Here is a 60,948-nt window from a genome sequence, read left to right as displayed (position 1 = left end):
AAAGAATGATAAATTAAAATACCCCAAATTTAATTTGGCTGACTACTGGAAGCCTTACCAATAACATAAACAGTCAATTAGCACATACTTTGTATGATTATGTTATTTTCAATGAAAAACATGAGAAGAGATCACTTTTTACTGCAATGTGAACTGCAGATCAACTAAAAGATGGTGACACCCAAGCTCACAGAAATAGCCAAAGGAAGTGGCTATGAAATTATCAAAGTAATATAATATGTACTACAGTTAATTTTATGCAGCTGTGATTTCAAACTGAATCTTTACTGCTTTTTCATTTCTATTGACTACAAGTGGCACCATGTATGGTCCATGTTTGCACGCCTATTTTAACAAATTTTAATTTTAAAAATAGATTTGTGAGAGGGGTGGGAGGGGAAGGGAGAGGGCAGTGGGTAATTAAAGATGGCTGAATGTGATGATCATTATTATCCAAAGTACATGTATGAGGACACGAATTAGTGTGAGTATACTGTGTATACAATCAGAGATATCAAAAATTGAGCTCTATATATGTAATAAAGAGTTGTAATACATTCTGCTGATCTATATAAATAAAAAATATGTAAATAAAAGTAGATTTATGCACATTTTATGATAGGACATGATAAAATGGACTTAGCTACGTGTATTTTATGCATTCATGATACATGTAACTTTAAATTTTTTCAATATTTCTACGTTCCGTAATTTGCGAAGTCCCCCGACCCCCAAGGTCCAAGTCTCAAAAATAGGGAAAAAAAATTTGCGGGGCGGAGGGCGAGTAAATGGATCCGTGCAGTTCAAACCCCTGTTCTTCCAGGGTTGATCTTTGCATTTTTATTTGTGTTCCTTTGGTCCGGGAGGTCCAAGCAAGGCTGCATTTCGGCGATAGGCGGCGGTGTGCCCTGCAAGGTTGCCGCCGCTTCCCGCTAGGAAAAGGAAGCCTTGTTTTAAATCTGAGATACTATTCTGCTGCTACTATGTGAGTTAGCGCGACCTCGACAACGAACTTAAACGTGCCCTTAAGGAACAGACTTAAATTACCCAGAAGGGTGTTGGCACTGGGGTGGGCAACGGGGGTGTGTCGCGCGTTTGTGCAATTTTGCAAACCCTCCTACGGCGCCGGGGTCGGTCCACCCACAACAGGGGCGCCGAAACCGCTATTCCCGCTCGACAAAACGCTCTGGGTCCAGGCGGCGGGGAGAAAGTGTCCAGGAGGCCCCAAGGTCGTGTCCTCAGGGGCCGGCGCCTCAGGGACCGCGGGCCTCGGCCCCGGCCCAGCCCCCGGAACTTAGTTCCCCGGCCCGCCCCGGAGCCCCGCAGTCTTCCGGCCGGAGTTCTGCAGGTGACATGGCTTTTCCGGGCCGTGTGTTCTTTGGTCGGGCGTCCCAGCTGCCCTGTGGCCTCGGCCCCCGGCGGGTAAGGCGGCGCCGGAGGGGCTGAGGGTCCGGCTGCTCCCTGCGAGCGCCCTGCTGGAGGCTGCCTCGGAGGAGGCGGCCGGGACGCGCGGAGCCAGGACAAGGGCGCAGGGAGGCGCGCGGAAAGAGGACGTGTAGGTGCCAGGGCTGGAGCTGCGTGCCCAGTGAGGGACCCGGCGGTGGTCACAGTCCCCTTTCAGATAGGAAGGCTGTGAGCATAGGTGGATAGGGAGGGACGTGGTTTTCAAGTTTTCACAATTCCTGCACGTTTCAGAGCTGCGTGTAAATAGGTAGAAAGAGGCAGGGAAGGGCACATCCACCTTGAGTGAGGGAGGGCCGTGATGGGGAATGGTTCCCAGAGGGAGCATTGATGTTATCATCATCAGAACTCTTCACTACCCCCTCCCCTCGGTCCGAAAAAGAACCCAGGCCTGGCTCCTGCTAGGCAGAAACTCTACAGAGATCCGTTTAAGTGTTAATTTAAGTGAGTTCGTCATCAATACTGCCTATCAAAAAAATACAGAGACGAATCTGCCATCAAGGGACTTTTGTTTGGATTGTAATCCACTTGCACAGACGGGGTGACTGGTATGTCCATAGAACCAAGGAGGTTTTTTAAAAAAAATATTTTTTAAATTGTCGGTGGACCTTTATTTTATTAATTTATTTATATGTGGTGCTGAGAATCGAATCCAGTGCCTCACATATGCTAGGCAAGTGCTCTACCACTGAGCCACAACCCCAGCCCCAAGAAGTTTTATTAGAACAGAGAAATCTCATACCCGAGAGTTATTTTGGAAGAAAGTTCATTGGCACCTTCCCTACTTTCAGTAGTTGGCTGGCTCCGATTTGTAGTGGTTAAATGTGGTCTTAAGGTCATAGCTGGCATTTCTGTAGTTAATTTTTAAGAAAATAATAATAACCTTAAAGATCCGGCAGCTTGTTTTCTTGGATTGGTTCTGTGATACAGTTCCTGGAGCAGGTATTTTTGAGCAAAGGGTGTCCTTTTCTTAACTGCTTGCCCCTCAATCCATTTTAGTGGAATGTGACAGAAATGGCTCCACATTGTATAGTGAATTTTCACAAAGCAAATTCACATAAAGATGAAACAAACTAAACCTAAACTATATATAGACCCCTTCTTGGAGTTAAATCTGGGAGAGGGGCACCTCATAATGTAGAAAAGTTAACCTATCAACTGTTAAGCTCCCCGCCCCTTTTAAATCAGTTTGACAGAGAGGACAGCTATAGTGTTTTCTTTAGAAAAATATGGGCAACAGTGGTACCAGATATGAACACAGGAATGGATATAGTGATTCTCTCAAGTTAGAGAACTTTTAAAAAGAGATTTGTGCATGTCTATGGGTTTGCTGATACTATATACTCTTTCTGTAGAGAGGAAGTTATAGACAATTGTGGGAAAGAAAAAGCAAAAAACTATTTTCTTACTCTTCTAAGAACTGTTCATTTGAAATCTACAACAGTTCTGATATAAAAGTTTTAGTTTTTTTTTTTTTAACACAAACCACTAATCTTAATAATAAGGTCAGTTAGGCCATACCCCAGTTCCTCTGAAACAAGTAGACAGCACAGTTTGAGAAGAAGAAAATGGACTCATTTGAAAATTAATTATAACCTGACTATTTACTAAATTCCTTTGCTTAAGAGAAGTGGAAGTTTTGAGGTATGGGGTTTGAGGCCAGAGAGCCCCCTGTTAATATGGTTTTCCCCTTTTTGGCACATGGAGGTTGTAGTTTGAATTTCTAGTAGAAGAAAAAAGTCTTAACATCTGTGAAGTGGGAGTTTGTTCCAGGGAACATCATGTTTTTGAGGGCAAATACAAGTTGTTAGAATTAAAACCCCTATTTGAATACTTTTGTTACCATAACCAACAGAAATGTTTCATGTATCATAAAACCTATTTGTGAAATGCTATATTAGATTGTGCCTTTAGCTAGTAGGCCGAAATTAAAAAACATTTATTGAGAATAGGCTCTGTTGCTTACCTTGTGCTATGTCTTGGGGATGAAGTAATTAAAAAAATATGAACCCTGTTCTCAATTTCTTTTGGTTTCCCTGAAGAAGACAGACACAAATTTAAAACATGAAAAACAGATGTGGTGACACACATCTGTAATCCCAGTGACTTGGGAGGCTGTCAGGAGTATCACTAGTTCGAGGTTCAACAATTTAGTGAGACCCTGTCTCAAAGGGCTGGGGGTATAGCTCAGTGGTAGAGCACTTGTTTAGCATTTGCAAGGCCCTTGATTCAGTCCCCAGTGCTACAACAAAATAAAACACAACAACAACAACAAAAAAAAAAAAAAAAAAAAGAAGAGAAAGGGAAACATCTGATCTTGGAAGAAGCATTTCCTATCCTTCCCTCACTCCACATTGGAGAGTATCTAGTTTCATGGGAGCATTGTTTTGGGTGTATTTTTAATCTGACTCATGAAGAAAGAGGAGGAGTAGCCAGTGAGAGAGGCGTGAGAAAGTTCTAGGTCAGTGAGTAGCCTGTGTGGAGGCCTCAAATAGAGGTTATCAGTAGAGTAAGGAGGGAGGGGTTAGAGACATGTTAGTGAGCAGCCTGCTGGCCACATGGATGTGTCAGAGTTTTGTTCCGAAGCTAAGGAATTGAGAATTAGAGTGGAGGTAGATTGTCACACCTGGGTGATTGTCCATGCATCAACTGAGGAATGATAATCGCTGTGGGGAGACTTGATGTGGAAGGATGTTTAGGAGGTATGTTGAGAGAACTTCGTTGAAAGCAGGAGCTGGGGAGAAAGGTGGGGCTGAGGAAGTGATATGATCCCATCACAGTTGTAAGTAGGAAGGTGATTTCATTAGGGAGACCAGAAGTCAAACAAAAGTGATGAGGACCTGAACCAAGGGCAGTATTAAAGCTACTTAAGACTAAAATGATCTGGAATGATAGTTTGAATGTGTGGTATGTGGTAAAGCCCAGATTTCTGTTGTTGGCCCTTGAGCTAAGGATTGACTGTGCCACAATCCAAGAGGGCATTCAAGGGGGAGTTGGGTAGAGGAGAGGAGTAAGTGATGTCAGTCTCAAAATGTCAACAAGTGCTGGGACGCCTAAACCATCCTATACATTCTGTCTGGGAGTGTCAGAGGGCGACAGAACTCTGAGCTGGGTTTGAATGATGAACGTGGGAGTGATGGTGGGGAGTGATTCATGAAAGATAGGCAGGTAGGAAACTGGTGGAAACCTGAGCACTTTTTGTCCTGAGAATAAATTTCAAATAGGATGAGGCAGGAGAGAAGGGCAAGAGCCAGGTCCTGACAACTTGGAATGCTTGTGAAGCTGAGGAATCTGCACTTTATACAGCTCTGGGAGCCATGGGAGAATACTAAGGAGAGAACTAACATGGTTACATTTTGAGTTCCCTGGAGATCAGCATTGTGGGTAGGCTGGGGTAAGCAGAGACTACAGGCAGGAGACTGGTTAAAAGAAGACACCGAGTAGGTCCTTAGTATTTATGAATGGTGTGAGATATGGGCTTTGAAATCAGGCAGTGGATAGAGAGGAAAGATGCTGTGTCCTAAAAGCAGTGACAGAACTGAGCTTTCACAAGCGCCGGAATGAGGAACCCTGATTTTTTTTCTCTGTTACAAAACTGGCTTAGGGCCTGCCTGCCTGCCTTCTTTCCTTCCTTACAGTAGTGGTCTTTTACTGAGTCATTAAAATACCACAAGTTGGTTTCATAACCCAGGGCCTTATACAGAAACAGGATGACTGTTAGATCTTGTCACTCTGCTGAACTGTTCAGGAACATACATATTGACGAGAATTTCCTGAAATCCTTGTTTTTAACTGTTGGGGTTTGCTGAATCAAAGCAGCTGAATTTGAAACAAGTTCAGTATCATTTCCTTCAAGGAATCACTCTTCTTTCTGGGCTTGTCCTTATCTAAATCCTATGTATATATTTTTACCCAAGCAAGTTCAGATTCCAAGAAGAGACCCATTCTCCTGAATAATAGTGCTGATGGAGAAGTGAGCATACACAGGCCTCATCTTGTCATGGAAGCCCAGTTGCCCCCTGGATCATGTTCAGTATGTGGCTACAGACAGTGTGAACAGTAATCAGTTCCTTTCTGTTTCTCCATCATTTGTCAGCACGGAGCTTCATTTTTTTCCAAGAAGATTGAGTTCTGTATTGATGTCCCTCTGGACTGTTCTTTAGGATTCTTCATGGTTAATGTGCATCTCTTCTGAGTGATGTCTGCAGGCTGATTGCTGAGAGTGGTCTTCATTCTTGTGACAGATATGGCAAAGAGCCCAGATGCAGCATTACTAGTCCAGAACTCTATCCTCAATCCTCCAATGTGGGTCTTCTCATATCAATCCAGTTATTTTAGTTACAGTGCCATCCTGAGCTCTTCTCTTATTACTTCTAGTATTTGGTCAAGCTAATTTTCAGGTTCAATGTATGGCTGTGTTGTCTCTATTTCTAATGCTTTCAGTATCTCTTACCTAACTAATGCCTCCTGTCTGATGGGACTCTATTCCTCTTCTTACCTCAGTTAAGTCTCTTTCTAGAACCCAGAGGCAATGCAGAAGTAGCAGAGGTACTGAGGTGATGTTGACACAGGCAGAAAAAGCTTTCACAGTTGAATGGCCTTGACCTTTTCAGTAAACAAATAAACTGACCTATTTATCCATTTTCAGTCAAATTAGGTCAAAGTATAGTTAGGTTGGGCCTTTAAAGTAAGAAGAAAGATTTGAACCAGGCAATGTTAGGTGTAGGGTAATTTATTACATCCTCATTTTCCTGAGCCTTCTCATTTGCAAGTAATTTTATTTGCCACTTCTAATGATAGGATCCCGATTAAGGCCATCATCATCTCTTGCCTGGCCTGTTACACAAATGGTTTAGTCTCCCTGATTCTAACCTTTCCCCCTTGTCCCCATTCTCAACACAACATCCAGAAAAATTCTCTAAATAAAAGCTTAAGGCAGATTATATTAATACTCTGCTCAAAATTTTGTAGACTTTATTGTCAGCTCAGAGCAAAAGTGAAAGTCTGTTTAGGGGCTGACTCAGCCTTGGTGATCCAGTCCCCTTTGCCTCACTGTCCTCTTCTCCTCCCACTGACTCTCCTACTCACGCCATGCTGGCCTCCTGCCATTCCTCCAAATACTAAACTTCTTCCTAAGGGCCTTTGCTACATACTCTTCCCTTTGCCTGAAATTGAGTGACTCATCCCCCTCCACCTTCGGGTCTTTGCTCAAATGTCACATCAGTGAGGCCTTCGCTGACCACCTTATTTAAAGTAGCAATGCTCTGCCTCTATTCCATACTTTATTTTTCTCTGCAGTACCAATCAACGTTTAATATACTATATGTTTCATGTAATTTGTTCATCCCTTGTCCTCCCAAATATAAACTCACTAAAGAGTGACTGTTGTATCTGTTTCATTCACTGCTGTATTGTCATTGCTTAGAACAGGGTCTGGGGCATTGTAAATGCCTAAAACTTGCTCAGAATAAATAATTGAATGAACTGTATACCCAATCATAATGTCACACTTATCTTTAATGCTTTTTCATATAAACAAACTCCCAAATCAAAACAAACCCTTTGCAAAAGCAGGAGTTCTGATTTTGGGCTCAAAAAGAGAGTCGCATTAGTTTTAGCTATGGAATAGGAGATCAAATGAAAGGCAGAGAAGTGAAGATCCCAGTTGAATATTTCAAATTGCCTTCTAATTTACTGATTTCATCTCTTTTCATTGTGTAGTGTTAGGAAACATCTATTTGGTCTGTATCTAACTGCAGATAAATAAGAACTGTAATAAAAGTGGGAAGTATACCCTGTAGCAACAGAGTATCCACTTTTTCAAGGACTCATGTTCCCTGTTATAAGATGTATCATTACTCAAAAATGTAATTTCTATCTTGCTACCGGCAATTGCATGATTCAGCCTAGCCATGGAGTCCAGTGAGGCATTTTCTTTTATATTTGCTCAGCCTTACCTTCAAGTTGCTGTGGTAACGAGGTCTGTGGCAACGAGGTCTGTAGACAGAAGCTCAGACACCAGTGGCCTCTGTGCAGTGCGCTGCATTAAGTTAAGGAATGGGTAGACATGCTCAAGCAATCCACACAGACACAGATCTCCAGCTTAATGTGGCCTCTGGTGAGCTGTGGGTTTGGTAGAGTTTGGGTACTTCAGTTCTTCAACCTTTGCTACTGGCATTTGGGGTGAGACAATTCTATTGGAGTATCCTTTTCTGCAGTGAAAAATCCAGTAGAGTGTCCTACCTAGCTGCCTCTTGTATTTCTGGATACCTCCTGCCAAGAACTACATGCACCATTTAAGCTGGGATAGTTTTAGAAGGCTTAGTATGTGCAGGAAATACATGAGGTGCTTTGGCAGTACAAAGATGTAAGTTTTTAAAATTCATCCTTTGAAAACTATGGTTATCCAGTATTTACCAACTGACATTTTTATATTACAGCTAAGGTCCAGCTTGTAAAGCTCTTGGGATAGGAATTCGAGTCAATAAATTCGACTTAAAAATATTTGATCTAAACTGACAGATACCTTGAACCCTCTCCCCCAAAAGAAATGAAATTATTTCATTGTCTATTATAAAGCTCACATTCAAGTATGAATATAGAGTACTTACACTTGAAGTAAGGCATATGTCCTTATGAAACTGATTCTATGCCATTTTTCTTCTTCCTATAACTTTGTTTTTTTCTATGTCCTTCATGTATTGTGTGCTTGCATGTATGATTCAGTTTTGTGTTAACTGTTTTAATGGCATTAATTAATGAGTATATGGAACATTAAAATTGTATCAAAGGATTATATCAAAGGATTGTCAATATAGTAAGTACTTCTCCTAAGAAGATACTACAATAAATAGTTTCTTACGGATTCTTCCAACAAATTTTGCATATTTATCAACATATGTACAAAAATACTCTCATTTTTTAAAAAGCCACACAAATGGGAGCATGTGATATATATTTCTCTATCTTGAATTTTTCACTTAACACATAATGTCTCACATTATTGGTATTCAACAAATGTTTGATGAGTGAGTGAATCAACATAACAAGGTTTACATTTGGCATGTAAGTTCTCTCTCCTTTTAGTAGGTAATAGATCCATGTTTTAATGAACATCTTTGGGTATTTTGATTTTGTTGTATTCCATATCAATTTTAGGTATTTAGACAATCTTTGCGGAAGCCCATTTGGAATTTTGATAGAGATATCATTGAATCTTCTGGGGAAGAATTTCCCTTTACACAAAATGAAGTTTTCCAGTACATAAACACAGGCTTTTTCATTTATTTAATTTTTATTTCTTTAATTTTTTAAAATGATGTTTTATAGTTTTTAGCTAACAAGTATTGCATTTCTTTTATTAGATTTGTTAGATTTTATTGTAAATAGAATTTCTTTATTTCATTTTCTTTTCTTTCTTTCTTTTTTTTTTTTTTTTTTTTCTGCTTTGCTGGGATCAAACCCAGAGTCTCCTGTGTTAGGTAAGTGCTCTACCTTCCCTCACCCCCAACCAGCCACTTAATGTATCTTCAAACAGAGCTTCTTCTCCCACCTCTCCCAAATGAGTCCATCTGTGAGTAAATTCCTTAATGTGGAGCTACTGAATAAAAGTGTATTTATATATTTATATTTAATATAATTTTATATATTCAATATTTTGATAAATGTTGCCAAATCGACCTTGAAAGAACTTACCACAATTCATATCAAAGAGTGTAAGAGTGGCATTACTAAGCTGTTTCTTGTGTTATGTATTATGAAATTTTGAACTTTAATCAGTTTGGTAAGAGAAAACTGATATCTTTCTTTGTTTATACAAGCTTATTCACTTATAAATATGGTTGTATGTATATTCTTTCTGTGGGCTACCTTTTTAAAGCCCATTTTTCTATTTGCTTTTGACTTAATAATATGCATACAAATAGATTCTGTTTTACTTTTCTTGGGTATAAGCTCACAGTTAAGATACCATAATTGATGGTCATTGGAAGTGACTTCTAATTTTTAAAAACAAGTGGCAAAGAGCTGGATTGTATTGTATATTTATGTAAGACTACATGTGTGCACCCAAGCACTTTTGAATGGAATTGGAGCATGGTCAACAGTGTTACATCTAATAAAATAAACATTTATTGAATGCCTAATTGGAGCCAGATCCCTGCTATAGTGCTGAATGAAGTACTGTTCCGTCTTCCTGAGTCCTCACAGTCTAGTGTGGAAGTCTGGCGCCTGATGGAGGGAGGGGTTCATTTACCTCCTTTTTTTTTTTTTTTTTTTTGTACTGAGGATTGAACTCAGGGATACTAGACCACTGAGCTACATCCTCAGCTCTATCTTATATTTCATTTAGAGACAGGGTCTCACTGAGTTGTTTAGCACCTCACTTTTGCTGAGACTGGCTTTGAACTTGTGGTCCTTCTGCCTCAGCCTCCTGAGCTACTGGGATTACAGGCATAGGCCACCATGCCTAGCTCATTTACTAATTTTAATTGAGGAGGCACCTGTTTAAAAGTGTCAAGGAAGATGTTGACATTTTTGCCTTGTTTGGAAGCTGATTCTGCTAGGCTGAAGAGAAAGCAGGAGCAAAGGCCAGAAAGTGAAAATACTTGATAAGTTTTGGGAGTGCTGAGGAATTAGTAAGTCTGTGAGGTAGAACAGGTAGGAAGCTAGGCTGAGGCCATATTGTACAACGGTTTGAATGCTAGGGTCAATAATTTGACTTTTTCTTTTTGATTCTGGAGGACATCAGTGTGTTTGAGGGATTGGATTTTAATATGGAGACTTCATCAAAAGAGATGATGATGATGGTGGTGGTGGTAATAGTGGTGGTGGTAAAACAGCTAAGTTAATGCTTATTTAAATATGAACTTAGTTTCACAACTTACATGTAAGAGTCTTTTACTATATAAGTTTTTACAGATTTGAAACTGGATTTTCTAAAATATATATCTTAATATTTTTACAGAAATCTGTTTTATATGAAATTTCAGAAACTTACATATAGTGCCAAAACAAAATAACCCCCTCCAACACACAAATAAAAATCCTGCCCCCCTCTTCTTTTGTACTGCTTCTTGGGTTTTGTTTAAACAAAGGGTTCTATACTCAAAATACCTCAGGTTTGTAAAGTTTCTGTAAATGAAAGCCACCCAGTAAAAGGGCTTACTGTCCCTATGTGAGTCAGGGCCAAAAAGAGCCTAGGTCTGTCCCAAGAGGCAGGCAGGTTGGGCTGAATCATGTAAGAAGTTGGACCCAACTTCTGGTTTTTGTGAATTCACCCAATATCTAAATGATGACTTAAAATTCCAAATTAGGTCTTATAAAACACATTTGGCCTAGGATCACCAATATACTTTTAGATTTTGACTCTAGACATTTTATACTAGTCCAAATCCTTAAATAATTTAGGTGTGACTCTCATTGACAACAGTTTTTATCCTCCAGGGAAGAGATAAGGTCAAGACTGTTAGAACTGCCATTTTGAGGATTAGAAGCTGGTTGTGGCTCATTAGTTTAGGTGTAATTTAGCAATATATGAAGGAGGAAGATATTGTTTATGTAAAGTGGGAAGCTGACGAGTTTGGAGGTGGGGTGTACCAGGGGTAGTTAACCTTCTTGAGGCAGATTATAGCTTCTAACACTGAAAAATAAATCTGTATTGTCAAAATTGGAGGACTTCAGAGAGTTTTAAGAATTTTAGGTCACCAAAGATCTCTAGAGAAATCAATCTTGATAGAAAAGGTGTTATTTCCATTTTCAGAAACAATTTATTTCTAAACAACTTGTGTTTAGAAAAACTACAAAGCAAGATATGAAAAATCTTTCAAAGCCTGTATTGTATCCGCTTTTTAAAAAATAATTCAAAGGAAATGACCAAGTACGATTACTATTATTCAGAATATTTCTTTGTAGAAATATGAGTGTATACAATGTGATCTTGTGAGACCTGAGAATCTCTATGTATTTCAGTGCTGATATGGAGCAACTAACCTTGATCAGGCCAAGGGATGGCTGAATTTATATTCACATATATGCTATGAGTGGTCAGAGGGTAATGTGAATTAAAATAGTATATCAGGGTGTTTTTTTTTCACTTTTGGATTGGTAAAGTGATGAAGTCATAAGATCAGTATTGATCAGATCAAAAAAGATAGGTAAGATCTTGTTATACAATAATCTGTTATAGATATTTATTGGGAATTATTATTATCAAATGTGATGTTTTACTTTTTTAAGCTTTCCCCTAGCAGTTAGGAGGTTGAAAAAAATGTTTTTAAATATCTTCTTTAGTTATTTTTAATAAAGCCTCCCATATAATTTCCTCCACAAACTAAGTAAAAAATATTCATGGTAGAGCCTTTGGAAAATTAGAATACATTTTTTTCGTTATTATTAGGTAGTGACAAATTTACCAGCCTACTCGTGCAAACTTCCTGATTCATCATCATAATGCAGTAATTCTGGAGGTGGGTGGCAGCCTTAGGTAAAACTGCCATTTAGGTAGAAAAAGATTATTATAGGTTGCTTGGGATTATCAAATGTTGGCAAAAGGATTCCAAAATAAAAAAAGCTTTGTCAATATGAAGTTAAAAGAAATATGACTGGCATGGAACATAACCAGATTTGTCAATTTATCTTCAATTTTTTTACATACATTCTCAAATTTTATCTCTCAATAACATTTTTCATGATTATGAATTCAAATAATACTTGATAGATTTTTGTAAGTATTTAAAACCAACCAAACTGAAATAAAAATTAAATAATTATCCATAATTCCATTACTTATAGATAATAACTATAAAGGATAGACTCTGAAGTCAGATCTTAGATTTGGATCACGTAAATTACTTTTTTCTTTAATTTGTTCTTATTATACATGATAGTAGAATGCATTTTGACACATCATTTATAAATGGAGTATAACTTCTTATTGTTTTGGTTGTATATGATGTAGATACACCAGTTGTGTAATCATATGTGCACATAGGATAATAACATCCAATTCATTCTGCTATTGTTCCTACCACCATACTCCCTCCCTTTCCTTTACTCCCCTCTGTCTAGTCCAAAATACCTCTATTCTTCCCTAGCTCCCTGGCCCTTTTTGTGAATTAGCATCTGAATATCGGAGAAAACATTAAGCCTTTGTTTCTTTGGGATTGACTAATTTTGCTAAGTATAATATTCTCCATTTCCATTCATTTACCAGCTAATGCCATAATTTCATTCTTCTTTAAGGATGAGTAATATTCCATCATTTATATATATCACAATTTCTGTATCCATTCATCTGTTGAAGGGCACGTAGGTTGGTTCTGGAGTTTAGCTATTGTGCATTGAACTGCTATAAACATTGATGTGACTGTGTCACTATAGTGTACTGATTTTAAGTCCTTTGGTTATAAACTGAGTAGTGGGATAACTGGGTCAAATGATGGTTTTATTCCAAATTTTCTAAGAAAACTCTATACTGCTTTCTATAGTGGTTGCACCAGTTTGCAGTCCCACCAACAATGTATGAGTGTACCTTTTCCCCCACATCCTTGCCAACATTTATTATTGCTTGAATTCTTGATGATTGCCATTCTGACTGGAGTGAGATGGAATCTCAGTGTATTTGTATTTCTCTAATTGCTAGAGATGTTGAACATTTTTTCATATATTTATTGATCAATTGTATTTCTTCTGTGATGTGTCTGTTCATTTCCTTAGCTCATTTATTTATTGGGTATTTGGTTTTTGGTGTTAAGTTTTTTGAGTTCTTTATATATCCTGGAGATTAATGCTCTATCTGAGGGGCATGTGATAAAGACTTTCTCCCATTCTGTAGGCTCTGTCTTCACATTATTGGTGGATCATATAAAGTACTTAGTGTGTAAGTACTTTATAAATAAGTAGAACTATATAAATGAGTAGTGAAGTACTTATTATTATTTGTCTATAAAAATATACTACATGATCTTTCTGTGCTTTAGTTTCCCCATCTATAAAATGAGAATGGCAACAGAATTTAGTATATGAAGTAAAGGAAGAGGGAAGGGAAGTAAAGGGGGGAGGAAAGTCTAAAAGACCTTGGTAGATGGTAAATATTCAGTCTACTGCTTTCTGCTGTTATTTTCTTCTAGTCTTTTTTTTTTCCTGAGCATTTGGTTTTATTTAAGAATATACACTGTATTTTTCTTTTTTTACTCAATTACATCATAAACATTTTATGTAATTTCCAGTTGACAAACAACCTTACTCTAAATCATTGATCATATTTCTGATTATTTCTTTAGGGTAAGTTTCTGGATATCCTGGATCAACTGATGGCAGCTTATTTAGCTTATAGGAATACTCTAGCAGGAAAAGATGAGATTCTGGAGTTTTGACCTTGTGATTGTTTTCCTGATGGGGGAATATTACATACCTCCCATATGTGATTATTAAGTAGGAGCTCAGAGACTAGATAGAAGCAACATACAAGGTGGTTATTAAAGGAGGGCTCCAGAGTCTGTCAGCCCATGTTTGAATCTTAGTCCTTCACTTGCTCAATATTTTTAATCTGTTTGAGCCCTTCCTTTAAATGGGATTAAAAAAAATAACTATTTCATGTGATAGTTGTAGTGATTAGGTAGTTTAATATCTGACCCTGGCATATGGTAACCACTTAATGAATGGTAGCTCCTGTTGTTTGTTATGTTAAACTCTTACAATGTGTTTTTATAATTAACTGTGAGAGAATATCAGTGGTTTTCAAATGTAATGTGATTATAAATTTCTGTTCTAAATTTATTGGTTAGAAAAAAACAAAATAGAGGCATTTGATATAATTAGCATTAAAGAATTTTAAAATAATTTTCTTCAGTAATTAAAAAATGAAGTGTGATATTTATCCAAATTATTCTTTTTATTTTATTTTATTTTTTTGTTAGTGGGGATTGAACCTAGGGCCTTATGCATGTAAGGCAATCACTCTACCAACAGAACTATAGCCCCAGTCCCCAAATTATTCTTTTTAAAAATAAAAATGTTTTATATCAGTTTCTAAAGTAAAATTTAAGCAAAACACCTGCAAATAATAATGTTCATATGTATAGAACATATAGAGCATACTATATATATATATATATATATATATATATATATATATACTATAGTCATAGTTATTTCAGTTATATTTACCTCCTTTTTTGTTTTTGTACTGGGGATTGAACTCAGCGATACTAGACCACTGAGCTACATCCCCAGCTCTATTTTATATTTCATTTAGAAACAGGGTCTCACTGAGTTGTTTAGCACCTCACTTTTGCTGAGACTGGCTTTGAACTTGTGGTCTTTCTGCCTCAGCCTCCTGAGCTGCTGGGATTACAGGCATAGGCCACCATGCCTTGCTCATTTACTAATTTTAATTGAGGAGGCACCTGTTTAAAAGTGTCAAGGAAGAGAGTTCTTTTATTCCCATCTTATAGACGAAGAAAATTAAGCACAGAAAGGTTAAATAAATTTCTGTTGACTATATGACTAGGGAGAAAATTTCACACTATTTAGTCTATAGTTCTAGAACCCATGTTTTTTAACCCCTTCATATATTACTTAGTACTCAAAAAGAAACAGAATAATAATTGATTAAATATAATAATCATGTTTGCAGCACATTTGTATTAATCCAAGAACTTAATTAATATTAAATTCAAGAATAAATTTTAAATATCTCTTGTGCAAATTTATGTCTGCAGTTCAATTTGTTTCATTTTGTTTTTTTTTTTTCCTTTTAGTTTTTCAGTTATGGAACAAAAATATTATATCAAAGCATGGAAGCTTCACAGTCTAAATTCTTTCCTCCCCTTCAAAAAGTGATGCTGCCACCTAATAGCTTTCAAGGAAAAGTGGCGTTCATTACTGGAGGAGGTACTGGCCTTGGAAAAGCCATGACAACTTTTCTGTCCAGCCTGGGTGCTCAATGTGTGATAGCCAGCAGGTAAGTCAGTCACAGCCCTTCACTTCAAAGTCTGGTGAAGAACCTGTCTGTGTCATAATATTGAAAACACTGCTTGCTGGATTGTTTGATTTGCATCCTAATCTTATATGAAGTATTCTGCAGATTACTAAATAAATTTCCTTGGAAAAAGTCATTATGATTGAGATGATAGAAACAAAGACAATTAAGGAACTGATAATATTTATTTTTCCCAAATCCAGCCCATAGATTTTTTTTTTCTGTGTATGAAGTTAAAAAGTACTATGTTGGGCTGTGGTTGTAGTTCAGTGGTCGAGTGCTTGTCTAGCATGTGTGAGGCCCTGGGTTCCATCCTCAGCACCACATAAAGATAAATAAATAAAAATAAATAAAGATGGTATTTTAAAAAAATACTTTAAAAACTTAAAGTATTTTTTTAAAAAAAGTACTATGTTGAGGCTGCTTTATTTTTCAGTGGGAGTGATTGTGATTACTGCTCAATTGATAATTAACCCTGTGGCAGGATATTAGAAGTTTTCCTTCCACTTTCTTTTAGATGCACAGATATTTCAGCACATCTGTTGTGATGAATCTGGGAAGGGTAAAACCAAGTGGAATGTGTATCTTCTTATTTAGGCATATCTGGTACCCTATATCTATAAGTCTGGAGCGCTGGAGACTAGCACAAGATCCACCCCTTCTTCCAGTTTTGAGTGGTATAAAATTTTAGGTATCTGAATGACAGTTACTGTGTCACTCACAAATGCTCATTGGCCAGAACATTTTTGTTTTTATGTTGCAATGTTTTTAAAAGTTTTATTTTCATTTTACTACTATATAGTTGTATATTCATGGTTTATTTTATATATTTCAAGGACATAAGATTCGGAAGGCATATAGGTTATTTGAATAACTTACTAACATTATAGCATAAATGTATTTATTTTTAATTTTTGTAAAGCTGACTCAGGTGGAAAAAACAGGTACAATGATTATAATTAAGGAAATAATTTAAATATTTCTCAAATAACTGGTATAAAAGTGCTCAATTTGGTAGTATATGCCAGTAATTCCAGTGGCTTGGGAGGCTGAGGCAGGAGGATTGTGAGTTCAAAGCCAGCCTCAGCAAAAGTGAGGTGCTAAGCAACTCAGTGAGTCCCTTTCTCTAAATAAAATACCAAATAGAACTGGGGATGTGGCTCAATGGCTGAGTGCCCCTGAGTTCAATCCCTGGTACCTCCGCCCCCCCCAAAAAGTGTCCAATTCAGTGACTTACTATCAAATATATAAAAATGGTTCAAATTTAACTTTTAAAATAAATTCATTCAAATTGATTTGTATGTAGATGTAATTCATATTTTCTCAAAAATGCATTACTTTAAGCTGTAGATTCTAATTTATGGAATTAAAAAGAAAAATATCTGAAGTCATTTCAGAACTCATGCATCATACCATGTGTTTATTTCTAGGAAGATTGATGTTTTGAAAGCTACTGCAGAACAAATTTCTTCTCAAACTGGAAATAAGGTAAATTCAAAAGCAGTCATTTAAATTAAATTTGTGAATTATAACATGTTTAAACAATTTACTCCTGTTTTGGTTTAGGAAGTCTGGGGAGTGTAGAATTCTTTTTCTCTCTTTGTTTTATGCAGGTTCATGCACTTCAGTGTGATGTGAGGGATCCTGATATGGTTCACAAGACTGTGTTGGAACTGATCAAAGTCGCAGGACTTCCTGATGTAAGTATATGGTGATGAAGACAAAGTGAGAGTCATTTGAAGTTGATAACACCCATCAGGATGCAAAAATGAAATAAACTCTTGATGTGAGCAAGGGCTATACAGAGAAGCACATGTTTTCTGTCCCTAGGAAAATGTTAATTCGGCTCAAAGCAGGGAAAAGATTAAGTGGACTGCTACCCTTCTTTCTTTCAGGAATACTTTAAAAATGCATTTATAATCATGGAACAAACTTGATTTCACTTTATGTAATAAGATTATGAAATAACAAGAGCAGTTAGTCCAAGAACACAATATCTAGTTTATATGATTCATGGTCTTTGCTTTTCTTAATAACTTTTGATTATCTCTTGGTGGAGGAGAACAATACAACTAAGAAAAACTACAAGAAGTTCCAAATTTCTCCTTCTAAAACCTGAGATATAAATGGACATTTTATTTGGTCCATTTATTAGAGATAAGCCATTTCTTCCAATAATCTCAAAGTGAGTACTTTTCTACATTAAAGATATTTTCAAACCATCTAATAATATTGAATCTGTCATACAACTAAGCAGTTGATCCTGAAGAAACAGGTCAATGACCAAGAGTTTCATTAAGTTAAAAAAAGTAAATAATAGAAATCCAGAGGCATTTCTTGAGGTTCCCTGAAATAGTGTAGTTACATGATAGACATGCTTACTCTGTCTTTTTTTTTCTTAATAATAGAACTACCCCAATTTAAAGACGTGTTAGGATTCTGAACTTGGGAAATAATAGATTTTCAGACTCCAAGAACATGAAACTGAACCCAATCTCATAGTATTGTTATAAAGGCTGACTGTGAACTTAAGCCGTATTATATTATTTGGATTAATAAGCTTCAAAAATAAAAGCCCTAGTGGGAAAATATTCTACCTTATCTGAAAGTTTCTATAACTTGCCTCATCCACTTATTAGATCGTGATAAACAACGCAGCAGGAAATTTTATTTCACCCACTGAAAGACTCTCTCCCAATGCTTGGAAGACCATAACAGACATAGTTCTAAATGGCACAGCCTATGTGACGCTTGAAATTGGAAAACAGCTTATTAAAGCACAGAAAGGTATGTTTGTTTATTCTTCCCATATTTATTAGGTCTCTCCTCTCTACAGATTCTGTACTAAACCCTGGGACACTTAAAAAAGAAAATGAAACAATCTTTACTGGAAGATTGGAATGGAATGGATGCTTAAATAACTACCATATTTTAGATGTAAGCCATAATATATACATGTTTCAAGGGCATTGGAAATCCAGATACAGAAATGACTTCCTCTCCCTAGCATCAGTCAGCAGATTGAGGAATAAAATGCAATTTGAGCTGAATGTTAAAAAAAAAAAAAAGTAGATGTGGAAAAGGGAAGGCAAGGAAATGTGTTGTACCTGGATAGAGAAGTCTGGTGAAGGGGAAAAAAAGAAGTGCTTTTTTAGGGAATGATGTGGATAGAGAAGGACAGAGAAGGCTAGGGAATGATTGTGGGGAGGTAGGTGAGGTATAGCCAGGAGAGTGCCCAATACCAAAATAGAGAGTTTGATGTTAATTCTTTCCATTGGAAGTATTTCATTAAGAACGTGACTTAATTCAAAAGGTAACTGGCAACAATGTGGGGCATGGAAAAGTTTAAAGAGACTCATTCAGGAGATCTTGTTTTTTTTTTTTTTTTTTTTTTTTAATTTTGGCATGTGGATACATGGCGTGGGAGATAAAGTAGTAGACACATAGAAAATACGAACTAGAGGCTTTACTAATTAGATAAAGGGATTTGTAGCTGGGATGAACAGTTTGGATGGTGATGACATCAATGAGATTGAGAATACTGGAGGGGGAGTAGATGTAGATGGAAATTACCACAATATTTTGGTTAGTACTATGAACAACTTTATTCAAGTTCTGTTGACATACATAGTAAACATGTATAACGTATATATGTGTATGTACACCTTTATGTGTAGGACCAACTTAATATATTCATTGACAAAAACTGCTGACTTGCGTGTACCAGGCCCTATGCTGCATGCCTGAGGCAGAGGTGGACAAGACTCTGTCGCTGAATAAGTTGGGCTTGTACCTTGAATGAGGGGGTGCTTTTCAGAGAGGGTAGAGAGCACTCTGGACAAGGACAAGAAGGAAGAATCCTCCTGATCATCAGGATGGCCTTTGAGGAGGGAGGGGAGAAAGGCAGACATGGAGTTGGCCAGGTTCCTCTTCCTGAGTCAGAAGACTTTGTCTTCTGAGGTTCAGTGTCTTCTTCTGTAGAGCATGGATAATCCTCAATCAGGCTTGAGAAAGGGTAGAAGGATGATGATGCAGAGGCACAGCTTCTTTTTTTGTTGTTGTTGTTTTTGGATACTAATAACTTCCATCCTTTCCCTGTAATGCTTGTTGAAATTTAAGTATCCGGTCACTTCACTGCAGCAAAGTGGATATGATTTAGATTTGAAGTTTATATACATTTTTTATTTACTTTCTGAAGGGATAGATAAATTTGGGGAGGGGGACAGGAAAAATGGGCTTACTTCTCTCTCCACTTCTCTTTTCTGGACTTTGTATTTTTCTTTTGTTTCTCTGTATCTTTCTGATTTTTTTCTCTCTTCTACCTCTTGCTTATGTCTTTATTTCTCTCTCTGCCTTTGTGAATTTTTCATTTTGGGGTATCTGTTTCTCTCTTTATCTTCATCTCTTTCATAATTTTGTCTTTCTCTGCCTCATTATCTCTTTCATTTCTTCTCTTGCCCATTTCTGTGACTCTTAGATTTCTGTCTGACTTTTTCTCATTATTGTCTTTCATTTTAACATAGACTTTGATCTATTTTTATTCATCACATTGGATTAAAATTCTATGGGCTTCATTAAAAATATATTAGGTAAGACTTTTAAAAGATGGAAGCCAGTTTTTATTCTTCCAAGATTCCTGTCAGTTATTGATGTAACCTGACAGAGTTTGGAGAACTTAGACCCCTGGGCCAAGGAAAGTACAGTGCAGAAGGGTCTATTCTAGCAATGGATCAACAGTGAAAGAGTTCAAGTGCTAAGATGACCTCTCAATTGTGTCAATGTGGATGAACCTGGAAGCCAGTTCAGGATCAGAAATGCATGGTAATCTGTGATCAAAAGTATGTTAAGTGGCTCAGCATGTAAGAAATCAATCAAGGAAAGATATTGGGGCAGTCACAGGAAAGACAAATTAATGGGTTTGAAGGTTTAGTCACAAGGGATATGGATAGCATAAAGACTGAATTTTTCTGTTAAATACTAGAATCAACAGGTAGCTTTGAAATTCACAAGAGGTGATGTTTTTGATCTATAATAAGAGTTATTTTGTTGAATTAGTCTTAATAAACATTTTAAACAGTTAAGGCTACTATAATAAGTTACTCTTCCCTCATCTTCCATAATCCAGTGCCCTCAACCTGTCCAATCTGTGTCCGTCCAGAACAGCTCTAGTTTGCCCCCTTATGCATGCTCTGACTAGAGTCATTCTTTCACTAAGCTATTCAGAATCATTTAGCCCAGCTTCAGTCCTACTGTTCAATGAAGGACTCCCTCATTAGAGGCTATAATGTAGACTTTAACATTTAAAACCAGGCTGCATGTTGTTCTTGTTTCATGGTAGAAGTCTCCTTTTCCTACCCATCAAGATCAACAAGGCTGGTTCCTTCTTTCTTACCTGTAAAACCCTTTCTATCCCTTTATATTCTTTCTCCACTTTTTTCTTATCATTGTGTCTTTTTTGGTAGCAGCGATTGAACCCAGGGAGCTTAACCACTGAGCCACATCTCCAGCCTCCTCTTTTTAGAGTCAGGGTCTCACTAAGTTGGTCCTTGCTAAGTTGTGAGGCTGGCTTTGAACTTGTGATCCTCCTGCCTCAGCCTCCTAAGCAGCTGGGATTTTAGGCTTGTGTCACTGTGCCTGGCTGTTTACTATTCTTATTGTGAAACACAGAGATGGTCCTTTGTTCATTCAGTGAAACCTTGTAGAAATACACAAAGGTAGTTGAGGATGTATTTAACCCTTCTTTCAATTGTGTCCTTCAACTTTACCTTTAGATGGAAAAGAAGATAACCAGATAGCTCACAGTAGAACAAAGGCAAATGGCTTGTGTTAGAACAGGAGGAGGAGAGCAGAATAGGCTTTGCATATTTGTCAGCAGTGTGAATGTGAGGTGTGTGTTGTAGAGATTTTAAGTATATAAGAACCATATGGGCACATTGTTTGGATCATGTCCAAGGCTTTCTTTAAGTGCATTTAGAGACTATTTGAAAACATACTTTTGGTAATCAATTGAAATTTTTATGGCAACATTAGTATCCTTTTAAAATCTCTTTTTGCTAGAGTTCCTTGCTAGTTGGGTAGAAGATTTCACTTCCATTTATTAAACAATCATGGAGTAACCATGGGTCTTTGTTATTTTGTGAAGATAATGTAAAGATTAGGTGATTTGTGAATTTTGAAAAGAAATCTTTGTTTTTTCTTTTTAACTATGTAGTAGGAAATTTTGTGGGGAGACTGTTTTTATATAGTAGTAAAGAATGATGGCTCTAGAACCAAATGGCTTAGCCTGATTACACTACTTATTAGTAGTGTAACTGAGGCAAGTTACTTCTCTGTGTCTCTTCCTCTTCTATTAATAATAATTCCTGGCCCAAGCTAATTCAGGTTAGCCATTAAATAAAAATGTTAATTTCCTCTGTAAATGTATTTTTAGGCTTCTTTTAGTGGACTGTTAAGTACCTGAACTTTAGCTTATGACTCATAATTAAAGGGATTAGAAAAACCAGAACCCTAGTTACCACTTATTGTAATTAAACTTGCAGGTTGCAACCTATATGAGAATGTGGTATATTAAAGATTTGAACAAGAAGAGTTGTTACTTAATAGATAATATTCCTTTATAAAGTGTTGCTCAATTTTCTTAAAAAATTATGTGGGCATTTGGCTAACTTTAAGAGCATTGATCTTTTTAGCTATTAGTCTGTGCTTTATTGAAAAATGGCTGAGAAACAGATTTCCTTGAGTTCCTCATCAAAGAAAAGTTTCTCTGCTTATGATTGTGGTAAGATTATTTGCCAGCAATAATAATAGAAGAGGTAAAACTGCAAACAATCACCTACTTGTGTGTTTAAAAGGTACAAGGGGTACCATACAATGCCTGGAGAGGCAGGAGATGAGGCTAAGAGATATGGACTTTATCCTCTGGAGATGAGTAATGTTTAACTGGAAGGTTTTAGGAAGAGATTGGTTCAGAGTGGAGATAAGACCTTGACTAATGGCTCAGAAGAGGGCCCAAAGAAAAGAGGTGTTAAAGATGAAGGAGAAAGAGACACAACCAATAAAAACATGATCTAGTTTTAAGAGTTGTGAATCCTAAACACTGGTGGAGGAGCTTATTATGTATATTGAGAATTGATGAGTTGAGAGCCCAGATGAAATGTGTAGACACATCTTTCCAGTGACATCCACCCACATTTGTAACAGTATCAAACTCCTTCTAGGTAAGCATGGAGAGGCAGTTGTGGGTGAATGGAATAAGAGATGACAGCAAGGAATTGAGTGATTAATTCATGTAATAGTCCAGCGTGAGCATCAGAAAATTAGAGTAGGAGGAAATTATAAGCCCAAAGAAGGAAAAGAAACACCAAGAATTTATAACAGAATTTTAAGAAAAACATGTAGTATAAAGGTGTGAGAGGATTAGAAGGACTGCACTGTATTCATTATTTTGTAATGATAACATAGATGAGGTGATGGCCTAATTGGAGAAGCACTGGAGATCAGCGGGGGTGGGATGTCATAGAGCTATAGGATTTATGATTTTATCCATGTGGGTGTTGCCACCAGGGTGATGGCAGAATCTGGGTTTGAGATGTGGGTATATATGTATTTGTAACTGTGAGGCCAGGAGTCAGATTATAATGAAAGTAGCAGAGTAGCTGCGAAGTCAAATGTAGAATCAGCTCAAGTTACAAATTATTAAAATTTTTTAATGATATAAAAAATGATATTATTAGTTTCAAAATGGGGCATTTTCTGTGAGATAGATGAGTAGTGGGTAGCCGAGGTATCTTTGTACTATACTGTGCTGTGGTAGTAGGAGCAAATGTGACTCCATTTTGTTTTATGACTTCATCCTGTAAAACAACCATGCCAAGTAGAAGAGTCATGACTGGGGCAAGATATTCTTTTCCTTTTGCTATAGAAACCTTTAAGAACACAAAACTACCTAATGGGGTATTGTTTCTGTAACTAGAGTAATGGGGCTCTGTTTCTGTAACTGGGGTGACTGGTCTAACTGTAATTGGTTAGGCTTCCCTCCGCTTGACTGTACTGTCCCGCTTCTGTAACCTGGCTTGCTTGCATTGGCTAGACCCCCTGAACATCCCTTTTGCGGTTTTCAGGCTTATAAGGAGTGCTCTTGCACAGCTTTATGTTCTGATCAGCCGCAACCGGTGCGCTTCAATAAAGGCTTAATTCGATTATACGTGAGTGGTCTGGAAGTCAGTTTATGAAACCCTGGGACGAAGCTTTAACTGTAACAGTGCCATCTCTGTTGGCCGTTGGAACCAAAACTATTCATTGACTGGCATACTTTTCATTCTTTGTATTGAAACAAGATTTTAGAGCTTTTGAGTCTTCTTCTGAAATTGGACCCAATCTTATGCACATTTTATTATTTTAATATGCAGTATGATTTTTAATATTTCTGTATTATGCAATTTTTTTCTACTTTAGAATAATGAGGACAGGCTAGCATAATTTTAAATTTCATTTATATTTTTTAGTTATTACTTATGGGTATGGTTCTTTACAGTGAAAGAATATGAAGCAGAGACAATCAAGGGAAAAGGTATACCTGGCCAAGTCTGGGGAGAACAGCTTTTAGAATCCTCTCCCACTGGAATTACACAGGGCAATTTTAGTTCTCCTTTCTTTACATCCTTGCCAGCATTTGTAGTTTTTTGTCTTTTTGATAATAGCCATTCTAACTGGGGTGAAATGGTATCTCATTTTAGTTTCGATTTGCATGTCCGTGATAATTAATGATATTAAGCTTTTTTTTTTAATATACTCATTTGTATATTATCTTTCGGGAAATGTCTGTTCAGATCATTTGCCTATTTTAAATTGGATGTGTTTTTGCTGTTGAGCTTTTGAATTCCTTATATATTCTGGACATTAATCTCTGCTTGGCTAAATAGTTTGCAAACATTTTCTCTCATTCTGTTGGTTGTATCTTCAGTCTGTTTCTTTTGTTATGCAGAAGCTTTTTAGTTTGGTGTAATATTATTCATTTATTTTTGTTTTTGTTGCTTGTGCTTTTGGGGGCTTATGCAAAAAATTCTTGCTCATTCCAATATCCTGAGTTTTTACCTCTATGTTTTATAGTTTCAGGTCTTAGATTTGGGTCTTTGATCCATTATGAGTTAAGTTTTGAAACTGATCAAAGGTAGAGATTTAGTTCCATTCTTCTGCATGTGAATATTCAGTTGTTTCTCTAGCACCATTTATTGACAAGAGTGACAAGAGTGTCCTTTCTCCATCATATTTTTTTTTCTTTTTTTTTTTTTCTTTTAGTACCAGGGATTGAACTCAGGGGTACTTGACTACGAGCCACATCCTCAGCCCTATTTTGTGTTCTATTTAGAGACAAGGTCTCACTGAGTTGCTTATTGCCTAGCAGTTGCTGAGGCTGGCTTTGAACTCGTAATTCTCCTATCTCAGTCTCCCAGGCTGATGGGATTATAGGCATGCACCACTGTGCCTGTTCTTGATATTCTTGGCACTTTTGTCAAAAAATTAGTTGACTATTATGTAAGTACATGGATTTATTTCTGGGTTCTGTATTCTGTTCCATGGTCTCTCTGTTGGGGTCTTTTGTTTGTTTTTGTTTTGATACTGGGGATTGAACCCAGGGGCACTTAACCACTGAGCCATATTCCCAGCCCTTTTTATATTTTATATAGAGACAGAGTCTCACTAAGTTGCTTAGGGTCTCACTAAGTTACTGAGACTGGCTTTGAACTTACAATCCTCCTGCCTCAGCCTCCTAAACCAATGGGATTACAGGCCTAGCTCTGGGCCCAGCTCTGGGTTCCATTTTGTAGCCTAATATTGCTCCCTTTCTCCATTTTCTTGGTCTCAGTAAATAACATGAATTCATTTTTGTTGTCTGTATTGGGCTGTTAGAAACTTGCTACTTATAAACACCTTCTATGGCAATTATTTTCATTGAAATGACTGGCTTTCCTACAAAAAGAAAATGTATCTGTGACTAGCCCTGAAAATCTTTACTTTGAACTTCTGGTCCCACTGTTTGTTTTTGAAGTCTAGCTGCTAATTGTTTCACCATGTAGCATTCATTCCTACTGGAACAGTGCAGTTTCAAAGTTCTCTTCCTGTTTATGCTCAGGGAAAATAAAAAATGAGCAGTATTTAATTCTAAGTAGTAATAAAACCTACAGGGAGAAAGAGAAGTATGCAATAACTTTTCTTTTTTGGCCTCTAAATGACATATAAAGGCTTAACTTCTTCTCTCCCACACTTGGAAAAAACATCCATTTAATCTTAGTTGAGAGATAGTGCACTTTCTGTTGGAGCATTTGTTTTGTGTAAGTAACTGGCACTCTTGAGGTGGTTTTTAGATTTCAGTATAAGAATCATGCAGTTAGCATCTGGTGTCTGGGCACTGTGATGAAGCACACTAGTGTTCTGCATCCTTCCGCTCTAACAGAGTAAGATTTTGGAAGCAAAGGAGTTTTCAGAGATCTGAAAAGCTGAGGTTGATATATAAAAGGAGTCACCAGAATGACTAACATCACTGATCTTATTTTTCATATCCTCAAAATGGTACTCCTGCCCCCTCCTCCACCTCCATGTTCTCTAGCATGTGCTGAGAAAAAGCAAATGCTGAGGGCAAGAGAAACTAAATATGTGGAAGAGAAAAAAGAAATTATCTAAATGTTTTTCAGAATACTTCCCTTATAGTCTTTTAACTTCTTAAAGCATGTTTTATAAAATATATAAATGTATTTTGATCCTTTTGCAAATATTAGAATATTTTCTTTTCCCAGTGCTGAAACTAAAGACATAGAAAATCACTGATTTCCTTGGAGCTAAGATTACTCTTTTAATCTTTCATTAATCTATTTTATTTATGGAGAACCTGCAATATTGCGGATACTATGGAAATCGATACGTAGTATTATTTGTAGTGTACCTTTATACCATCTGTTTTTTCCTCCCTTTTTACTTAATTTTTCTTGTGTTTTAGTATTTTTATAGAGTCAATTATTTTTAAAAGAAATTTAAAAACAAAAGAAAATATCTTCTATTTACATACTGTGTGTTTTAGTCAGCTTTTTCACTGCTATGATTAAAGGATCTGACTAGAACAACTGTAGAGGAAGAAAAGTTTATTTGAGGGCTCATGGTGTCAGAGGTCTTAGATCATTGAATGATGGCTCTATTCCTCAGGGCTCATGATGAGGCTGAACATCATGGCAGGAGAGGGTGGTAGAGGGAAACAGCTCACATCACAGTGATTAGGAAACAGAGGGAGATTCCACTCTCCAGATACAAATATATACCCAAAGCTACACTCTAATTCCCACCTCCTTCAGCCACACCCTACCACTTTAGTTAATCCTTATAAGGAGATTAAATCATCGATTGGGTTAAGACTCACAACCCAATCATTTCTCTTCTGAATCTTTCACTGTCTTACATGTGAGCTTTTGGGGGACACCTCACATCCAAGCCATTTGAGTTTGTTAGCTTTTCATCACTGTGACAAAATACCTGAGAAAATCAACTTAAATAAGGAAAGATCTCTCTGTCTTTTTTTGGGGGGGGGGGTGCCAAGGATTGAACTCAGGAGCACATAACCACTGATCCACATCCCAGCTCTTTTTTTTTTTTTTTTGCATTTTATTTAGAGACAGGGTTTCACTGAGTTGCTTAGTGCCTCACTGTTGCTGCGGCTGGCTTTGAACTCTTAATTTTCCTGCCTCTGCCTCCTAAGCTGCTGGGATTACAACAAAAGTCATTTTTGACTCATGATTTCAGAAGTTTCAATCCATGTTTGGCCTGCTTCACTGTCTGGGCCTGTGGTGAGACTATAATCATTATGGAAAGAGATGATGTTGTACATCTGCTCAGAGAAAAATGAGAGAGGGAGACACAGAGCGAGAGAGAGAGAAAGACAGAGACAGAGACAGAGACAGAAAGAGAAGCCAGGGACAAGATACACCATTCAGATGCTCAACCCCCATGACCTACCTCTTCTAACTAGCTTCTGCCTTCTTCCAATAGCACCACCAACTGTGGACCAAACCTTTAACACCTGAGCCATTGATGGACATTCCATATCTGGACCATAACACCTACATATTTACCATTTCTGATATTAATCATTTTTTCTGATGATCTGTATTTCTTTCATTTAACCTAATGAACTTTTTTCAAAACATATTTTAGTGCAGGTCTAGCAGCAATGGATTCTCTCAGCATTTGTGTATCAGAAAATATCACCTTAATTTTTGAAGGATTTTTTTTTTACTAGATATAGAATTCAGGGTTGACTCCACACACCTTAAAGATACCATTCCATGGTCTTATAGTTTATACTGTTTTTGATGAGAAGTCATGAGAAATATTATGTGTTCCCTGATTACCAAGCCATCCCACCTTACCTCTCAGCTGCTATTGAGCCTTTCTCTTTATCCCTGCTATTAAGTGGTTGATTGTAATATGCCTTAGTGGGTTTTTCCTTCTTCTGTTTATTGTGCTTGGGATTTGTTCAGCTCTCTGGAAAGTGGCAGTTTTTACCAAATTTGGAAATTTTTTCTCAAGTATTTTTTTCTTCCTTTATAGACTCCAATTCTACATATATTAGAAGGTTCAATATTGTTCCATAGGTCACTGAGGCTCTGGCCTTTTAAAAAATTTTTGGTCACCTATTTCCCCTTTTTGTCCTTTGTATTGAATACTTTTATTGTTCGGTCTTTAAGTTCATAGATAATTTCTTCTGCAGCTAAACTCATTCATTTAATTTTTTCCAAGTATTTTTTCTGTTAAAAAAATTCTATTTATTTCTATTTTTTTATTTTCTATTTTTTCATTATATTTTTTTCTTTGAAATCTTTTAGCATGTTAATAATTCCACCCTCCCCCCCCCCCGCCCCTACTGGGACTTGAACTCAGGGGCACATCTCCAATGCTTTTATTTTATTTTGAGGTAAGGTTTCCAAGGCTAGTCTCAAACTTGAAATCCTCTAACCTTAGCCTCCCATGTCATTAGGGTTATAGATGTGCACTGCTGTGTCTGGTTTATAGTAGCCTTTTAAAGGTCTTTGCTCATTCTGTATTCTCTGCTATTTCTGAGATTCTTTCTGTTAATTGATATTTGTCCTGGTTATATTTCTAAGTCTTTCTATTTGAAGTAATTCTTGATTGCATGCTGTGAAATATGTTGTTGTTGTATATGTGTTCCTTATTTTAAGTTTCCTTTTGAGGTATGTTGAATTTTATTTTAACAAGCAGATAAATTATTTGTGGATTGGCTCAATCATTTTAAGGTGTAGAGTAGCCTTTACTTTCAGATTAATTGAGCCCTCCTACTAAGCTCTCTTTCTTGAGCTCTCTATAGAAAGCGCTGAATGTTCAATGAAGCTCTTTAGAGCTCCTGTGTCTCCTGTCCTATGTGAGCTCTGGAGTTGTTCAGCTTAGAGCTCCCTAGAAATTGTTTTTTGCCTGTCCTTATGGAATTTCACTCTTATGTGCATACCTCAGCATTTGGCCAGACTCAAGTAGACTGTGAAAAATTATAGTGCTCCATCCCTGCTTAGTTTCCTCAGTCTCCCCAAACTCTGATTGCTATCTTAGCTGAGTGCCATTTTCTGCTTGGATTCTTTTTCCCTATGGCACAGTCTATGTGGTACCTTTAGGCAAAATCCCAAGATGATCTTAGGGCCCCAGGATGATCTTAGGGCTCATTTCATTCATTTTCCTTCTGTCAAGTATCACTGTCCTTCTCTGCCCCTTGTACAGTATCTGAAAATAGTTGTATCATGTTTTTTGTTTAGTTTTTCTGATGTTTACAAAAAGATGAAAAGTCTTTCATGGCTAAAGGCAGAAGTTCATGATAATTTTATTTTAAGTATTACTTATTTTTGTTTAAGTGGTACTTAGTTAATGGGAATCCCAACTAGCTGATTATAGAAGATGTTGTAGGGACATTTCTTTGAGGTTAGAGCCTTTGTTTTGACTTACTAGATATATAATTCTAAGTATGTACAGACTGGGCCATCTAAAGAAAGCAAGATTGGTAGCAAGATATAACATTTTTCTTAGAAAAAATAAAAAATACTTTAGTTTTTGTGATACTCCCTTGAATCAGATTCTGTTCATGTAAATATTGCCTTCCTGATGGAAATGTATGTGGCTGTATTATTAATTGACTGTATCCTTTAACATTTTAGGAGCAGCATTTCTTGCCATTACAACTATTTATGCTGAGACTGGATCTGGTTTTGTAGTACCAAGTGCTTCTTCCAAAGCAGGTGTGGAAGCCATGAACAAGTGAGAACTACTTTACTACCTCTTGCTGAAGATAGCTCATGGAACTGAAATTCCTGTTTTCTAGTCTTCACCCAAAGAAAAATAAAACAAGACAAATTGAATTCACTAAGAGACACACATTCTCCTGAATTAATTTTATTTTTCTGTAGCAGCACTATAAATAGAACTTTTTATAGTTGTGGAAATGTCCTATAATTCCAATATACAACAGCCACATGTAGCCACTGAATCCTTGAAATGTAGCTACTGTGACTGAGAAACTAATTTTTGAAAAAAAAATTTAATAGTCACTTGGGGCCAGTATCTACTAATTAGGTACCACAGGACTACAGCCTTTTCCACTCTACCATGTGTCTTTACTAATGCCATTTCGAAACTTGTGAACAAATCTTCATCCTTTTATTTTTCCTACTGTGCAAGATTAATGGGGCTAACACAGTCCATGAGCACTTACCAAGATTAGTGGCTTTTCCTTGGCAGATTAGGTGTCTTTTTGAGTTTGTTTTCCCCATTGTATTTGATGTTATGGGAGTTTTCATTGCTTGTCTGGTTTAATAATCCTGTAATATATTTCTTTCCTTTCAGCCTCTTCCCCTTTTATTTTTTGTTCACATTCTCACCAGAAGTATTATTTTTTATATATATATGTGTATATATGATATTCCCTAGATAAAAACCTTTGCTCATATTCCATTAGTGTTTGGAATAAAAGCTGTAACTAAGAATGGCATTCTAAACAGACTTGTCCCTGGCCTTTGTGTTTTTAATCAATTTATTCAATAAGTGTTTTTTGTGTGCATGCCTTTGTGCAGAAACCAAGGATGTGGTTGTTATGAAAATAGAACAGCCTTGGTCCTCACCTATTTATATTTTTACACCATTTCATCCATTATTCCTGTGTTTTAATTTTCATTGAATTGTTTCACTTTTCCTTAAACATGCCAGTAGACAATTTCTTTGGTGTTGGGGATTGAATCCAGGGGTGCTTTACCACTGAGCCACATCCCCAGCCTTTTTATGTTTTATTTTGAGACAGCGTCTCACTAAGTAATAGAAGCTATCCTCAAACTTGTGGTCCTCCTGCCTCAGCTTCCCTTCTTACTGGGCTTACAGATGGGTACCACACTATGCCTAGCTTATGCTAAACATTTTTATGTCTCTAACTGGGCTGTTGTTGTATTTGCTATGATATATTCTCTACTTACCTCTATGGCCATGTTTCCTCATTACACAGAATTAATTATCACTTACTCTCTATGCCTTAAGTCTTTGTTTAATCCAATCTAGTGAGAAGACATACACACTGAAAAATAGATTCTAGATGAACTTAAAATATGTTGATGTAGCAGGGACACAGAGAAAGGAAAGATAGACTTTTAAACATAACATTAAAGCTGACTTCCCCACTGGGGTGTGAGATCTATGAGAGGAGGGACCGTATTCTTGTGTCCTCATTACCCAGTAGGATTCTGGCACATCGCTGATGTTCAGTGCTTGTTGATCTGCATTTCTGTTCTGTTCTTCCTCAAGTTTCAAAATCTCTTAACATTTAGATCTACAGTAACACATTTGTTGAGACAGAAAGAGAATTATTTTGTATCTTAGTCCATTTTGTGCTGCTATAAAAGAATACTTGAGCTGGATGCGGTGGTGCACACCTGTAATCCCAGCAAGTAGGGAAACCGAGGATCACAAGTTCAAAGCCAGCCTTGGAGATTTAGTGGGACTCTGTCTCAAATAAAAGGAGGGGGGCTGGGACTGTAGCTCAGTGGTAGAGCACTTGCCTAGCATGTGTGAGGCATTGAGTTTTATCTTAGCACTACATAAAAATAAACAGGATGAAGGCATGCTGTCTATCTACAACTACAAAAACAGTAAATAAATAAAGAATAAAAAATAAATAAAAGAAAAGAAGGGCCGGGAACACAGGTTCAATCTCTGGCACCCAAAAAACAAAACAAACCCTGAAACTGGGTAATTTATAACAGGTCATTTATAAAGAAGTGATTTATTTATTCATAATTTTGGAGGCTGGGAAATCCAATATCAAGTTGCCAGAATCTGGCAACAGCCTTTTTGCTACATCCTTCCATGGCACAAAATGAAGAGAAAGCAAGAGGGGGGTCAACTTTGATTTATGAGAAGCCATTCTCGCCACAACTAACACGTTTCTGATTTAACATTAATTTATTCTGCTCTCATGGCTTAATCACCTCTTATTAGGTCTCACCTCCCCAAACTATTGTTTGAGTATAAAATTTCTAATGCATGACCTTTGGAGACACAGTCAAACTATAGAAACTTTATTCAGAAGTTAAATCTTGTTCTGAATGATTACCTTTTTTTTTAATGTCAGAAAGAATTGGAAATAAAGGATGAAAACATGATAGCATTTGTGTAATGTCAGCATTTGTTTCATTGGCACCTTTGACTCTTTGTTAGAGGTTTCAATTTCATATCCTTTCAGGACTTGAATTCCATGTGGCTTTTCTTTGTGTTCCTACATAGTGTATTGAACTTAATAAATGCTCAATAAATATGTGCTTTTTTTTAATAGCCTGAACTAACTAACCCTTTTTTCTACTTTATAGTACACAGTCAACTGGATAAAGGCCTGTAGATTCCCAAATATTGCATGTTGTTTGCACCTTTGCCCTTTACTCATACTGACGCATATGCCTGAGCTGTCTTTCTTTCTCCATATGCCTGGATTCCCGCATCCCTGCCATCATCCCTGCATCCCTGCCGTCACCTTCTGCAGCAAACTCAATCTTTTTTAAGTGCCAGCTTCTATACCACCTCTTCAGGGGAGCCTTCCCTGCCCTCTCAGTTTGAGTAGATATCTTGTCCTTCAAGCAGCCATGACACACTTTACATTATTCCAGGTACAATAAGTATACAACCAAATTGGCATCTCGTCAGATAGACGACTCTTTTGAGAACAGACACTGACTTCCTTACTGGGTACTACACAGTACTTATAGAGTGTTGGTGTTTATGATCAACATTTGTTGCGAGAATAGTAATGGCTAATGTGTTGAGTATATTGTACTTCAACTTAACATGCAGATCTAACCAAATGAGATAGATTCCTTGTCCTGTTCTTCAGTATATAACTTAGCTTAATGAAAGCAGATAGATTGTGCTAGCATGAAACAGATTTATCTGGTTTACCTCTTAGAAGAGATAGGATGGCTTTTCTTCTAGGTAGATTTCCTTACTAAGTTGCTCAGTATTTCACCAGATGACAGATTCTGCTTGGCTGAGTAATTCTGTTAAAACATAAAGTTACTACTTCTCCAGCACTTTGGAGTAGGTATACTGTAGGTACATGCCTATGGTAGGTATGGTCATGAATATTATTAAAAGGACCATTCAGAGAAGCAATTTTTATTTTATGTATGATTTGCCTGAAAGAGATGCTACCCACCCATTTTTCTAAAATGCATCTAAGGTAAAAAGTGTATCACAGTGAAGACTACTATTATGTATGGTTGTTATTCACCTAAAATTAAAAAATAAATAAATAAAATGCATCTATAACTAAGTCAGAGTAACAGACTGAACTGTTTCACATGTGCCCTATCACACACAACTGGTTTTACTGAATTGACCTTTGAAGTACTGTCTGACTATAATAAGGATATCTTATAGTTTCATTAAACTTATCCTTTTTTTTTATCCACTGCAAAGATATAATGTCTTAAGGACATTTTTATGTTATACAGTTTTCCTTTTATAAATCTTCTCGGAAGAAATATTCTAATTTTTGTATCAGAAACAATTGTGCTTTTCTAAAGCATTAGCTTGCTCCTTTTTTTTTTTTTTAAAGAGAGTGAGAAAGAGAATTTTTAAAAATATTTTTATTTTTCAGTTCTTGGCAGACACAACACCTTTGTTTGTATGTGGTGCTGAGGATCGAATCCGGGCCTCACGCATGCCAGGCGAGCGCGCGACCGCTTGAGCCACATCCCCAGCCCTAGCTTGCTCCTTTTTGTGGGGCACTGTGAACCATGATTAGGCTTACCTTTTTTATACAGGGTTATAGAAAGAGTGGATAGAAATTTGTGACCTGCCTATTACAATCATATGAAACATCATAAGATATTTAGAGGTTTATTTCATTCTTTGCCCTTGTATTTCTTCTCCTTTTCTTTTTCCTTGCCTTTCCTGTCTTCTCATTTGCATTATCTATTATCTATACTTTTAAGCTACCCTAACTCATTAATTGAAACTAAATTAAGTTTCTGTATACACACAAATATACCTACAGTATAAATTCATAAAATGCGTTTATATTTTTTAAAAAATGATGATCTGTCAAGTATGTTTGTCAAACAGTTTGTTTCAAGTTTCCATGTTTGCTATTAATGTTATATTTTGCTTCAAGACATTTAGTAAGGTTCCATTAGATTTTTATTACCTTTAAAGCTTAATTCAACAATTATATTAAAGACTAGTTAAACATGGATGTGGTTGATATTTTAAGTCTATGTAATTCACTTCTTATTCAATTAAAGTACTTGTGATGCTGCAGACATTGGAGTCCAGTGCCCAGGGTTACAAGTAAAATTATAATGAACTTTGTAAATGTAGTATTGAACTCCAGAAAATGGGAGGGAAAGGCTTGAAGCTTTCATATTTTTATGTGCCTAGTGTATACCAACTCTAAAATCTGTGTCAATACTATATTTCTTGTTCTACAGTGTAAATGATAAGTGGCATAGTGAGTAAGGACATTAAAACAAATGGTAGTGGTACAGCAGAGTGACTCAGGGCACAAACTCTGGGGCTAGACCACTTGAGGTTGATAGATTAGTCATATAACCTAGGGAAAATGATTTCGCCTGTCTTTACCTTCACTTTACCTTATCTGTAACTTAGGAAGTAATACTATTATGTACCTAGAGGGGTATTATAATCTTTGGTGTGGATTAAGAATGTAGTGAATCTTGATTATTTGTGGTTCTCAGAATATGGTGTAATCTTTTTAATGTGTTTTGTCTTTTTAAATTTTTAGGTCCCTTGCAGCTGAATGGGGTAAATATGGAATGCGATTCAATGTAATTCAGCCGGGGCCTATAAAAACTAAAGTAAGTTATAGTTGCCTTATTTTAACAATGTAAATGATTAAAGAATGAAGCAGTGATGAATGCATTCTGGGTGGCATAGGAAGGACTGTCCACTATGGAAGAGAGCTTTTGGCATTGTTCAACATGAGAAATAATGGGATGGGAAGGGATATAGCAGCTGTGGAACATCATGATGAGGTCTGTTTCATTGTCTTCTAGGACCTTTTACACCGTCAGTACTGACTTGTTTTTCCAATTTGCTTCTGTTATTGTAATCTGTTTTTGTCTGGTATTTTTTTCATTTTTTGCCAAATTTTAAGAACACTTGTTACTTTGACTTCTTTTCTTTTTTTAATCATGGAAATGTAACTATATTTTTAGTTTAAGAAGTGCCCTAAAATTTGATCATGAAGGCTCGGTCTTGCTATAGGTAGCATTTTCTTTGACTCATTCCTGTGCCTTTTCACTTTCCATCAATTATGGATGTCATCCAACTCCTACGTTTCTCTGATTAAAAATCCTCCCAAAGGCATGCATTTCACCTATAATTAATAATCCTTACAGATACTCATTGCAACTCATAATTATCACTAATGCTGCTACAGATGTTGCTCAGAATGTCCACAGGTTCTCTGTTCTCTAACATTACCCCCAGATAATTTGACTTTAACACTTTTTGTTAGCATGTGAAACAAGATTTTATAATCTCAACTGGGTTATGGCTGGAAAACCTAGTCAAAATGCATAAGAATATAATAAATAATACTAAAGAACATTTGGGTGGCAAGTAGCTCTGGGATATTAAATTTTAACATGGAAATGGCAAGAACAATTTATTTAGCTGTTTAATGTGTGGAATGAAAAAATTACCAGAGTGAAGCTTGATTGAATATCTTCTTATCTGACACTTTAATAATAAAGAATCTAATAAAAGCAGGGAAAATATAACTCAAAAACATTTATTAAAACACATGGCTTAGTGTGGTCTGTGCTCAGAAATATCTGAAAAGAATTCTGCAGTCACAGAAACTTATTCCTTAGACTCCAATATCTAGGAAAGATCACTTTCATGTTACTATTTATTTAACATACATTTAATGAGTGGCCACTGTGCACAAAAGTACTGGGAATGATACAGCAACATTTGTGACAAAGTTCTTGCTATCAAGGAACTTATAGTCTAGCAGTGGAAATATGACTTCTACCCAAAGATTAGGTACATAGTTTTAAAGAAATTAAAGAAAGCAGAAGCTCTTTAGCAAGTACAGATAGAACCAGGGTTGGGACCAGTGTCTATGCCCTATCTGCCTAGGGAGAACTGGAGGACCTATAAAGAGTCTCAGGTGTGTGTTCTGTCTCAGAACTGTTGAGAAACACCATTACCTACAATTCAAGGCTCTAGGACTGAAAGCTCCAGTCATTTTTATTGATCAGCGCATATCTATACCTCATCTTGCTCTGTTCCTGCACATCATTAACATAAAAACAAATTGGCTAAGTTAGTTATGGTTTTTCTTTAAGATCTACGTGATTTTAATATCATAACATGCTTGTTTTATTCCTTTCCTATTATTCTGGGAAGAAGAAAAGAAAGTACCTCCTACTTGAGTAACTTTTCTCTGTTCACTAAATGAAATGACCAGTAATTCCACTGCCTCCACCACACTGAGCTTATACATTTTTCAGAGGACTTTTGTATACATTTGCTCATTTGATGTTTATAACTTGGTGAGGTAGCTAAGGTACATGTCCTCCTTTTACAGAGAAGAAACTAAGATTAATAGTTATGTTTTCCATTGATTTTTTAAATTTCAAATTTAGGTAAAATGACCTGTTTTGGCTTAAAGTGAATATTAAAGAATTTATTGAAATTCTGTCATTCACAAAGCCTAAGGTACAAACAGGCTACCATAGTAGAATTTCATTTTTTGCAAATTTAAGTAGGAAAATAGTTGGATTAAACACACACACACACACACACAAAAAAAAAAAACCCTAATGATTTTCTTAATTTTAAAGGGTGCCTTTAGCCGTATGGACCCAGCTGGGACATTTGAGAAAGAAATGATTGACAGAATTCCCTGTGGACGACTGGGGACCATGGAAGAACTTGCAAATCTTGCTGTTTTTCTTTGTAGTGATTATGCTTCTTGGATTAATGGAGCAGTAAGCATTTCATCTCTTGACTTTTGAGGAGTTTGGGAAGCCTTAATTTGGAAGCAGTTCTGATAATGTTGCATATAAATATGATTTAAAATATTTATTTAGCTGTAAATAATATAAAAATATTACATTTTAGCCCATAAAAATTATTCAATAAATTATTTTATTAATTGCAGGTTACCCTGGTAGGCACAGCTTTAAGATGATCTTTTAAGATTGGGTAGAATTTGAAATTGTGGAGTTGTTGGAAAGAGTATTCTAAATAGAATATATCAGTTTAACTTTAATCATCAGTTTTATTCTTTAAAATTTGGTTTTGAAAGTACTAAGGAGATATTTCAACCAATTAGGAAAAGAAAATGGGAATGATTAAGAAGCTTTTCAAAAGAAGCTAGTTTCAGAGTTTTTAATTTTTTTTTTCAGACTATTAGATTTGATGGTGGAGAGGAAGTATTTATATCAGGTGAATTCAACAGCCTAAAGAAGGTAATGCCATTTTGTGTATATAATCAATATTAGTAGCTAGCAATATTATATGCTAAATATTATATGCTAAACTTTGTAAATATGCAAGAACCCCTTTAAATTGACATTGTTTTTTCTTCTATCAGGTCACCAAGGAGGAGTGGGACACAATAGAGGGACTCATCCGAAAGACAAAGGGCTCTTAAGATCACTCTGGCCTTAATCTTCGGTGCCGTAAAATTTAGAGACTAAAAATGATATAAATTGACTGAAATCTTTCAAGTATTTTCAAGTCTAATAAATTGTTAATTAACAAGCATTTGCTAAGAGTATACTGTGTACCTGGCTAGTGGAAGTTATTACATATTTAAAGATGAATAAGATAGGATATCACCTGTTCAGTTTTTTTGTTTTGTTAAGTAGGTGGGAGAGTGGAGAAAGGCCTAGAGGTGAAAAGTGCTTAAAAGTACAGAGTGAGGCACTGGTAGTTGTGATCTGGAAAGTCAAGGGAAACCTGATGGTGAGAGTAGCATGTAAGTTGCATATTACACTATGCTTATTGTGCTAGGGCATAAAAGAAAGAAATCTACACTAAATTCAATGGATTCCACCTTTCTAATAATTTCTTTTTCATTAAACTTATGAATTATCTTCTTTTTTTAAATTTGAAGTTACTCATTTTCTTTAGTTATACCTGACAGTGGTACATATTTTAACATATTATACATACATGGAATATAACTTCCCCTTCTTGTGGTTGTACATAATGTGGAGTCATGTATTCATACGTGAACATAGGAAAGTTATGTCGAATTCATTCTACTGTCTTTCCTATTCCCATCCCTTGCCCTCTTGAAACTTCATTATCTATCAGGATAGGTAGACAGGTAAACAATTAGGCATGACACATTTATTCTAGCAGTATTAAAGTGTGGAGGAAGAAGTTACTTATTTTGTTTCTGAAGTTCAGAGAAGGTGGCTCCCATGAGACAGCATTCATCTCAGCCTTAACTAGATTTCTCTGGGTAGAGAAGATAAATAAAGCATATAAAATATTTTTGTGTGTATAATTTCATATTTTTTACTAATTTATAATCGTGAGAATAGAATAAGAAAATCAAAGGCTCAAGTCTACAGTTATAATTTTGAACCTATATTTTTAAAAAGGCCATTTGCTTTCATAGAAGTTACTGATAACATGTTCACTAGACTGAGTATCCCTGTTGCCCAAATTGTTCAGATAGGGGACCAGCTTCTATCTTACTTCATCTGAAGAGGTCCATGGAGGAATTCAGTTTTCCTATTTGAATTATATGCTATAAACCTTTTAAGGCAATCTTTTTAATTACATTTATTATGTTTTATAGTGTACACTCAGGATAATGTTATAGGCTTGGAATAAATGCTCTTGGTTTTCACTAGCTTTTTAGGATGTTAACACTTTCCGTATACTCTTCAGTACAAATACCCCATCTCCATTTACCTTAAACAGTAATCCTTGTTTTCTTCTCACTCATCTTTTTTTTTTTTAATTGTTAGTACTTCCCATAGTGTTAAGAAAGAAAAGTTCTGGTAGTTTTAAGACCTTGTGTCTTACTTATTATTTTCTTCATCTATAAAATACTAGATTATAATATCTGCTTCATGGGTTGTTAAGTGAAATGAAACAAACAAATAAAAACACTATAAAGTAGCAAACAAACAAATGAAAGACGGCCTTTCTAGTTTTTGTACCTTTTATTTTTAAGACCTGATTGTTATAGAAAAAGTGAGAATGCAAAAGAATAGAAAAGGACAAGCTCACTAATTTCCTAAGGAAAACTTATGTTCATACTTTGGAATAATTTTTCACCCTTTTGCTCTTTCACTTATTATTTTTATGAAAGTGATCTCTGTATAATTTACCCAGAGGCTACTGCAGTCCCCACTCTACTGCTCATTTTCCAACTATCTTCAGCTCTTTTGACTATTTTTTTTTCTTTCTAGAAAAAGAAAACAACACACTAATTTGCAATTTCTTAAATTTTTCCAGTTTTAGAAGTTTGTTTCTTCCATGAATGATGTTTAGCATTCTTATTCCATTTCTATACCCACCTTCCACCCACCACCTGTCACCAAAAATACACGGACACAGACACACTCTCTTCACTACTTTCACCAATACATCCATATATTGGGTAAATATTATATTCATATTTTTATAACTTTAAAAATATTTTCTCTAGTGTTTTCTCAACCACTTTCTTTTCTTTTCATAGTTCAGATTATATGACCAATCAGATCCTTTTTTTAAAAAAATAAAAGTATGATTTTTAGTGTCTTCTGGTTTACAAGTATCACAGTTTAATTCGTTGTTCTTAGAATTCTTATTTTTAGTTAAATTTTTTCCTTCAAAGATGCTTATTGGTTTGCCTTTTGGCAGTGCATTTTAAAATTATTATTTTTGATTCACACATCATAACTGGATACATTTATGGAGGACAGCCTGATGTTTTGATGCATGTATAAAATGTGGAATGATTAATTAAGTTAATTAACAGATCTATCACGTGGCTGATCTATGTCATTTTAATGGTAAAATATTTGAAATTTATTTTGTCATTTTGAAATTTAAAATACATTACTATTAACTGTAGTTCCCATGCTGTGCAATAGATCTCAAAACCTTTTCCTTCTGTCTAAAATTCCTTTGATCAACACTCCCCACCTCCACCACTTTGGGAAACAACTCTTCTGTTTTCTACTTCTGAGTTCAATATTCTTAGATTCCACATGTAAATGATATCATAGGTTATTTTTTTCAGTCATATAAATAAAACTATGTGAACATATCTGTGTGCTAAAAACATTTTTATAATTTGGATTTTTTTTTCCTCATGCCAGATTGTTTCTTGAGGTGGGTACCAGGGATTGAACTCAGGGCACTGAACCATTGAGCCACATCCCCGGCCCTATTTTGTATTTTATAGAGAGACAGGGTCTCACTGTTGCCTTGCTTTGAACCCGTGATCCTCCTGTCTCAGCCTCCTGAGCCACTGGGATTACAGGCATGTAATGCCACTGCACTCCTGGCTTCCTCATGACGGATTCTTAGAAGTAGTAGTATCAGTCAAAGGTTCTGAAGCTTTTAAATGCCCTGGATACTCATTTCCAAATTTTTATTCCAAAAATTTGTATGGGCTTAACCTTCCCTGAGCAATGTCTGATGATTCCAATTTCAACAAATACCTGCCAACAATGAAAACTATTTACCAATTTTATAAGGAACAAAGGATAGCTCTTTTACAATTGTGTCCAATTACTAGTGAGTTTTAACACTTTTCTATACTTGAGAATTTTGTGTTTGTCATTTTACTTGTTGGAACCTTAATGGTATATTTAAATTTTTGATTTGTTATGAGTTTTATGCATTTTCCCTTCTATTAGTTATCTCTTAAAGTTTGTCTTATCATATTACAAGAGGTGGATGAGGGAGATAAGTTTATGAGCATGGCAGAGAGGACCAAAAAAGATAGAGGTCATGGAGATTTCCCCTACCAGACATTCTTTCTGAGTCTGAAATAGAAACAGATGTTACTTATGGATAATCAGTGTCCTGATTACAGACTGCCTTTGGGCAATAACCACATCACTGTCTCATCTCAAGAATTATTACTGTCACTTAGATACTTACAGTCCTGTTCCTGTTGCACTAATGGAAGAATTAATATGCAGCCATTTAAAGTAAGGGCTGTTGGTAACATCTTAAAACTGACTTGGGGAAACCACCAGGAAATATTTCCAATATAGAGGGACAATCATTTCTTCCTTTTTGTTCTTGTGGAAACTAAAGCAGCAGGAATGTGATTGCACCATATTTTTTTTTTGGTGTCAGGGTGTGTGTGTGTGTGTGTGTGTGTGTGTGTGTGTGTGTGTGTGTATGTGTGTGTGTACCAGGGATTGAACTCAGGGGCACTCAGCCACTGAGGCCACATCCCGAGCCCTATTTTGTATTTTATTTAGAGACAGGGTCTTACTGGGTTGCTTAGTGCCTCGCTTTTGCTGAGGCTCACTTTGAATTCTTGATCCTTCTGCCTCAGCCTCCTGAGCCACTGGGATTACAGGAGTGTACCACTGCTCCCACATGAATAGTAGAATCTTATAGTTGGAGAAGCCTTAATTTAAGAAGTGTACCAATCATGAATTATCACAAAATTAGCATACACTTGTAACCTCTACAGGTTAAGAAACAATATTACCAGAAATCTAGAAACCTTCTTTCTATCCTCCATCAAGACTCCGGCATCCTTTTAAGAACACGTTTTAAGAACACTTGTGCAGAGTCTGAAGTCCTGAGGGCTCATCTAGACATCTGGTTGGGTGATCTAACACATGCCGTCTACCTCTCTCCACTTCTCTGTTTGTTTCAAGGGAGTTGATCATTGTTTGAGAGGCAAGTGAGTCCCTACAATATTTTAAATTGATGTTAAATAAAAAAAATTTTCCCTTGTCCCCACTGCCTTTAGGTACTTTACTATATTAAAAAATGATTTAAATATGAAAAAACTCTTGTGAATGTAAGTTCTTAATTTTAATGTAGTACAATTTTCAGTCTGTTTCTTCCTAATTGGTTAAAATATATTTCATAACTGGTATTTTGAAAATGCTTTTTCGTGTTATTGTCTGCATACCTTTACACCTAGATAGAAACTAGGAATGCATTTTGTTTGTAGTGTGAGGTAGACATTGTGCTCATAGTCTTACATTTATTTACCCTTGTAGGTGCTTCATGTGTGTGTGTGTGTGTGTGTTTCATTCTTATTTTCTGTTCTAGAAAGCAGATGTGTCACATATAAGTAAATGTGACTGATTAGATGAGATATGTGAATTTCTTTGTCTGGTAGTATTTAGGAGCTGAAGGCTAACGTGACAATCATGATGGTAGATTCGTGACCATTATTACCATCACCTCTCTAAGGAATCTCTTCAGAAATACTACCATTGTACTATTTTGTCATTAGTTTTTTCTTTTTCTGTGCCATTATGGGTAGAGTGCCAAACCTGATATAGTTTTTGTGTGTATGTTACAGTGAATAGCTATTTTTTATAGGTGAGATGTAGGAAAATTCTCTTTGTTCCACCTGTTCCTTGGGAGACATTGCATGAGAAGAACTATCTGGTTATGTCAGTTGGCAAAAATACTTCAAATATTTGGATTTTTTGAAATTTGTCAGGTATAGTGTCAGAGAAACTCCTTAATTCACCAAGTCATCTCATAATTCATTAAGTCAATTTTGCATTTATTTGGATTCCATATGCTATAATAATTTGAGAATCCTATATTTCCCACCTGGATTGTTTATGGATTATATGTCAACAGATATTTTGGAGAAGAAGCAAATAAAAAGAGATTAAGGTCATTTTTATCTTTATTTATTCTTAGTAGTTAAATTCAGTCTAATGTCAGTGTTTCCATTTACTCACTACACACAAAGCCAATCTATCACTCACTTACATCATTGGATAAATTTTATTTTTTTGGCGGATCTCTTCTTTTCAGTCTCGAGGGAAAGAGATTACTCATACTTTTTTGTTGTTGTTATTTTTATGAATTGAAAAAGTAAATGTTGAAAGGGAACATTGAAGCTGACCCAGTACCATCATTAATTCTTTGGCAGTTACGTTATAAACTCCCCTCAGACACTTCTCTCATCACTCCTGGCTTCACAATCATAGAATCTGAAATCACCAACCATTACATGTCAACTATAACCAGTATAGAATATTCTAGCTACAAATAATGCGAAACTGTGACTTATATGTGGGTCAAAGAGGTTTCAGAATCCCCCCTTACTAGATAAGATAAATGATTACATTAGCATTTCTCTTTAATACTATTTTCAACTCATTTGAAACTATTTGCAGATAGAAATAGAACTATTTTGAATGCTGATCTCAATATGAAATATAGAATCCACAGAATACACAAAAGTATTGATGATATAACATTCAATAATCAGGATGCTATGAATTTTACATTAAAATTCAATTATGTAGTAAAAAATAGAGTTGTTATAGCTAGAAAAAAATATTTTCAGAGGCAGCAGATACCCTTGGTGGAAATGAACAGTTCTACATAGAAAGAAATCCAGGAAGTATGCAAACTGACACCAGGATACTCAGTATATTAAATTTAATCAGTTTACACACAATATGACATAAAGAGCAGTTTACTAGAATAATTATATCTGAAACACATGAAAATAGTTTAGAAAATGGATTAAGGTCATATTCTTAAACAGTAGACTTGTTGGAAACAGAATCAGATTTATGTATTATCTGGCACTACCTTGCCTTGCCACCAAATCAACTTAAGCCAAGCAGTAAATGTTTTGTTGATTAATAAACTAAATCCCTAGTGATACTTTTAACTTCATAAAGACATACTAATTATTTATTGTAATTTGGTGAGTATTTTAGTAGTCAAAGAACATTCCTCTTAACAGTTGGAAATACAGCTTAGAAATATTTTGTGGAACAGTCCTTGAGTGTCTAAAATAAAAATGCTTGACTTGCCATGTATAACTTCATATTTAGAGCCAAATGTGCATTTACACATCGGAGACTAAAAGTTTAGAGATTAATCTTGGTGGACTATTTAGGGAAATCTTAACATCCAGCTGTATTTAGGAAAGCAAGGATATGTTAGACTATTTTTTTAATTGGGTTACTGATTGACCTAAGCATAGGCTCTCTTCTTATCAATCATAGAGTTACAAAAACTGTACATTACAAACAGTATAGAAACAAGCAGAAAAGAATGTGCCACACATCCTGGATAGTTATCTATATGCAGTGAAATTTACAGATATAAAAGAAAATACAGCCTACTCCTTTATAGTGCACAGTTATTTTTTAGATACAATGTATCACTAGCAAGTGGTTGCAGCCACCAACTCTAGTTGTCCCCAGCAGAGAGAATAAGAGCAAGATCCGTTCGGTACAGCTTCCCTCCATCTGACAAAGCCATTATGCTTTTCTTGTATGTTGGAATATTATTAATGTCCAGATCCTGTATAGAACATAGATGGCATCGTAATCCAGTTAAAAATGAAAGTTAATTACAGTCAAGTGAGAAAATATGAGTTGAAGACTGCTTGTTACATCAATCCTTTAAGAGCTACATTAAATTCCCATAATGTGAATAATCACAAGGTTGTTTTTAAAATGTATTATTCACAGTTACACTGATTTAGGCCAGAATTGAGTTAAGAAGTGAAGTCTACTTCTACTCCTCTATAAATTTTTAAGGTACATTTCCAAAATGGAAGTGTGGTTGCTTTTGGATGGATTCAATAGAGTCAATTAAAGAAATAAGTGGCATAGTAATAACTAAATTACCTGTTTATTTTTCTCACACAGATCTTTCAGTAAAGCATCCAGTTCATTTTCATCTATGTATCCATTGCCATCCTGGGGGAAGGAGAAATAAAAAACAGTGCACAATTAATTCCATCCCCAGTAGAAGGCAATGAAGTAAAATGGAAATAATTGGAATCCTCAGATAATCTGCCAGTGGCCTACTTATATTCTAACCTGTTACATCAGGCCTTGAACATTTTTTACCGCTCTGACATTGCAAAATAGGTGAGTTGCCTTGCAAGATACCTTGAACTATCAGAGTGTCTTCACATTTACTCTTTCACTTGATGTCAACAATATCATCATAAATATAAGTAGTCATTAATATATCCATATGACAAGTGAAGACACTGAGGCCTGGAGAAGCTATGTCAGTGGTCTGATGTCATACCAGGAGATGGTAGTTGTTCTAGAACCCAGGCCCAGGAGCAGAGAAACTAGAGGAATAAGCTGAAGACATGAATTGATGACATCACAAACTGCCTTTCTGCACATATGGGTATTACCACTGACTGCATGGGAGGCTTCTGAGGGATGTTGTTCCCTAGCTTCATCTTTATTCAACCCTGCAAGTCAGCATAACTATTATCACTTGTTTACAAATGAGGAAATGGAGGCTCAGAGGATTTGGGTCCTTTATTTAAAATCTCATGGCAGACAATCCTAAGGTGGGGTTGGAATCAAGGTTTATGCAATGTGGGATATGCCATCATATGCTTCTATGAGAAGAATGCATTGGTTGTAAAATTTTCACAGTCTCTCTCTATTAATATGAACGTTGAGTTTGAGGTTTTTGCTTTCCCTTAGTGAACATTTTCCAAATTCTCAAGAATTAAATTATAGATAAAAGCAAACTCTTAAGGTATCCAAATCAAAAAGGAAGAAGTAAAATTGTCCCTGTTTTCAGATAATATGAATTTTACATTTAGAAAAATCTAAAGATTCCAGTAAAAGCTTAGGCATTTAATAAATATAGTAAAGTTATAGGATATAAAAGTTACATTCAAAAATCAGTTTTATTTTCACATATTAACAAAAAATTATCTGAAAAGGATTAGAAAATCCCACTTTGCAATAGTACCAAAAATGAAGACTATACTTAGGAGTAAACTAAGAAATGAAAGACTTGTACACTGAAAACTACAAAATATTAATGAAAGAATGAAAAACACAGGCATATAGATACCCTGGCTGTGGGCTGGAAGGCTTACTGTTAAAATGTTCAGAAATCCATAGACTGAATGCAGTCCCCTTCCAAATTCTAATATCTTTTTTTCTTTGCCAAATTATAAAACTAAAATTCACATGGAATCACAAAAACCCCAAAGCCAAAACAATTTTTTAAAAGAATGAAGCAAGAGGCATTATACTTCCTAATATCAAAGTATGTGACTAGGACTGGGGTTGTAACTCAGTGGTAGAGTGCTTGCCTAGCATGTGTGAGGCACCACTGGGTTTGATCCTCAGCACCACATATAAATAAATAAATGAATAAAGGTATTGTGTCTATCTACAAGTAAAAAAAAGTTTAAAAAAAAAGTAGGTGACCAAACTACATTAATTGAAATGATATAAAAGACCACCACAATCAGTATAAATAGTAATAAAGACAGAAACAGACCAATGGAACAGAAATCTGTCCATATGTAATCAATTGATCTTTGATAAGGATGCTGAGAATACATATGGGACAAAGATAGTTTCTTCAACAAATGGTGGGAAAACTGTATTATCCATATGAAAAGAATAAAATGGGATCCTTATACTATATAAAAAAATCAACCCACAATTAATAAAAACTTATGACTGGAAGCTGTAAAACTCCAAGAAGAAAACAGGTAAAAATCTTTATGATATTGTTCTTAGCTGTGATTTGATGGATCTGAGCCCATCTGCACAGGCAGCAAAGGCAAAAATAGTGGAACTATATCAAATCAAAGACTTCTGCATTGCAAACAAACATCAGCAGAGTGAAAAAGAAACCTACAGGATGGAAGAAAATATTTGCAAACTGTCAGATGAGGTGTTAATTTCCTTTAATGTAAATAATAAAATATTTAAGTATATAAGGAGATCCTGCAACTCCATTAACCAAAACCTAATAATAATTAGATTAAAACATGGGCTAAAGATTTTAATAGATGTTTCTCTGAAGAAGACATAAATGGCCAGCAAGTTTATAGAAAGACATTCAATGTCACTGATCATTAATAAACGAAATTGAAACCACAGTGAGATATCACCTTACACCGGTTAGAATGGCTATGATCAAACAAGCAAAAGGAAAAAAAAAAAGTATTGGTAAGGATGTGAAGAAATCAGTGCCCTTGTACACTGTTGGCAGGAATGTAAAATTGTGTAGCTACTATGGAAAACAGTACAAAGGTGCCTCAAAAAATTAAAAACAGAATGACTATGTAATCAGCAATGCCAGTTCTGGGTATTTATCCAAAGATCAGGATCATGAAGAGATCTGGTTGTGGAGACAACTAGAAAGACCTTTGATGCATGAAATGACAAATTTGTGGGTGTGTGTGTTTAGATAGGTCTAGATATATAATATAATATTATTCAGCCTTTAAAGAAAACATCCTACAATATATTGCAACATAGATGAATCTTGAGAACATGATGCTAAGTGTTAAACAAGCCAGTTTCAGGAGAGTAAACACTGCTTGATACATCTAAAAGAGTCAGACTCACAGAAACAAAGTAGAACAGTTGTTTTTAGGGCTGGAAAAAGGGGAGCTGGAGAGTCACTAACCATTGGGATTAAATTCTCAATTATAAAACAAATAAATTTTAAAGATTTGCTATATAATATTGTTTCTACAGTTAGTGATACTGTATTTCCTACTTTAAATTTTAAAAGGGTAGATCTTATGCTAAATATTATGACAATAAAAAAGAACAAACATTTACCTGATCATATAACTCAAAAGCCTTATTGAACTCTTTCCCACACATTTTGACTCCCTAGGAGACAGAGCAAAGGTTAAAACACAGTCAGTGTATTTTAGTACATTTCTCTTGACAAATCTCCCATATTCTCAAGGAAAGTATTTTGCACCATAGAGGAAAAGTTAAATACCTGAAATTTAAGAAGAAAATTCTCCTGCACTGGTAATAACCTTTTGAAAGAAAAACATTGTATTAATAGATTAGACTTTTGGATAAGGACCAGTTTATTCTAATAACATTTCCATAGTTCCTAAACTCACCTGGCCATCTCAGTCAATTCCAGCTTCCCATCATTATTCGAGTCAAATAGTTTCAGCTGAAAGACAAAATTTATTTTTTTGTTTCCAAAGACAAAACAAAATATCATGGAGGAATGATTTACTGAATAAAGATGAACATTCAAAATCAAGCAGCTTGAATTATCCATAAGACAAAATTTCAGAAATGGGCATTTTTTAAACTTTTTTTTTTGAGCGGGGGGGGGGGGTGTTACTGAGGATTGAACTCAGGGGCACTCAACCATCAAGCCACATCACAAACCCTTTTTTGTATTTTGTTTAGAGACAGGTCTCAATTAGTTGCTTAGTGCCCCTCTATTACCGAGGCTGACTTTGAATTCTCGGTCCTCCTGCCTCAGCCTCCTAAGACTTTGAATTCTATAACTTGTGTCAATTGCCAAAGTTCATTAGAGCAATATAGAATAGTCAGAGTAACCATGATCTTAGCTAGGTTTCTAGAATATTATAATTCATTTTTCTTGCATATGTTTTTATGTATATAAAGAGGTGAGAGAGGTGGTTCCTGGCAATAAGTGGCTCTTCCTGAATCTTCCAAATGATTGTAGGAAAATAAATGTTTAATTCATTTTACCCTTTTAGAGCACAAAATAGTACAAACAAAAGCAATAGGCAGATAACATGAGAGAACAGAAGTCTTGAATAATTTTGAATCCTTTTACTTTCCACAGGGTACTAGACAGTCAATAAGTGCCATAGCTCTCCATTATACATAATTATGCCCTTGTCACACCCTGTGACATGTCCTGGCGTAAACACACTCATTCATATATTTAGGGGAAGCATTTGCATTTTTAGAAAGTAACAACTATTGTTATTATATTGAACTGGTATATATGAAATAAAATACATGAAATATGTATACTAAATGAATGCTAAGTATGTAAACAAGTAGCCTTATTTTTGTTTTCAAAGGAAGGGTTGTGATCAGGTTATAATGGACCTAGGTTTAATGAGATCTTTTAAAGGAGAAAGGAAGGGCATTCTATGGTTTGAGATGTTCTCAGAATTCTTTGTAGAATCGGAATTTTCATTGTCCTGTGTTGACCTATAACATTAACCATAAATTCTAATATTGTCACACTGTCTACCAAGATACTGGACAACTAGATCACACAGTTTAGAACCCATAGGGAAATATTTCCCCACCTATATATTTAAATTTTAATTAGTTCTTGATTAATTTGCTTCCTGGATTTGAACTGGTTTATGACATTTAATCAGATATACCAGGCCAATCCAACAGGGGGAAACTCCCATCAGAGTAGTTTTTGAAAGGCTGCTTCAAATTTCTACCTGGAAAGAAGACTGCTTTAAATAGACATCCCTTAATATTGGAGCAGCATAGAAAATTAATAAATGTAGGTTATTGTCCATTTCACAAGACATGAGTGAGGCCTTAGATCTTCCCATTGTGGCACATGGCAAGAAATCCCAATTGTTTGCTAATATGCTATTGTAAATGGAAATGTAATTAGGAATTAAAGAGAAACACACACACAAAACTTTTTGATTATTTCAAAACTAAAGATTAGTCCCACTTTATAATAAATGTAAGTTTAGTGAATAAGCCAATAACAACATTCTATAAAAGTTTGTCTTTGTTTCTCTAGATAAAGTAGGCTGAAAGCAAACCTCAGCTGCTCCATCAAATATATCAAACCTATTTTACAAGATTGTTTTTCAGGGTAACCAGAGGTTTGAAGTTGCTCATCAATCTAATGCAGTATGATAACTTTAATAGTATACAGTATATTTTTATAGGTTATTTACTTAAATCATGGCATAAGAACTCAAAAGTACCTTCACAATACTTAGAACACCTGTAAATATATGTATATCCTGGAAGTCCTAATCCTGTCACAAATTAAAAGGAACAAACTTCACCTATCTGAGACAAAGTAACTTCATGGACACTGTTTTTATTTAGTCTAGAATCTCATTAATTACTTTTCCCTTCAAACTTTAGGAGCCTATGTATAAGAGGTTTTCTTGGTTCCATTATTCATATTCTGTAATAGATCTTGCTTATACTACTTACCAAAGCAATGAACTCAGGGTGTATTTGGATTTCTTTATCTATAGCATTGATGCAATGCCCAAATATAACAATCAAAAGAAAAGAGATCCATTTTAAGTGGCTTAATGAATTAAGTAACTAGAGGTTCTCTTAAAACTCTAAAAAGTTCAATTTTATAAGCTGTAATAAAAATGGATTCAGAACCTCTATAATAGAATTTGGGGTGATATGATTTATAATTTATATATATATAACATATACACGTTATATAATTGGGTGGTATAGTCACGTGGACTTTGTAAGAAAAACAAATCATCTTTTGAGAGAGAAAAATGATATGGCCTTACAAGAAAAGAAGTGTTCATACTTTGATCCTTAAAGCCAATCCCTGTAGCATTCAACCTAAGATGGAAGCATCCTAAGTATTTCAGTTTTCAAAGGAAATGATGTGCATGTGGTGGTTTGTTTATTTCATTCTGTGTAGCCTGGAGAATTAGCAAGAACACAGTTGTACTTCATGAGCTCTTGGCTACCATCTTTTCCAGATCAGTCTTACCATTAGGTCCGTATACTCAGCTAGTTTTGTATCGTCAACTGTCTTGTTTGCTTTTTCTAGCAGATCCTTTAGAAAGTTCTGTTAAGACAAAGAACACCCAGATAAATTTCATTGATAATATGTCTGCTTTTGTTTTAGCATTCCTTGAAATAGAACATACTAGGAATGCAAAGAAAGCTTCTTTTTGAGGGTAGAGGCAGATAAAGAGAGAACCTTAGAAGCCAGACTGAACCACATGGTCCTTGTATCATTTCGTTGATGAAACTGCCTTTGATAGATTCAACATCTGCTTTTTATTGAGACCAGATCTGTTGCAGTCCTTAGCTATATCACGTATTGAGGATTTCAATTATAGTAGAATCTGGATTGTGAACTGTTAGGAATGTGAATTAAAACTAAAAACCAGCCAACCCAAAGGATGCCTTTCTGCTTAATGATATCTTCACAAGTATTCATATGACTTTTTTGTAAGAAATCTGAGGGCTTTTCTCTATACTTCTGTAAGATGTGAAAAATTACCAGCAAACCAGATGGAGTTCTACCTCTAATTTCAAATTCATGTTCTGCCCTCACAGGCTGTATTTAAAGATCAGTTTATAGCTATTACGAGGTTTGTTTCTCCAGAGGGCTAATTGGTTAGATTTCAGTCTTGATGTAATTCAAAGAACCTTAGTCAACATGCTTTAGCTGAATGTACAAACTAAAACAGTTGGTCATAAATGATGGCATCTAATCCTTGAAGGTTGTATGAATCATATTAAGAGATTAATGTGGGAAGGATGAATAAAGATGATTAACCATCAAGTTGAATCTTAGGGTGAGTTCATTATTTTTTTTAACAAATATAAGTCAAATAAAAGCTTTATAAAGGCTTGCCATATAAATAACAATGTAAGTCCTTAAGCATATAAAGTCTTTCATCTTATCTTGTGTTAATCATTAGCAACTTTTTATTTGCTCAGGAAATGAATTAATGCAATATGGAAACTGAGTAGATCCTGCGCTGAGATATTATTGGAGAACTGGGTTTCTTTGAGTCAGCAGTGGTTTATCTCCCTCCAAAATGAACAGTTCTGCTGGGCTGATTTGACTTCAGTCTCTTCTGGAAGGAAACCTTTTTCTTGGCTTGATAAATTTATTTTCATTTCAAACATTCTGTTTCATATCCAAAGAGAGGCATGGAAAATTCACAGATATCTGGTGGGGGTGAATTTTATTTTTGAGACTTCTGAGACTTTTGTCAAAGATTAATTGGGTTAAAAAGCCTCATCAGAGACTAAAATGGTGGTCACAAAAATAGCCTGGGAGAAACCTTGGAACGCTAAGATTCAAAGTCATGTCTGAGAGCAAGCGATGTTTTATTCTATTATGGATCTTAAAATTAGCTTTCTTGAAAGATCCATTAAAAAAGAATGCCAACTTATCTTCAAAATTCCCCAGGGAGCAGGACTTCTATTTAGAATCTCTTTCTGAGAATAAAATTTAGAACAAAGAAGGAGACTTTCAGAATATTTTGAGGTCAGTATTGGAAATGTGCTAAGCTTTTCATTATGAACTGAGGTGATTTTTAAAAGAATTTTTTTTAATCTAATGGAAAAAAGACACAATAGCTGCACTTATTACCTTGTGGGCTCTAGATTCAGAGCCCCAAGAGTGTAAAATACATCATTTTTCAGCAACTTCACATTTCTAGAGGTTACTGTTGAATATGTTTTGGCAATTTTGCAATGGCACAAAAGTTCCAGTTCCATCTCTAAAATTATTTGTTCTTTAAACCCATGTTGAACTATGACTAGGAAACTATTTGATACTTGTATTTTCCCACATAGCATCAGCAGAAGTAGCTCAATGAATGAAGCTTGAAGGCATGTGGTTTTATAGGAAAAAGGCATTATTAATATTTGGACCTAGATATGCTAGGTCCAAACCTGTGTTCCATTCCTAGGCAGCTGTGCAATCTTGAAAAAATATCCAATTGCTCTGAACTTCAGTCTCTCTATACATCAGGAATAATGAATAAGAAAACTGCCTTGCAAGTTTTCTCTGAGGATTAAATGTTAAAATACATTTCAAGCACATAGTACTGTGCCTACCACATAGAAGGTGTATATTCAAGTGATCAGTAAATATTAACTTTGCTCCCCTTTCGGTCTCTCTGAATTAAGAATATAGAATCTTTCAGATCATAACATTCTAAGGTTGATTTGAGAAAATGTGATAAAAGATTTGTCCACATTTCTGAAAGGCTAGTAAATTGAGTTCGTGTATAATACGATTTATTATGTCTTACATTTCACAGAATCTTTCACATATGACATCTTATTTGAGCTTTGCAATACATCTGAGGGGAAGGTATTATTACCCCAATTTTAAAGATGAAAAACATTAAATAGAACCAGGGACCAATTTGCCCCAAGGTAAGACTTGATTTCAGATTTCTTTTCCATTATATCCAACTCCCACACCACCTCCTCAGTCCCTCTGTGGGATATGAATTGATAAATTCACTTTCAAAGTTGCAATTTTCACAAGTTCAATTCTATTAGGATTTTGTTGATGTTGTTGAGAGGCAGTAGGTTGTATGTCTACGGGCTTTGAAGGTAGACAAGTCTGGGTATAAACACTTCAGTCCTGTGTCTTTTTACCATGTGGTCTGCAGTAGATCACTTCTTGGAAGCCTTTTGTTACTGTGGTAATATTAATCTTGAAACACATGCAAAACTTAAATAAGACAATGTGTATAAACTAGTTGGCATTGAAATCGGTGTCCCGTAATTTGTCTTTGTCTTTTTTTTGAAATAGAAATCTATTTATATAAGTGTTTATTTTATTAAATAAAATTTCCAATTTCAATGGAAATGGGATATCTTTTTCACCTTGTACATAGTTCTATCTATCTATGTCTGTCTGCCTTATATAATAATTTATGTACACCCCAGAAATGCTAATTTCTCGCTTTGCTGAACAGAATTTCAAGAAGCACTTGAAGTCTCTTTTTTGATATGGTATTTCATTAATGATATGGAAGAGTGGGTGAAAATGTGCCATTGCTCAACATTGGTTTCTTTTGTAGGAGGTTTTTTAAAAAAGCTATGAAGCCCTTAGCAATTCATAATTGCATTTGAAAGGAAAAAGCTTAGCCTAAGTTTTGATTTGCTTACCTTAAGCTCCTCGGTTTCTATGAAGCCACTGTGATCAGTATCATATTTTCTCCATGTCTGTAATTTTGGATAAGAAAAACAAAATTAAAAGAAGAAAGTTGACAATTTTTGCACATTTAGCAGCTTTCTTAAAGTAACATCTTTCTTCTACCTTCATGAATTCCTCGCAGGACTTCAGCTGCTGGCATCGGAAGAGTAGCAGGAAATTTTCTTCTGTGGGTAATACGTGAGCCAACTGGAAAAGATTTAAAAGAACGGAAACACTGTGGTAAAGAGCTTGAAAACAAATCTCTGCTATCACCTGCTGCTTGGTTTGGCTTCAACATGTTCCTAAGAAGCAGTTTTTTTGCTCAGAGAAGCAGGAGAGGAAAAAACATGAGCTGATGTTCTCTTTCTGGTATTCTGCTCCTTCAAACTCTTTCGGGTTTTCTGTTGCTCATGTGCTCTTAAGTGCTTGGTTCTCCCGTCAGTGAAACAGCTGATGCAGGACCCTATCTTGTCTATGCACCTACAAGCAGAAGTACCCTGGCGGCTTGAACCCTTAGTATTCTGTGCTACGAACCAAGTCTCTTTCCTCTCCGGTTGCACAGATGGCACATTTGGCCATGAATTTCATGCGAAATGGAGGAAACAAGAATGTAGGGGAAAGGAGGGAATAAAAAAAAAAGGTGCATTTCCAAGTCGGAGGGAAACGTCTACTATGAGATGCAAGAGACGGTAAACTGAAGACAACTGTAAAGCTGCAGGAAGATAGGCTGAGAGACAATTCACAACTAGTGAGAAACCGAACAGTCATCAGAGAAGTCAAGTTGTTGGGTTCCGTGAAAAGGACATCTACTGCTTGAACCCAGGGCTTAGGTTAATTTTTGATCTTTACTGTCTAAGTCTATGACATTTCCCCTAGATTTCTATTCATAGCTTCAATACTTCTCCTCCCCACCTTTTTTTGGAGGGGGGAGAGGACTCTGGATCCCGTTTTAAGACTAATATAATCCATCTATTGCATACAGAGGAGGAGGGAGTTGGATTGATGGCGCCACTGCAGATGTGAATTCTATTTCTGGATTAGCTGCTAATGAGCTGTGGTCCCAGCAACTCCCTCAGCCATTTCTGGACCTCAGTACCCTCCCTCATCACTAAAATAAGTTGAAGAAGAAATTAATGTCTCTTAAATGTACTGGGTTCAAAACACCTTCTGTTGGACTCATTGTGTCTTCAACATTAAAGAATGAACCTACATACACTATACTTCACCTAATTTTTAGAAGTTGATTAATTCCCTGGGGCACAGATGTGAACCCCCATTCCTCCAGTGTAAAGCAAGAATCTGTCGTCTAGAGTAACTTTAAGGTTAGTATAAGTCCTAAAAATGTTACCATATTAGATTATCACACCTATTTTTTAAAAAGTGTCATCATCTTAGGTTTGTTTAAAATTTAATTCAAAACAACATTTTAACTTAAATGCAAGCAATCTCATCTTCCTATGCCTGCATAATATGTCCTGTAAATTATCTTGTTTTAGATCTTTGAAATAATACCGCAAGTAAAAACTTTAGTTTTTGGTCATACATGTGGGGGTAAGACTAAGGCAAAGGACCAAATATCTTATTAGGATGTTTAGTAAGACTCAGTTCAGAAAACATCTTATTTTAAAGCAAAGGTCATGAGTGTGGGTAGATACTAATAAATCTAAAAAGTAGAAATAGGAGTTTAGGATTTGCAGTAATTTTTTAAAAACCTAGTGAGCTTTTTGTCCCAAAACACATATACACTGCTGGGTGTGTATATGTGTGTGTCTGTGTGTGTGAGAGAGAGATATCGAGAGAGATCCAGATCTCTTAATACATTCAGGACTCTTCTATGGCTTTTGATTTCTCTGAATTCTTAAATCATAGAATTATATAATTCAGAAATGATGCAATTCAATTTATTTTAAAGCCCCAATTTTTGAGTTGAGGATGCTAAAACCCAAGAGATTGAATAATTTGGTGATTGGAAGACTTTGAAAAATCATTTTAATTTGCTGCTTATTAGAAAGTTAAGTCAGCAGCATGCTTCTTAAAGACAGAAATAAGATAGGTTGTTTCTTCAATCTTACAATGCAAATATGGCTAATTTTTACATATGACAAGATAGTCTGGATATGATATGGATATTTTTTCATTTCACTGAAAACTAGAACACTATTTTCTTTATAACATCCCCTTTCCACTTCTTCTGTGAGTGGGTTGCTAGTGGAAATCGAACCATCTCAGGTTCATAAATTAAAGTTCATGTAACTCATAGAAAGTTTAGAGGTCTCTAGAATGTCAAACATAAAGAGGGTCAAATTGTTAGTCATGTCTAAGGTCAATGGGTATTCCTTGGCTCATGCTGTTTTGTTCTTTAATGATTAAAAATGAAAGATTGTATCTATATGTGACATATTCATTCTTTCTCATTTTGCTGAACTACTAATGATATACTCAACACAGTACTGCCCTATTTTACAAACATTGGAAATGAATCTTAAACATGTAAATTATTGTTATAAGACAAACCAGTCATTAAAGATCAATGAATATATATGGATAGGAAGAATGTGGCTGTAGTAAACATAAATCCTTTTTACTGTGTGGTTTAACATTGTGGTGGTCCTGTGTTGTAATTGATCCTTCAGAGTGGGTAGAGTAATTTTCCAGCTGCAAAATCTAAGACCACATCAATATGGGTCTTCATAGACTGTATTAAGTAGGGCTGCATTATTCTTGGATTTGCCATGTCACTGTTGTCCATAGAAGTAACCAGTACTGCCTATTCTAAGATGCTGGTAATTTCTAGTCCTTAGCCATTACCAAACTTTTTTTATTGGTTGCAGAAGATAGTGGAGAATATCAAGAGGATGAATGGAAAGAGGATCCCTGTAGACACAAACAGAATCCCTCAGATCTTCACTTGTGAGAATTGTCTGCTACTGAGACGGGGGAAGTAAAACTTTCTATTTATCTATGTTTTACTTACTGAGTTTTTTTGCTCAGCAACTGCACAAATTTCAGTAAATATTTATTGATGCAGTTAATGAAGGCAATGGACTTTTCTAGTGTCAGGATAGGCTATAAGTAAATGGAAGTAAAATTCCATGGGAGATAATTCAAATAACTTATTATTGATCTGTGGGTAAGGGTTGGAGTAGACGTTATGGTATGCTACCCAGAGCTCCTTCAGGTTCTGGAGTATGCTGTGACCTCAGCTATCAGGCTCCTTTGAGGAAATGCCTGGGCTGACGACAGTTGTGACCCCAAGAGGTGGCTTCCCATTACAAACCCACGCAGGAATATAAAGGCCTGAATTTCTCATTCAACTTGGGAAATCTCTGAAGGGTCACCCCTGCTTCAGAGCTCACTGTAAGGTTAGCCAAAGCCTCCGTTAGGATGTCATTTCCCAGCATCTGCTTTTGTCCAGTCCTGTTCTCTTTATGCAGGAAATGATCTCAAAGCACTTCCTAATCACCCTCTTCAATATTTCTCTCCCACTCAAATCTGCTTTCCAGGAAACTCAATAACTTTACATCTTGTTCTTTTTCTGGAATAGTATGGAGTCCTTGTCTTAAGTTTTGGAGTTGATGTAAATCTCTCTCTGTGGTTCATTTGGCTACTAAATACTAGGTCACTCTGTTACTAGCTGGTGATTCATAGTCACCATATTAAGAATCTTACAGGGAGACAGATGACTTCAACCAAATATTTTTTTCTTAACAATTTCAAGCAGGAGATAGATAAAATGATAAAGTGCTTAAGTGCTAGGTGTGAGAAGAGTTCACATGATGGGAATTTAATTAGAGATATAAATGACTGAGATACATAAAGTATATGAAGCACAATTCCTAACTTCTAAAGACAATCCTGGTGTATGTTCACCTTCTTGAGCCCATTAGCCATGCATTCCCTTTTTCATTTGAGAACAAGGGTAACATTATCCTAGCCAATAAGAAGTGAGTTCAGAAAACTTGCAAGGCAAATGATCTCATACATTTCAGGCTACTTGAGTCTAATGATTTGAATTTGACAAGTTATATAACAAAGTGGTGGGAAAGACTTGATATTCAGAATATGTAAATTTTCTAATAAGTTTTTTTTACGTTTAATAATAATAACAAACATTTATTAAGTTTTTACAATGGGCCAGGATTGATCTATTTGTTTGATGTATACTATCAGATTTAATGTTATTACTCAAAACAACTTTATGAAATTAATACATAGTTCTCTCTATTTAGAGCTCAGAAAATAGAGGCTCAGAGAGGATAAATAGCCTGTTCTTACTTAACTTGTAGTTTGAGCCACATTTGAAGTCAGTTTGACTTTCTCGATTTTGAGATCCTTGTCCCTTACAAGCTTCCTTATCCTCCATTTAAATGTTCAATCAAAAATGTTTTCCTAATAAATTATTTTAAAAAATCTATTCAGAGCAAAATTTTGAGTCAAATTTTATTGTCAGTCATTTACAAAAATTATAAGGTGGATAGATAAGTAGTCTGCTGTGAAATACTATATTCATCCTGCCTAAACTTATATGCACAAATCCCACTGTGGAAAGAAAGAAAAAATTCGCAAGAGAAGTGCCTGTTTTCCTGGGAGGGTTGTTACACTTTTAGGATTAAAATAGCTTTTAGGTCTATTTTTTTCAGTGGATGCACTGACCTGAACAGATAAAAATACTAAGACTGGAGAAGATGGTAGGGTCCCATACATTGCCCAAGGGATCAGAAAAAAGCTTACAGATATGACATCCAGCTAAAGAAAATAAGTATACTTCTGTGAATCCCAGAAAAGAAAATTCTGTCCCCTTCAAATCATTCAGTCTCCTTATTTAATTATTTTAATTAGTTTTCTTTGCAATAGACTTACTAGTTTGCATACACTTAGAACATTTTTTAATTGTGGTATTTGTTAAATTATTTCAGAATTTTAATGCTTCTGTTTTGAATTCATATTAAAAATCTTGTTATTACTGAACTGAATTTGTATGAATTTTAAAATCCATTTAAATACATGAAATTATTCATGTATTCATGTTCAGAAAAAAGTCATTTGTGCACATTACTTTTTACACATTACATTTGGAAAGATGGGGGATTCATATTCTTTTAAAATTGGTTAGGATTTGTGTCTTTGTGTTCCATATTACATGTAGGATTTCTAAGCAAGTAATATATTTGGAGTTGGATAAAGAAAGGATGAGCATCATTTAACACAACTTTCTGGTGACACCAGAGGTCACACAGTAAGTTCAGGCATTCTCTGCTTTCTTTTCCTCAGTTTGTTCATGTTATCTGTAACTTTCAATTTCTTTTTTTTCCAGCTTTTTTTCCGAACTGCTCTTTACTGCTTGTTAATCTCTCTAAGCAATGTGCCTATGAACTACCATGGCAATCTCCTCTCTGTTCTCCCATTCCTTCATTTTCTCATCTCCAATGAATCCTACCCCTCCTGCTCCCACATCCATATCCACATTCCTCCTATGTCTTTCACTGGTAACTCAAGTACATGAAAAGAATTGTGGGGTTAAAGTCAGATCTAGGTCTGGATACAGGTTTTGTCATTCCCTGTTAGTGGGCTGTTGGGCACATCATTTAACTTTCTGAGCTTCAATTGCTTCATTCTGAAAATGAGGAATTTGGCTATTTCTTCTCAAGGATCCTATCTAGCAAAAAGTGCCATGTCCCAGAACACTAAAATCTTGTAACAAATTCTTACATGTCTCACTTCTCTTCTTTGAATTCTTTCTGTTTTAACTGATCTGCCCAAATCAAGTTTCAGATTCTTGGGCCAAATAACGTCTCTATATAGTCCCTGATTCAGGATGGTTCAACTCAACAATTTTTCAACTTTACAATGGTGCAAAGCAGTATACATTCAGTAAAAATTGTACATCAAAATCTCAGCTTTGAGTTGTGCTTATTATTATTTTTTTGACAATATGTGAAATATGACAATATGTCAAAACACTTTCTATTGTCGTGTACAACTAATTAGAACAAATGAAAAAATTCCATCACTCTGGAAAAAAAATTAACTTTTATATTTTCCTGGAATAAAAATATACAGTAGAATATTCTCTTTAAAACTGGGCAGTAGCAGCAAGCTGTAGCTCTCTGTCAGCCACACAGTCATGAGAGTCTGCAACTCTATTCCACAATGTTCTCTGTTGCTAAGCTATGTTCTGTAGGCAAAGTGTATTAATAATGCATTTTTTACTTATGCTGCTTTCAGCTTCCAATGGGTTTAATCAAGATGTAACCTCAATGTGGAAAAAAGGAATTTTAATTTGTGTAACATTATACAGTTTATAAAGTTTTCAAATAAGTTCTTTTATTTGACCTCATAACAATAAAATAAAGTCTAAATATAATATGAGAATCTATTTTTTAGCCCGGGAACTCGAACCTGAATAGTTTCTTATCTTAATCATTTGGAGAAATATATCACCAAATATCCAAGACAATCTGCATCTGCTAAGTGACCTGTTGCTTCTCATTCATATTAGAATGAAAATAATAAGGCATAAATGGTTAAACTACATCACAAATACTAACAGCTGGATTCAAAACAAATTCATCTATTTTTTCATTTTAAAAGTATAAAATTCATGTGAATAAGATTGATGTTTTTTACTATACAACCTAGCATAACCAAAGAAGTGAGAGAGAATAAATAGATAGATCCACTGAAGTCCTTCAAGGTGTAACACATAGCATATAAGATGGCAGTCTTCCCTCTACTACAATTATAGAGTATGCCAAATTCTGAAATAACTAATCTAGACTTTCACTGTTGTCAGATTCTGAAAGCTAGTTTTGAATAATTTGATTTACCTGTTCTCATTTGTGTTCATTTTAAAGTTATTTTATTACTCTTGATGATTTTATATCTTGATTAATTGGCCTCTATCTCAATCTGTAAGTCTCATTACTAATATCTATTTATATAGTAATGAGTTATACATAGGCAAAGGGAAAAGGGTATACTCCAGGGAAATTTTTTAATTGCAAAGATAATAATAGTATGCCCTCCCTTAACTCTATTTGTACTAGCTGTTTAAAATTAAGTGTATTTCACACCAGCACCAC

General features: G+C 35.5%; 2 protein-coding genes across 2 annotated transcripts in view; one reads left to right on the top strand and one right to left on the bottom strand.

Moving 5' to 3' along the window:
* The first annotated feature begins 1,037 nt into the window (after positions 1–1,037).
* Decr1 (2,4-dienoyl-CoA reductase 1) lies at positions 1,038–37,762 on the top strand. The gene is made up of 10 exons (XM_005328638.5): positions 1,038–1,422; positions 15,222–15,424; positions 16,873–16,930; positions 17,056–17,142; positions 18,082–18,229; positions 29,644–29,743; positions 34,764–34,836; positions 36,835–36,981; positions 37,402–37,464; positions 37,590–37,762. The coding sequence occupies exons 1-10, from the start codon at positions 1,354–1,356 to the stop codon at positions 37,647–37,649; spliced, it is 1,008 nt and encodes a 335-aa protein (XP_005328695.1). The 5' UTR covers positions 1,038–1,353; the 3' UTR covers positions 37,650–37,762.
* Positions 37,763–42,833: 5,071 nt separating this feature from the next.
* Positions 42,834–60,948, bottom strand: part of Calb1 (calbindin 1) — a 23,657-nt gene continuing 5,542 nt past the window's right edge. The window contains exons 4-11 of the mRNA XM_005328639.5: positions 53,990–54,073; positions 53,839–53,895; positions 50,678–50,755; positions 48,066–48,121; positions 47,936–47,975; positions 47,767–47,820; positions 44,824–44,895; positions 42,834–44,494 (exon numbers count right to left, since the gene is read on the bottom strand). Coding sequence (XP_005328696.1) covers positions 44,381–44,494; positions 44,824–44,895; positions 47,767–47,820; positions 47,936–47,975; positions 48,066–48,121; positions 50,678–50,755; positions 53,839–53,895; positions 53,990–54,073 — 555 coding nt within the window. The 3' untranslated portion in view covers positions 42,834–44,380. The remainder of the gene's footprint in view (positions 44,495–44,823; positions 44,896–47,766; positions 47,821–47,935; positions 47,976–48,065; positions 48,122–50,677; positions 50,756–53,838; positions 53,896–53,989; positions 54,074–60,948) is intronic.

Source organism: Ictidomys tridecemlineatus, chromosome 7, assembly GCF_052094955.1.
Source record: "Ictidomys tridecemlineatus isolate mIctTri1 chromosome 7, mIctTri1.hap1, whole genome shotgun sequence".
In the NCBI taxonomy this organism is placed as follows: domain Eukaryota; kingdom Metazoa; phylum Chordata; class Mammalia; order Rodentia; family Sciuridae; genus Ictidomys; species Ictidomys tridecemlineatus.
Note: the sequence above shows the minus strand (reverse complement) of the source record. Positions and strands in the feature narration are given on the sequence as shown.

Coding starts and splice junctions, on each gene's coding strand:
- Decr1 (XM_005328638.5), top strand. CDS start 1,354: ATGGCTTTTCCGGGCCGTGTGTTCTTTGGTCGGGCGTCCCAGCTGCCC. Junction 16,931..17,055: donor CTTCTCAAACTGGAAATAAG/GTAAATTCAAAA, acceptor TGTTTTATGCAG/GTTCATGCACTTCAGTGTGA. Junction 18,230..29,643: donor GCTTATTAAAGCACAGAAAG/GTATGTTTGTTT, acceptor TTAACATTTTAG/GAGCAGCATTTCTTGCCATT.